Source organism: Schistosoma haematobium, chromosome 4, assembly GCF_000699445.3.
Source record: "Schistosoma haematobium chromosome 4, whole genome shotgun sequence".
NCBI classification, from domain to species: Eukaryota; Metazoa; Platyhelminthes; class Trematoda; order Strigeidida; family Schistosomatidae; genus Schistosoma; species Schistosoma haematobium.
In genome coordinates this window covers 34731544-34803632 of record NC_067199.1, presented here as the reverse complement: position 1 = coordinate 34803632, position 72089 = coordinate 34731544, and the positions used below count along the sequence as shown (strand labels likewise).

The following is a 72089-nucleotide window of genomic DNA, read 5'->3' as shown; positions in this document are numbered from 1 at the left end:
TGATTTTACATATAAAAACTAGACTCTATACTACTGAATTAATACCAACATGTGGAAATTCTGCTGCATAGAGACCTGGATATTTTCTTCTCGTAATCAAACCAAAATGACCTAACTAATAGATTGTTGTTTTATAAGTGAGTTAATTAATGGTAATTGTTCACTTTAAACAAATAAAAAAGGAAGTGAGTAACTGACATCAATATAAATCAATAAATTCGCTTTAAAGACAACTTATTTGTTAACTTTTTATGGCGAAGTCATTGAAGAGTTTTGGTATGACAGCTCGTAGTCTAAAATTTAGACGTAATTGTACATAACTTTAGTTGTCTTTTAGACAACTGTGAGATAACGATGGAGATTTGTAGTTCAGCAGGAGGATCTTAAAGATATTTTGTTCTCTGAGCTAAATAATTTAACTGCAGAAATTTCCTACTCTTTCTAGACAACATTATCGACACAAACTTAAAATGAGGAAGATTAGTATATAATTTTCGACATGCGGTTTTGGAGATTGCTGAATTTCACTGAAATCACTGACCTATGTTAAACTGCAGTAAATACGAAGACAAATGGGGACAATCGAATGTATTTAACAAAGCATTACAGGACTTGTTAATAAAATCTAACAATCATATAATAAATGCTTAATTTGCAAAATGTTCATCAATTGTCTCAAAATGACTCAGACTTCATTGTTCTTGCATTTTCATAGAAATTGCACTTTGTTTCCAATCTTTACTAGTCTACCCTCTTGTCTCTCTGCTGCCAGACATTTTGTTCACGACTAACGTCATATACTACTTATGTCAATACACGTAGCACACACCACAAAACCACCATTGAGAACCTGGAAGAAGTGGACGTCCGTTTCGTCTTAGTTTGGGGCTCCTAAGCAGTGCCTATCCCAAGTGAGCGGTCGCGGGCATCAGCCAGAAATAAAACGGAATCTTCTCTAGAAAAGTTACTCAGCTCAGTAAATATAACACCTATAATTCAGGAGAAATTTCTTCAATATACTAAAATGATGCCAACTATAAATTAGACAATTTTTTTCTGGAATTGACATTCGTTATTCACAGTTTTTTTATGCACATATATCAACTTTAAGTACAGACAAAGAGGAAAATGATAAGTTTAGTTTGAACAAAGGTTTCCTGATAAAAATAATAAATGAAAATGGTAACTAGCTTTGAGTTAACCAATTAAGCGCGGGTCAAATATTTTGCCGAAACATATTATATATTACTTATAAGTAGTATGAAATATTAGATATATATTATGTTAGCTTTATTTCATCCTGTTCAAGCAAGTATTTTTGTCGTTTCAGAATTATTTACAGTAATAATGCGAAAAAGAAATACTGAATTACAATCATTATTTCTCGATTGTTTTTGATAGCCGGTTGCATACATGGTGTCTAACGATCTCCATCATTGTAGTATATACAATATCTGTGTTTTTTATATCAATCTTAACTTACAAGAATATTAATCGCAAACACATTTTTTGTTGTGTCCCAATGAGTAGAAAAGTTGTATTGCTGACGTTTCGTGAGGTAATGTAAGCCAATTCTTCAAATGAAATAAATAATCGAACTAAATTAACACATGTTTAAATAGTACTATTTTCTATTGTGTGCTATTCGGATGTGTTAATTTAATTCGGTCATTTATTTACTCGGAAGAAGTGGTTTACATTAAGTCACGAAATGTCTACTCATTGGAATATAACAAAAAGTTATACTTACTATTAACTTTCTATCCAATACTCAATTTATTTGAAACTATCAAGTTCAACCTTGGCATTGATACCTATAAACTCATTTACAAAAAATATTGTTCACAGCCACTATTGAAATAAAGTTTTTATTTGATTACCTGTAATGTTGTTGGAAGTAGTCAATCACTGTTCCGAAATCCCCTTAGAAGCCAAAAGATTGACCAGAACCAGTTTTTTCCATCACCGTTTCTGAATATTTCTGAGAAAATTCACTGTATTTAACCTTTATCTCGTTGATCCGGTGCATCAGTTACTACTAAATTAATATTTTTTCCAAGGTGACTAGTGAAGTTGTCATTAAACTAACCTCAGGATTAAAGCTTTATTCACATATTCAATATCTGATTTCGTTTAAGCTTCTAGCGTTTAGGACTCAACCCCGTGTTACCCAGCCTCACAAACTGATACGTCGCCAATGAGCTGCATGAGTTGCGACTGACCTGAAGGACTGAGACGTATTTAAAACCTATTGATCACTAGTTAGTGATCAATGTGTCTCAGCTTGAAGCTGAGTGACATAGGATTGAATCCGTGAGAGAACATCAAATCCCTCATGATTACAGGTACACCTTTCGGAAACAACCGGTCATTTTCAAAATTTTACTATAACCTATCACACAATAAATAAACTAACTAACTAAATATAATAAAACCATTGAGTTTGTTTTAATCGAATCATTAATTTGTTCACTCCAATACATAAGAAATTTTCAAAAATAATGTTATGATTTCATAACTTAAAAAATATTGTTTTATTCACTGTCATAGTGATTACATGAACAATAATTTTTATTAGTTGAGATCATGAGTCAACTGAAGCTAGACCACCGGGGAAAACCTGGAAGCACTGAAAAACCGTCTAATGGTTAAACGCTCGCGCGCGAAACTGATAGATCCTAGGTCTGAATCTCGCGAGGCGCAATCGTAGATGCGCACCGCTGAGGAGTCCCACAATAGGATAAAACGGCCGTCCAGTGCTTCCAGATTTCCTATGGTGCTTTAGCTTCAATTGACTCATGATCTCATCTATTAAAAATTACTATATAATATCCACAAAAATCCTTATTGATAATAATAATTTTTATATTTACAGATTGTTAATGTACAAACTCTTCAGATAGAACTTACTATCCTTCATATTTACTTCATCTGATGAATTATTTTCATTTGATTTAAACGATAAAAAACATAAAAAAACATCACCTGTTACCATGGCAAATGGGAAGGGACTGAATGTAATCTTGATAAAATCTAATCTATTATTAAGTTCACTTTGTTTTATGTTATTTCTTTTCACGGTGTTATGTAATCAAATTTGACAAGAATAACTTTGATCTAATACATTTAATGTCATTTATCAAGTACAAATGTACATGGATAATGAATGTTATTGACATTAGTTCCTTGTCATTAGGTAACGATTAAATATTGAAATGTTTATGTAAACTTTTTATCATTGAAAGGTACATTTTGTTTTGGAAAATGCTTTATAGTCAAATGGTAGTTTCATATAATTCTTATAATCTTGATGAATTGAAAAGTACTTTATACAAACCTATTACAAACCAGGGGTTATCATTTCTGTTCATTAAATTAAGTATCAAATATTTTAAGATCTTATCATTATTATTTATTGCTAAATACAGTATAATCATTATAAGTGAATCATAATGTTGCAGGATTTGAAGTGTCAACTGTTAGTATTTGTTACGTCCTTGATCTGTCTACTCACTTTTGGTGCTGAGGCTAACTTGTCTAATCTAGATTAAAACCTTGACACGATAGGCTGACTGGTTTAACCTTGAGGCTTGTATGCCAGAGTTCGAAGTGAAACCAACTGTTTAGGTTAGAGAGACGAAAACTATTCTATCACCTGATTGACTGAAAAGGACACGAGTAAGAGAAGACAAGTCAACAGGAACACTACACGATTTATTCCCACTTCCGATCTGGTTCCCTATTTCAGATCAGTGTAAAAAGATACATGAATAAATAGATGACTAACCCGACTACAATGTACAATAATTAGGAAAATACAGTTATATCCAAAACTGGAGATTAGCGTAGAAAATAGAGTTCAAAATAATACGTTTAAATTACAATAGCTTTGGAATAAAAAAGGGCTATGGCAGTGAATCATACATCAAACGAGAGCTTATGATCTGTAGAATAGACTAGGGACAAAAATAAATGTTCATGTTTTACAAACTTTGAATTAACTGAAATAACGTCTCTAAAAATAGATTCTGTAGTTTGTCAAAGCTTCTCGTTTCTCTGTTCACATCAATATTTTACACTGGGATAAAACATGCTTCTTGAAAATAGATTTTAGCTACTAACTATAACGATATGGTAGCCTAGAAACTATTGTAATAAAAATGGAGATATGCCAGTGCATATTGTGATAACTTTTTTATATCTAAAGTTCATTATTAGATTTTAACATCCAACAAAGACTACCAATTAGTAACTTCTGTGCCCTTCGAATAGTTTCACATAGAATTCGATTTCTAAGAAATAATCTTTATTAATTTCATCACATCATTATGAAATATGTTTGAAAATTAGATAAAATTCTTCTATGTAACCCTCAGTATTTATGTACTGCATGAAAGATTTACCTTGAATCGCAATAAATTTAAGTGAATTTCACCCTCACGAAAAATTTCTAATCAGACAACAGGTTGTAAAAAAACTGAAAATCCCGTCTAGCAATCAATAATTGTGGTTAGTTTTATCGTGAACTTATGGTCCGTTGTCTGATATCACGTGACAAAAGCCCCAATCGGGATCTGTTCAGTATTAATAACCCTTAGTCAAAGACCGAGTCCTAACTGATTTACGATTCTCTAGCTTCTCTCCACCCTGATCGCTGTATTCAGAAATCAGTAATCAGCCTCCAATGTATTTGCACTTAAGACAAAAAGAGTTTATATACAAGCAAACCAAACCGCATTGCACCATAAAATAAAATAAAAATAAAATTCTCAGTTCGAGGTTAGATTTTATTGGAATCATAAACCAATATAAGTTAGACCAGCACTGAGGATCAGGAAACATTGGATAACAGTTTCACCCTAGTATGGCACTCCTCAGAGGGACGTATCCACGATCCCACATGTGGGATTCGAACCACAGACATTTTGCTTCGCGCGAACGCTGAACCTCTAAACCACTATTGAGGAATCCCACTATAGGACGAAACGAGCGTCCAGTTCTTTCAGGTTTTCAATGGTTTTCTGATAATAATCGGTTCATGATTTCAATGAAATTCAACATTCTCCACAACGTCTTACAAATAATAAATGGTACTTATTTATGATACTACTTATAAGTAAGCAAAGTTTGTACACGAAATTAATAAGTCCCAGTTAAAGTACAATAGAATTATCAATAGAAAATGTTTGTATTAACAGACACACATGATACCTTTGAAAAACAGGTGTATGTGGAGGGAGTGAATAAGTGTAAAATGAACTGAATTATAAAAGTGTAACCTATTTTTTTTAAATGCCATTATTTATAATGATTGAAATTATAATAAATTAGATGATTTAATCAGAACCATACGAACTAAATCTAATCCGAATAGAAAGTTAGAAAAAAACAAACAAATTTAGGGGGTATACTGTATATTCACACTATTACAAATAGTTTATATTCATTTATTTGAATGAATTCCAAATAATTTTAATCATATGACCATTGTAGAGATAAAAATTTCCACTATTCAATTAGGGAATAAATGTAAATAGTTAGTAAGCATCCAATACCTTAGTTGGACTTAATCATTTCTAATAAACTGAGCATTTGGATAGAAAGTTAATGATAAATAAAAAGAATTTTGTTATATTCCAATGGGTAGAAAAATTGTATTTTTGATATTTCGTGACATATCAGGTAAATCTTGTTTATGGTGTAAATAATAAATTGAAGATTATCTGGGAACATCTTACACAATCAATAAAAATGAATCTAATCGTTAAGCACATATAGAAGGATAAACTGTTGAGTTACTCATAAAGCTAAAATTACAACAATGATTATGTACAATATTCAGTGTTATCTCTTAACTACATTATTTTTTATGTTATCTAAAAATAAATGTCCTGGTACGGCTGAGAGTGAGGGCGAGTCAACTCTCCCTCTAGAAATGCTCTCACATGGCCACGTACATGCAACCATAGCCAGGGAAGTTCTACTCACCACCTTCTTGTGGAGGGGGTGTTGTTTACAAAATTGAGAGGACGAAAAGCGAATTTCCGGTGCTTTAACCGGGTTGATGGATATGGAGAATCTACCTAAGGGAGTTCGAAAACCTTCATTCAATCCAATGGTGTACATGGGCTCCAGGATCCTAAGGAAACAAATGGTGTATAAATCAATTATTGTTCACCGGCTACCATGTGATTGCATCTCCTTACGTTGATCGACTGTCTTGTGGATTAGACCTTTAGGTCGAAGGCTCGTGGTGTGGCCTCCTGAGAAAACCATCTGTTTCGGTTTGGGAACCCGAGCAGTATCACAGCCCTCACATTAATCGAATGATTTATGTAGCACATATCTGTTTAGTGCCTCTTTTTACCAATGACTATGTGTCTAAATAAATAAAATTAAAACAAGTGGTGGCGAAGATTTGAAGCTCAAGTGGACGATATAGGTGAAATTTTGTTCTCTGAGCTGGATGGCTTGGTTGTGGAGCTTTTTCTGTTCTTCTGGACAATGTTGGCACAAACTTCAGGCAGAAGTGGAGTGTTGGAGGTCAACAGGACAAGCTGTGTCTGATATATGGATAAATTTGAACGTTTGTGCTGATGATTTTATTCTGAAGAAAAATGTAATCTCCAAGATAAAATCATCCAGCTCACAGAACAAAACTCCACCTAAACCGAAAACAAATGCAAAAGATTTTTGTTTCTAACTAAATAAGAATTAGCAATGCATATTTATTATAAGCAGTTTTTGTCCAATAATCATTAGCTATCTAGAAACTGGGATATAGATGTCTGATGGTTTCAAATTATAGTTTTATATGTAAATTTCAAGGAGATCTACAAACATTACTAAGCTAAATATATCATTAAGGTCATATTAGTCAGTGTTCTAATTGGCTACTTTGTCACGTGATAATTGACAGGAGCAATAGTCAGTTATCTGCGACTTCGAATTCATCGGCTGGTTGCTAATTGAGAGACTGACCATATGTTATATCCGGTGAAGATTAAGTTACAGGTAATTTCCGAGGACTATTCATGGACTAATATTCTATAAATATTCTTATTGTATAACTACTCAACAATTACACTATGGATATTTATATTCCTTTTATGATAAGCTTTATTTTGATCTATAATTTATTATTGTACGATTTACGGTTCTTAAGTTATGTTCAGTTTATTAACTACTGCCTCCCACATTCACAGCCACTTTTTGGGCTTATTTGTGTACAAATATTATTTCCTATTTTATGGTACGTTGCGGTCTGTGTGATTGATATATAAACCAAGTATGTCTGAAATAAACGATCTGCTCTGATTCGGAAGCTGGTATTGTGTTCTGTACTCAAGTGGAAGGGCTCGTAAGACATAGGACCAATAAGGACGCTAAACTGCCCACACCGGTTGAACGTCATTGGTTGGCCTAGTGTGAAGATTCGTATAAGTCGTATTCGGATTGGTAGATAAGTCGTGTGATCGAAAAGTCAGACATCCAAGGTCATAACACCATATATTAGCCACTATCAATTTTATAAAAAATGCTCCTAGTAAAATTCTATGCAGAATGTCAGGTTGTTACAATTGGTAGCTAAAAGATGTAGAGGTTCAGTTTATCAGTTAGAACTGACTACAGTTTTACTCGATCAGCAATATATTATCGTCACACATTGACTGAAGTCGATACTATACAGTTGGACGCAAAACTAATGATTCTAACCGTTGGACATTTGCAACGAGTTCACCTAAGCATCTGAAAATTCCTATGAGCCTCATTGGTTACCAATATTGAGATCCCAAAATAGTATGTATGGAACAGCCATTCATTCCTATTTCACTTTCAGAGTTTTACTAACTGTAGTCAGTCTCCCGCAAAAACTGATTCAAAATTTCTAGAACAGATGTATTCTAACTAGCAGTGGAATCCAAGACGTGGGTCCCATCCTTTTTGGGACTGGTCAACTGAATGTATCTCAATTCCATTACTGTTTGTACAAAACATAGTATCTTTTGATCCAAAAATCGAAGAAATGGTCACTGAATGCACTTATACCGATTATAATTGACTAAATCTCAGTCCTGAATATTAAGAATTGAATAATTCATACCCTTATTAATAACGAATTAATCTTTACAATCAATTGACAAAAATAAATAGTAAATTCATACAATTTGACATGCATGCATATATCTATCTCTACGTACACACACACACACACACGTACACTTTATCATCCATCTTATCAACTCCCACAGAAACTCTATTCACTTTTGCTCATATTATGTCATTTTTTAAACACAAAATGTAAACGAAATTACTCCTTTATGCCTAATTTCATTAAGATTAGAAAATCAACATTTATCGATTAATTTATTGTTGTCATTGTTATTATATTGTCGTTCACGTGAAATGAAAGATGAGTGAATGAATGAGTATCCGATCAGTCTATCAATTAGAACATTACTGTGAGATTATGTTTTAAAAAATATTGTTATTAAATTGACAAATCGATATATTGATCAATAAATTCATGTAGCGACTGGGGAGAGGAAGAAAAATCAATAAATAACTATATATCAACAAGGATTTATTAGGTAACTTGACATGTATGTGTATAAAAGTACTAAGTTCAGCGAAGGGAACTGTTTTCAAGGAATTTATTATCAAGTTGTACAATAGTATACATATATCAGATGGGTTTTGTGGATATTATAGTAATTTTAATGGTTAAGATCATGAGTCACTTGAAGCTAGACCACAATAGGACGAAACGGCCGTCCAGTGCTTCCAGGTTTTCCATGGTGGTCTAGCTTCAACTGACTCATTATCTCAACTATTGAAATTACTATAACATCTAAAAAACCCATCTGATATTAATCAACATATGCTCACTAGTGACTGGCTTCAAGAGGTATATTCTGGAGTTCTAGTGAGAAGTAGTGACCAGTGGAGTACAACCAGGTCTGTTGTGAGATAGTAACTCACTAAAGACATTGGTGGATGTGTCGCTCAATTTCGTGGATTGGTTGAAGGTAGACATTAACATCGTTGGATGCCGGCTCAATGGTCTAGTGGTTAAGTGCTCGTGCGGGGAACTAGTAGGTCCTGGGTTCGAGTCTGGCGAGGCAAGGTTGTGGGTGCGTACTGCTGAGGTGTCCCACAATAGGACGAGACGGCCGCCCAGTGCATCCGGGTTTTCCATGATGGTCTAGCTTCAACTGACTTATGATCTTAACCACTGAAATATATAAACACAATCTCATTGTTGAAGTACTAGTTCCATGAGGAAATGTCAACAAAGAATAACCAAAATGACGTAATAGAAAGATTATAATACTAGATTACATAATAAAAATAATAACATCAAACTAGAACTACTACTTTAACAAAAAAATGTCATTAATATACGATTGTACAGCTTGATATTAAAGTCGTTGAAAACAGATCCCTTCGTTGAACTTCGTATTTTTAATGTTTAAATAGGGATTATCTGTCAAAATATGTACAAGTCAATATATAAGTTTACTACAAGATGAAGGTCACGTTTAGATGATGGTGTCGTGTGGTAATTACAACACGTAGAACTGACAAATCATGAGTAAGAAATAAACACACTCTTGAAGTCTTCGAAGAGTTTGATTTGAAAAACAAAACGTATCTCTATAAATAAGCCTAGGACACTAGTAACAATCATGTTCATTGAAAGGCAAAATTTCACAAAATACAACAAATCAAAATAAGAACATACTGACCCATATTTATTAACAGATTATGAGCATGAAAAGCATATGGTGAGGTATGAACAAAAAGGCCGGTGTGAAATTACAACCTAGGTAGCACAGAGATAGTACAGGTGAGTTAGTGAACCACTGGACTGGTAATCCAGATATTCGTCCCTCGAATTCCATTCAAATGCTGGTTTATATCTTATAGGTGGAGAGTTTCCTTCAGTCGTCTCTGTCTCCATTTACTACTCGGTCACAACTGAACTTCAGACATCTCAACAACGCAAACACTGTTGATGCACTGCTTTCAGACAGTGTGAAATAGAGAGTAAGAAAGCAGTGGTATGTTGGATAGAGTATTGGTACTAGTATGAACAGGCAATTCCAAGTTGTATGGAAGTCAATTTATTGTCAAGCACCAGACAAACAAATGGATGAGCATGCCCAATGTTAATGTTAAATATTCCAGTGTCTATAAATTGGGAGATGTAGATATCAAAGCCTTGCAGTTTGTGATGTATAAGGACTTGACACAAATGTACTGATTTCCTAATGTTGTTTCGATATGCTTTGCCAGCTGGGATGACAACAACATTTGAGTGATATATGTAAGAAAAGTCGGAGGGGTCTGTCTCGGTGGCCTAATGGATAAGGCGTCGGTTTCCGGAGCCGAAGACTGAGGGTTCGAGTCCCTCCCGAGACGCTCATTTTCGTGACATTAAATAAATATAACCACTATTCCGGACATCGTATGATCAATGCAGCCTATAATTGTCGAACCAGTCAACTTGATCAAACCAAGAGCAGATAAAGTAGTTTCCGAATGACATAGTGAGTTTAGTTATGATCTTCAATATCCATTCTTCATGTTGCAATTGATGTAGTGAAGTCAATTTTTTAATTGAGTATTCGGGTATTGATGATGTGAGTGTAGATCTCAACTACTAATGATCGATCTTTCACCCATAAATATGTACGAAGAATGGACATATTAGAATATGTCATTTATGTGAAGAAGATAGCTGAAGACAGATGGTAAAGTTCATACAAGAAGGTATATATTACATCTACTACTGAGATAAACGTTACGAAAAGTAAATGACTTTCTTGAATTCAACAGTATTATTTTAAGCGAGAGTTTGGTTATCAATTGGTTAATTCTTATCAGAAGGGTTTTGTGGATATTATAGTAGTTTCAATAGTTGAGATCATGAGTCAGTTGAAGCTATACCACCATGGAAAACCTGGAAGCACTGGGCGGCTGTTTCGTTCTATTGTGGGACACCTCAACAGTGCGCATCCACGACCTCGCCCCCTGCGAGACCCGAACCTAGGACCTATCGGTCTCGTGCGCGACCGCCTAATCACTAGACCACTGAGCCGGGATCCAACGGTGTTAATGTTTAACTTCAAACACTCCACGAAATTGAGCGATACATCCCCCAATGTCTTCAGTCAGTTACTATCTCACAACAGACCCGGTTGAACGAAACGGCCGTCCAGTGCTTCCGGGTTTTCCATGATAGTCGAGCTTCAATTGACTTATGATCTCAACCATTGAAATTGATTAATTGTTTAATGAAATAATGCAATGAAATCTTTATTCTATACAAATATGAAGTTACATGAATGAATGATGAAGTCAATCGGAGTCATATAGTATAATAAAGCCAAGAGATTTCTTTTAAAAATGAAATAAAGAAAATAAGAATTTAGTTAGATAATTAGCGTATGATATTAAATTGATATGTTAACAGGTGGAAGAATAATCTGATACAATTATTCTTATCGGACCAGAACTTTATATATCCTTCCAAACACTCCTATCTCTGATATTGAGAGTTGATAGTAATTCATCTAAAATGTATCCAGGAACAAGTGAGAATTTTCGAAAAGACTAGAACTAATCACTGCTACTTGAAAACTTTCAAGAAAATTCCAGAGAACAACTGACTATGTTTTATTTATTCTAACTGGATAGTTACCAAATTTGTTACCAATTTTATCATTTCCAAATGGATATTGAAAATCAAGGTAATTCATAATCCTATAAATATCATTATATCTTGTATATAACCTAACCTCTAAAATAAGGGTTTTGCCTTACTTCCTACCTTCTATTTTTTTATTCGGTGTTCAAGAATGGAAGGCTTTTGAGAGCTAAGAAGTTGATGTCTATGTATACAATACTGATTCCCTGACAAAACCTTTTTTCCGTCGAGCAGTTATAATTTCAATCTTGATTACTACTTGCTCGAATACATCATCTGTCCCTCCTGTCATGAGTATAAATATAGTAATATAGTAGTCTATATGAACCATAGCGTATTATCTTCCTAATCACTCTTCCGAAGTATGCTTTGGGTCTCTCATGTGTAAAATTCTTATTTTTCATACAGAGATTAGTCATTAGGTCTTTTATATAATTAAATGGTAAGAAAACTGTGTATTCGCCTACTTCTATAAACTCCCTTCACATAAACTTGTTCAAAGCGATTACATATATATATATATATATATATATATATATATATATATATATATATATATATATATATATATATATATATATGTCTCTAAACGATCAGCTTCCTAGACATACTGCTAAAAATAGTCGAATAAACTTTGAATTTAATTAGGAAGATTTTGTTCCGGCTTCATGCAGCCAAATATATATTGGCAACAAGATTTCAACAGTAATTTGGAGAGGGAAGCTGGCGTTTAATACAGCTACGACTGTTTATACAAAAGGTAATATTACTGCACAACTTGTTTGTATATACAGATTTAATTGACTTTGGAAACCATTAGGTGAAATAACAAATTACGAGATAAAATCTATGAAACGAAAAACCATGGTAATTCCGAAGCATATAAATATTTGATTTCAAGCTCCAAAACAGGATAACTATGGCAAATTTTATGAATCAGTATACATGATCGAAAGTTCAAATATTGTGGCTATAGCAAAATCAACATGGTCGTTGTTGAAATTGAAGGACAGTATGTATATATGTACCATTAGACTTTCATAGTTTAATCCTAAGTCACAAATCCGTATATCAGGTAGTTGGAGGAAGCTGGCAGTTAACCCTGAACTTAGGTCTTATGTTAGTTGACAAGTGACATAAAGGCATATCTGCATGAGAACTAGTAATCCTAGTGAACTCGGATCGCCCAGTATCACGGTCACTGACATCACTACTTAGTTATTCGGGCCTTAACTGAACTTCAGTTGAACTGGGGTATTGACAATTTATTAATTACTGAGTAGTGACCAATGTTACACTTGTCTGGTCCAGTAGATGTTCAGATTCTATAGGTGGTCAGTCGTAGCCTTAGTACCTCAGTGGTCGAAATCATATGATATAGGTTCAAATTTCGGATGGAGCATGAAAGTTAAGTTGTATGGAGTTTTCTGCCGAATATCTTCGACCACCTAATATCAAAACATGGGACAAGTGATACCAGGTCACTCAGATTAAGAGCTACATATTTCAACTTGATCTATGGAATTTGTTACATCCTAAGGAAGAAAAAATGAATGGGAACTGCTAGGAATTATTTATGGACTATCATTACATATATTCTTATTGTAGAATTACTAAGTAACTAGACTATATATACATTCGTATTCCTTTCATTTGACATATAGGCTATTGCAATACAATTTCCCATTCTTAACTTATCCCTGATATATATTAGTTACAGTTTCTCGCACTCACGGACACTTTTGGCCTAATCTTGTATAACTGTTATTTTTTATTTCATGGTATGATTCGGTCTGATTTGTTTGTATATAAACTGCGTATGCTTGAACCACATGATACATACAGTGGAAGCTGAAATTGCGTTCTGGACTCAACTGGCAGGGTAAGGCATGAAGAACCAATAAAAACTCAGTTGACTCTAGGCTGCTCGTGCTTGTTAACACGTTAGTGGTTTGGCACAGGGCCAGGGTCATATAAGTCGGTCATCTAATTGGCGATCTAATCACGTGACACATTGACAGGACAAAAAACATAGCAGAATTCGATCAGCACAAAGGGGACTAAATAAACGTTATGTTGATTGCAATTCATTGGTAGATCGGTTGTTGAAATTCGAGTCCAAAAATACATAGACTGTGATCGCGTAAAATTTAGCCCAAGTATAATCACAAATTCTTTATTCTGTAAAGTTTAACCAATTACTGAATGTTAATAAAAAAACATCAGTAATTTCATGTTATCATCGAATGGTAATTCCATGGACATCACTTTTATAGTTAACTTAAAATGTACTGGATACTTGTCCTGATTCAGTCAAATTTTACAACATAGGTACAACCAATACATGCACCCCTAAACAGATAAAAAGCCATTACAAATTCTACTACCAGCAACTCTTTTGAAAACGAAATAAAACTTTGGACAAAGTTTAGTATAAAGATGAAGCGATCAGAATTCAGAAAGTAAAATATGAATGTTTGTGCAAAATTCAAATATTACATGTTAAAGCGGGTTAAACTATCTGCTTCTAAGTTCTATTCCAAAACTGTCTTAATCTGAGGCTTCTGTTATTGATGACTGTTGTTTATTGCTTTCTTTAATAAAAGTATGTGCATTGAATGCGCATGATGGGTCATCGACTCATCTTTTCTCTTGTTCTTCTCTTTTCAACCCCATATCACTCACTCTGCACACTGTTGGTACCTTCCGGCTAGACAGGAACCGTTACACATATAACCAGTAGTAGTGCTCAGAATGTTCAAACTGATCAAGAAAAAGTTATTTAGTAATACAACAAAATAAAATTCATACTGTCAATCTTATCAAACGATCAGTTATCTCTCTTCAAATTGTGCATGATAGGTGAATCAACACAATCCATCATTTACAACAATAAACCCTTCATTCTGAAACCATGCTTATATATCTTGTACATGTGTGTGAAATTCACTCATTCATCATGCATTCTAGACGATGTTTATTCATGAAGAAAATACCAATCATTCACCCATCCTCCCAATCTTCATTCTAAATATATAATGCTGAGTGAGGAGAGCATGTGTACTTCTGGAAATCTACTTGATTTGTTATGATAATTCGCGAATATGGATAATCACTATGCATATTGTGGAATATATATATATTGTTGATTTCTCCTTTTACAGGTAGATTATTCTGCATAACAATTCAATAAATAAGCAGTTGTTTCAAGCTCATCTCTATTGTATACTCTAACCAAATTTGTAACTATTAGTAATAAAATTGATGATAATAATAATAATAATAATAATAATCAGATGACCCTTCAAGTAACCCATTAATCAACAACAGAAACTAATCGAAATCAATCCTCAATATTAAACTAATGGGAAAGGGATAACCCTTACAAATATTAATGACAATCAGATCAAATGATCAGTTTGTTTTATTTAACAGCATTATTCTCTTATCATAATCTAAAATGGAAAATAATATTTTAATGGTAACAATAATAATAATAATAGTAATAATAACAATTGTGAACAATCAAAATTCACATGACTAATTGAATCACAAATAGGAGGGATATTCATATTTGTTTATTTATTTATTTGAGTTGAGTTTATGTCATTGCCGCTGTGTCATCATTATGATTAACAATTTATCCAAGGGTTGTATTACTAGTCACTATGGTGATGTTGATGATGATGATGATGACTGCGTTTTGCTTCATTATTTTAATCGTATACAATATACTTTGAAATAATAATAAAAAACAGAGTATTATAGAAAATAATGGTAACAAGAAAATATTTCTCAAAATGAAAAGAATTTTAAGTATAAATAATAATATTGTAAGCAAATATGCAAATGAAATATATATGGGAGGAGATTACATCATTTGAGTTCATTGATTCATCCATTTATTCAATCTTGAATTGTATATATGAATCTGTGTGTGTGTGTGTGTATTAGTGTAAGTGTAGAACAAATTAGTTTATTTTTTCCTTCTTTCAAATTTCCTCCTAGATTGATTTATTACTGGTAACATAACAATGAGGTCCATTGGTAGGAAGACAAATAATTGACATAAGTAATATGAACTTAATTAAAATTCACAAAAATGCCACGTTAGTTTCCATATTTATACATATTAATAGAGAGCCAGGGTAAGTGGGGATAGAGAGAGAGACAGTTATACAAATAGGCACATGTATACAACACTAATAATATCTTGACATTTGACAATGCTCATTTCATAAATTACACGTTGATAAACAGACATATATATATATATAGAGAGAGAGAGAGAGCCATATTGTTTATTTTTGGGATATGATATAAACATCAACAGATAATGGTCGCATTAGCAGTCGTTAGATATCTCTGAGGTTACAATACAAACGAAAAAAGCTCCAAAAGAAATTGTAATATAAATAAAGGACAACAGAAAAACAAATCAGATTCTAAATAAACATTGTAAGAGATTGAATATTGTATTGTTCTTTTTTGTTCTTCTCTCGTTTGTTTCAAAACACATAATAATAGTAATTATAGTAATTCTGTTTTTCAATTCATTCTGAAACGAAATTCTACAGTTGGCAAGGAATATCGATTTCCATAGTGATTTATAACAAAAATATCTAACTAAAGCTTTTGAACATTTAACAGAATCTTCCGTTGTTGGGATTCTCTACATGATGGTAGCATTGGCGATAATAATAATAACAATGTGTACTGTAAAAGCATTTTATTTAGCAACAAAGATATGATAAATATATTTTTTTTTCTAGATTTAAAAGACAAGGCAAGTTTGTGAGGATAAAAAAACACAAACGGAAAATTGGGGTGGGATGAATACAAAATTATTGGTAAGGCAAGACAACAAATACAAAAGACTCAACGTGATCAGATGATGAGGAAGTGGTTCATCATTGTCATTTTCATCATCACCAATAAAAATTTCATATTCTCACCTATTGGCTTTTTTTACATAAAGAAAGCTTATAGTGAGATGTAATTTGTGTAGGTGTGTGTGTGTGTGCATACATCTGCTCAATAATAAGAAAGAATTTAACAAAAATCTCAATAGATTCTTTATTTTGTATTGAGCTCAGTGATAGATTCTACAGTGTTTATTATTATTATAATTAATCATTCAAGCAGACTTATTTGTTGAATAAGTTTTGAACAGTGGAAATCATCTCTTCTTTTTTGTTTGTTTCTTCGTAAATAGAAAAGAATATTTCAAGCAATACATTATTGCTTAACGAAACGTTCAAACCAAACCTGATCAATAACATTAATTTTGTGTTCTTTCTAATCAAATACAATGATTTTCTTGTTTCTATACATGTACATTGAAACATATACTTATGTATATGTATATATATATGGATACTATCTCTTCGAGATTGGTAGTAGTAATAATAATAATTAGTTAGTTGGTTAACTGACGAAAAAGAAATTTGTTTTGTTGCCATGGTTACTTTCAAAAAGATACTGATTGTTTTTTAGGTTTATTGGGAAGTTTTATTCAGATTTTTTTTAAAAAAAGTCACTATGTGCATATTATTTCTCAAAGCAATAAAATTAAGTTGACAATAATTAACAAATAATTAAGAACAACAATAAGTATGTAAAGAGAAATTCGAAAGTTAATATATATATGTATGTATATATATTCAGGATGGTTTGAAACATTAGTTACTTCCCTTGTCATTTTCAAACTTTTTCTCTCTCTCAATATAGACTCACATATTATACACACACACACACACAAATACATTTAACAGTGATTATTTACCAAAGATCAAGAATGGGGGTGGGATGAGGTGGGGGTTAGGTTTTGGATATAGGGATTAGATTAATATAGGACACTGTTCTAGATAATATATTTCATCGTCATCATCATCATTATGGCATTCATGTATAACAGATGAATTCAATTAATTTGATTAGTAATAACTGGGTTGATGAATAAAAGATAAGATAACTTCAATAACAGGAGTTGAAAGTGGAGTTGGGTAGAGCTATTAAATAATTAATAGTTGAATTTCAAGCCATTTAGGACTCCATGCAAACGAAATATACTTAGATAATAATTATCATTATTATTGTAGATGCTATAAGAACAAAAAAAATGAAAAATCAGTTAATGTTGTGATAGGAAAAAATATAAAAGAAAGTCGATAACATTACCACTTAATCGATTGGTACAAATCATGTATGTAATTCTTGACGGGTTTATTGATCCCCATACTAGGATGACGCAATACTCTTGAGTATCCGATAGTTCTTCGGTTGATATCATTCCTTGAGGAAAACCTGATAGGAATTCAAATTCTTATACGCATATAAATAGGATCGTTGAACTATAAAGTTCATTAATCAGGAATATACTTTATGTCAATAAAACCGATCAGTTTCTTTTTGGTCAATAGTAAATCATAATCGAGACAATATGAAAATACTACAAACCTAACATTTGATAAATACAAGATGGAGAATTATAATCACCTAAGGTCAACTTTAGGGTAGTAAGTATTTACTTGTACTGATATTGCAAATTCAGTCAACTATTCAGCATTGTTCTTTTGAAAAGTTTCGTACTTATTAACAAAGAGTACGACCACGACCAAACCATCCAGCTCAGAGAACAAAACTCCACCAAAATCATCCACCTGAGCTACAAATCTTCTCCACCATCTCATAACAAAGAGTACTGACAACCTTGAAGACACTGAGATCTTAATTATATCGTCCCTGTGAGTTATAAACCAAAGACACTATCACGTTACTTCTTAACCCATAGTGTTATATTTGGACAACAATTTGGAATCTACCCAAGCTAAGAGAAAACAAGATTTTACGTTACACTCGGCCTATTTACTTCCGATTATAATATGCCTCAGTTCTCATTACTAATTAATTTCACCACATTTCATTATATATATGCCCCCAAATGCCCTGGTACAGCCGAGAGTAGGGAGAGTCCGCTCTCCCTCTCGAACGGCTCTCACATGGTTACGCGTATATAGCCTCTGCCAAGGAAGTCCTACTCATTGCCTTCTCGTGGCGGGAGTATTGTTTACGAAATCGAGAGAATGAAAAGCGAATGTCCGGCGCTTTAACCGGGTTGTGGACACGGAGAGTCCACCTAGGGGAGTTGGAAAACCTTGACTCCAAACTAATGGTGCACATTAGTCCCGGTACCCAGAGGGAATAAATAACGTACGAATCAATCGTTGGACACCGGCAACCATGTGACTGCATCTCCTTACGATGCTCCACTGCCTTGTGGATCAGACCTTCGGGCCGAAGGCTTCGGGTGTGGCCCCTCAAGAAAACCACCTGCTTCGGTTTGGGCAACCGATCAGTATCACAGCCCTCACATAAATCAAATGAGATTTGTGTGGCGCAAATGTATCTGATGCCCCCTTGTACTAGTATTTTTGTGTTCAAATAATAATAATAATTTTATTATATTAAGCGAAAATGAACTTTTCTTTTAGATGTGTAACGAAGAGAAATAAATCATGATGAAATTTAAAATAAACCCAATATAATAGGGAATATCTATCAGTGCCAAAAGTACTTCACTATTTCATGACAGTCAAGGTCAGTCCGACTATTTTTAAAAATCATTTTCACTTAGAAGTCAAAAGCGTAACTTCTGCTAGTATTCATGATAAAAAATTGATTAATAGGGATAAGGAGATGTGACCCATGAAAGTGAAATTCACTCATTCATCATGCATTCTAGACGATGTTGATTCATGAAGAAAATACCAATCATTCACCCATCCTCCTAGTCTTCATTCTAAATATCAAATGCTAAGTGAGGAGAGAATATGTACTCCTGGAAATCTACTTGATTTGTTATGATAATTCGCGAATATGGATAATCGATATGTATATTGGTGAATATATAATGTTGATTTCTTGTTTTACAAGTAGATCAATTTGCAGGTGACTTCAATAGATCTTGGGAATAATATAACAAGTCGTTTATAAATTTAAGATATAAAGTTATCTACTCCTGAATGAATGCATTTTTGTATTTTCAATACTCTGGCTGTATGTCTTTAGAAAAGTCTTAATCTGTATAAGGCTAATATAGTATTCAAGTTTCTTTAGTTTTGTAACACGATAAATTCTCGGTTGCTCGTAATCAGTATGTTACTGACAGAATAATAAGTAGCTTGAAAATTTAAAGGTCATTTTTAGCTTTGTTCCCATTCGGCCGATTAATATACTGAGTTTGCCCTTCATATTTGATAATCTAGCGAAAAATAACATAATGAAGTTCGCTTAGATTCGAAAGAAGATGATGACAAAGAACAACATTATTACTATCAAATTCATTTGACTTCAACATACACGTAACTCATTGTCTTAATAACTGTTATAAAACTTTAAACATTTTAATAATATTCATATGATCTTAAGTTGAATTTCTGTCAGTATTCATATATACTGAACGATTATAAATACTTAAGAAAATATAACCAATTCATTTAGATAAATAGTGACGGTACAAGTGAATACGAACTATCAAAGAAAAAGATATTGTCATGTTAAGTAAATTAGTGAGGAGTTCAATACTAGGACGAAACGGCCGACCCACGCTTCCAGGTTTTCCATGGTGGTCCAGCTTTAACTGACTCGTGAACTCAATTATCAAATTACAAATTGTTATGAATAATGAATATTTAGAATAGCAGATGAAAAAAAAATACATTGTTCTCTGAAGTAGTTATTAGATAACCAAGTTTACAAGACAGTATAGATGTAAATATATAAGAACTTTCGTCTAAATTTGATTGAATAGTTTCACAGTAATTGGGCGCCTAGCTGATGTGGGACATTAAGGAGGAAGAATATATTTGTAAAATCTCAGCAAATGAATTTGAAGCAAATCCATCGTTTTGCCTAGTAATCTGGTCCAAACTTTTTCAAAGAAATATATATACAAAGACATTCTTCCTCTTTAGTATATATGTACGCTGATAGGAACCCTGATTTATGATAGGATATGAATCAGTGTTATTTAACAATGATTTCTTATGACAATCAGCTACTCACTTATTTATTTTTTATTATTATGGCATACATGTACATGTATTCAATTTATTGCCATTGTAAGCATCATGTGACTAATAGTTTTGACCTTGAACAATGTTTGCGAAAAAGAAAGAGTGAAGAAAAAAAAATACAGGCTGATTGTGTTAAAAGAAACATTGAAAATTTCACTTATCATTCATTTAGTAACACAAAAACAAACAAGTTAGAATAAACTTGTTAATGTATATGTATAGGGTACTAGGGGGATGAAATTTTAAGGGTAAAGGAGTCTAATGAACAGTTTTAGGATAATCAATGATTTCTTATATATATATATATATATATAGGCTGCCAGTCTAACTTTGTTACCTAATTTTCAAATACGCGTGGGTAAAAAGAAAAAAAAAAGGAATGAATGGAGGATAAGAGAAAATTCAGTAGAATCCATAAAACAGAATCTGCACCATTGGTTGACTGGATAGACTTGGCATCAGTTTGGTAATAGTAAACTAAACTAATGATGTAATAAACACTGAGAAAATTTGTTGATGCATAACATGTAAGGACAGAAATTGATGGACAGAGTGTTTTACATGTTCAGTATTATAGACAGTGATGAAATAACTAGCTTGTTTTATAATGGTAAAAAAAGGAGAGAGAATAGATTACAAGTCAATTATTGTTGACCATCTACCAAGTTATTCTTATTATTAAAACTGTATGTGCCTAACAATTCCCACTATATTAGAACATAGACACACTGACAAAGGCTATTCTTTTAGATAAATTTATATTATAAATTCACTTGTTGTTTTACTTGTATCTTCCCATCGTTATTCAGGACTGTAGTTGATCAGTCTCATGTTGGTATATGTGTATCCTGTATGGATTGCCTCGATATAGCCTTAAGTCACAAGCTTTGCACAACCAGGTGGCTATCAGAACTCAGTAGCTATGGGGATAACGCGGTGGCGTTTGAAGCAAACGGTACTGCTTTCGAGTCTCAGAGTGAACATCGACTTTGCGATGCAGGTACATCCAGCTGACGAGTTCTAAATAGGACGAAATGCCCGTCCTGGATTCCACCGCTAGCCACTAACCATCTTTGTTTAAAATTCAAATTACGTCTCACACCTGTTAGTCCAAGTTAACCATCCAAAAGAATATCCAAGTTCCAACTAAATATATCTTTAGGAAACAGAGGATAAATAGTACGTATCAGTAATCAGATGTAGAATGTCTACCACCGTAAAATGGAAATGAATAGAAATGAATAGAAAAGAAGTAGTAGTAGTATTAGTAGTAGTAGTAGTAGTAGTAGTAGTAGTAGTAGTTGTTGTTGTTGTTGTTGTTGTTGTTGTTGTAACAATTAAATGTGAATGACATGATTAAATATTTTGACATTTAGATATTCAAAACGCAGGAAAATAGGCGTTGAAATTTCCTTAATGCCAAAAGGCGAAGTATGTTTATGAATAAGCAAAGGTTAAGTACAAAAGTACCAAAGAAGGTATATCAAATGGTCAAGCGAGGAAAAGATTGAAAATGATCACAATTGTTTAATTTTTTTCTTATCCATAGGTTATTTGAAGATAATATAAATTTATTTTCAATACAGAAAGACAAAGATTGTTGACTGGATTCCCCATCGTTTCCAGTGTAAAAGATGAGTTTGATTCATGTTGGAGAAAATATGATGGAATAATATAAATGCTTTAATTCTACCTTTCACAACGCTATTATTTCAAACAAATGCGGTTAAACAGAGCTGCATATGGACTTTTTCGAATATAAAGAAGGGTCTTATGCAGAGATGGATGATGGATAGCAGTGGAATGCAAAACACACATTTCTTCCTATCTGGGACTCATCAGCTGGATGTTCACTCCGGAACACGGTCTCAATGCCATTTGCTTCAAATGCCATAGTATAATCTATTTAGCTACTAAGTTTAAACACCTAATAGCTTGTGCAGTGAGGTAAACTAATAAGGAGTTGTATACTAGTAATAATAATTATATACTCGTAGATTAGGTATCGTCATTCCTGGCCTAATTCAGCTAATCTAATCTTAATCTACGGTGAAAATTTGATTATGTTGTCTGTTATCTTATAATTACCATATTAAAAAGTTCAATACACAAAAAAGTAGAATGCGGACATTAAAGACACCCTTACAGATACAAATATATATTATAAATGGGTCACTAGAAGCATAAAAGGACATGCCAAATGAAACCTACTGATCCACTGACTGATAGACATTTACCATCTAATGATAAAATAGACATTTTATAATAATTAACTGACTGACTTTATAGAATGGAATTTGTTTTATCAAAAGGTGATTTCTTTCTCTGTTTACATTCTTTTTTGTTTTGTTTTTACATTTGAAATGTTATTTGATTGAAAGAATAGTTTGTAAATAATCTCTGTCACCTAGTTTTCTTACTTAATTTTGACCAATATCAAAAGAATGTGACCTAGTTTTGTAATTATTATGAACTAATGTCATTCATAGTCTATGACAATATTCAGATAATGTATGCAAAGCAATGACTGAGAAATATTTTGTTAGTTGGATTTCTGAGTCGATCTAAGCTAGAAAACCATTAAAAACCTGCAAGTACTGGATGGTCGTTTCGTCCTAGTATGTGAGTCCTCGGCAGCTCGTCTCCACGATCCCGCCTTGCGGGAGGCTAACCCAGGACCTTCGGTTTCGTGCGCAAACGCTTAACCTCTAGACCATTGAGCCGACATTCAACGGCGTTAATGTCTAACTTCAGCCGATTCACGATATTGTGCGACCTTCCACCATTGTTCTCAGTGAGAAACTGCCTCATAACAGATGCGGTCGAAATATTTGTTAACTGAATGACTTAGCTGGTTAATTTTCAGAATTCTTAACAGTTAACGTGTGACGACTTTGCTGATTATATAAATCAACGCTTATGTCTATATGAACATTAATCAAAATATGAACGAACAATCTGACAGAAATCCGAAATGAAGTATATCGAAGTGACTTTATCTAAAAACTATATTTAAGATAATCTTAACGGCTGAAATTCAAATGTTACTTCTATCTAACTTGTGTTATATACTAGTGAAGATTAAACAATGGATAACTTCTGAAAGCTATTAGCGGACTAATATTATAAATATATACTTATTGTATAACTATTGAATAACTAGATTACATATATTCATATTCCTCTTATTATAAGCTTTATTTTGACCTATAGACTTATTCTACGATTTACCATTCTCAAGTTAGACCCAGTTTATGAACTACAGTCACAATCACAGCCAATTTTGGGCTTGATCCTGCATAATTGTTATTTATTTTATTTTATGGTATGATGTGATCTGTTTGTCCAGTATATAAACTCTGAATGTCTGAAATATATGATTCATACAGTAGAAGCTGCTATTATTGGCGTTCTGGGCTCACTATCCTGGGCTTGGCAGAGAAAGAATTATGAATAAGGATGCTAGACTGTTCAGACCGGTCAACATGTCATTGTTAAGATGGTATAAGTCGTGTTCTGATTGGCGATTTTATCATATGATAATCGACCGAACAAAAGTCATAATAACTTGTTTGAATTTCTTCAAAGGAATATAATTAGATTTTTATTTATTTCCTTAAGAAATCTAGAACTAATTTGACAGAAGAAACGTTTGAAATCATCTAGATTTTAACAACATCTGGAGTTACGATGATTTCGAAATAGTAATACGTTAAATCTCTGTGAAATTTATACACAAATAACAATTTATCGATTTCAATAAAATTTGGTGAGATTCTTTATCATGCACCAACTAAACTATTCTACCAGTAGAAGGAATAGTTGTTTAAACTTAATTTATAAACTATTTGTTTACTGAACAGTAATCACATACTTGTATACTTCATTATTCTGTCTAAAGTTCAATGATCGAGTTGTAATGTGACCGTTAGATGATAAGAAATATTCTTAGGAGAGGAACCATTCACTTAAACTTTGTGCTAGTCTATATTTATCAGTAATATAATACATCTGTACTCTTAAGAGATTTGATACAATCTACAAGATCTAGATCTGGATCACTGAATATCATAATCAAAGTATTCTCTCACTGAGTTATTTGAACTGTTGGAGTCGAACAATTTAATAACAAATTAACAAAGATGAATAATGCCTAGTAGTGGAATACAGGACAAGTGTTTCGTCCTATTTAGGACTTATCATTTGAATGTACCTGTATCTCAGAGTTAATGTTCATTTTGAGACTGGAAATCAATACCGTTCACTTCAAACATCATCACGTTATTCACTTAGATACTAAGTGTTGCCAGTCATTTGTTTGTACAATGGGGTGAATTTAATAACAAATTGTCTATGACATTTCTAAAAAAGGAAAAAATTTGTATCCAAGTTAAACGTTATAATATTTTATGAATGAATGATTAACTAAATTAACTTTACACGTATAATTCATACATAAAATACTAGAGAAAAAAACAAAAAAAAAGAAAAAGAAACTAAAGTGATTAATCGATTTTCACATGATCTGTCTACTCAATAAAAGACATTGGTAATATTAATTATGCGTACTCGTGATATTTAACTTAACTCTAAAAATCCCTATCATACATATATATACGTCTGTACGGTAACACGCACACATACACACAAAGTGATGAATATACTTACACTATTTTAATTTGTACTTTATTAATTATGTAAAATAAAAAAAAATTTATAAAACTATTTCTCTAATACGCCGAAAAAAAATTTTTTTCTTTAAAAATTTATTTTGTATTCAAGAATTAATCAATAAAAAAATTTATAGATTACAAAATTAAGATTAATGAGAACAATGGGATGAAACGACCGTCCAGTGCATCCAGGTTGTCCATGGTGGTTTCAGCTTCAACTGACTCATAATCTTAACCATTGAAATTACTATAACATCCACGAAACCCATCTAATATTAATCAACATATGCTCACTAGTGACTGGCTTCAAGAGGTATATCCTAGAGTTCTAGTGAGAAGTAGTGACCAGTGGAATTCAACCAAGTCTGTTGTAAGATAGGAACTCACTGGAGACATTGGTGGATGTGTCGCTCAATTTTGTGGATTGGTTGAAGTTAGACATTAACATCGTTGGATGCCGGTTCAATGGTCTAGTGGTTAAGTGCTCGGGCGGGGAATCAGTATGTCCTGGATTCGAATCTCACAGGGGGCGAGGTCTTGGATGCGCACTGCTGAGTTGTCCCACAATAGAACGAAACGACCGTTCAGTGTTTCCAGGTTTTCCATGATGGTTTAGCTTCAATTGATTCATGATATTAACCATTGAAATTACTATAATGCCATAAAACCCATCTGATATTAACGATTCTGTTCATAATAGATCTTTGAATTAAAATTAAAGATAGATCATGATACTGTAGATTTATTGTTGAGTGTAAATGTTTCTCTTTATTAGTTTATTTCTTTATTTATTTATTAAATATAAAGTTATGTTAGAATAGAGATAGATGTTAATTAGTAATAGTGGAATTCAATTAACTTATTTCACATTCTATTTAGGAGTTCATGTTCATTAGTGAATATGAATGAAGTAATTTTCTTTTTAAATATTGAATACTTTATCCACTTAGTTATTAAGTTCATCAAATCATTAGTGTTGGGTATTTGAATAGAAAAATAATAGGTGAAAGATTTTGAGTGAACATATACACTAAGATGTAGATACATTCAACTAATGAGACTCAAATAGAACGGAATACGCTTCCTGGATTCGCCTATTAGCCAGTATCAAACTTAGTTAAAAATGGATAATTACCTAACGGCAATCTCAAGTCAATCCACTCAGCATATATATATCAGAAGGGTTTTTTTGGATATTATAGTACTTTTTATTAGTTTAATTCATGAGTCAACTGAAGCTAGACCACCATGGAAAACCTGGAAGCACTGGACAGCCGTTTTGTCCTATTGTGGGACTCCTCAGCATATATATATGCCAAAAGAGAATAACCAATATTTAATCCTTAACACCATCAACGGAAGATCTAAGCACTTATAAACGACTTATAGAAATTAGTTTTGCCTTGAAGATCAGTCCATTTCAAGAAGTACTGAGTAGTTAACTGATCTTAGATTGTAATTCATCATCAATGTCAACTCGGGAACTTCAAGTCTTAATTTAAGGATAACACTATTCAGTTAATACCAAATGATTTTATATTTCTAGCATCAATCAATCTATGATATGATACCATTGTTACCAATCGTCATCAATGATATTGTCTCTCAGCATTTGTGTTGAAATTTTTCTTGTAGCTAATTACTGACATGAACAATAAACTTACGAACCATTCAACAGATAAAATGATTAGAAATATATTACATTTTTATCTAATTAATACATTGACTAGTTTATTAAAAAAATCGGAACAAGTTAAATGTTTAATAATAAATCAATTATTTCTCAATCTACCAATCAAATGAAACCAAGAAGAAGAAGGAATTTTGGCAGAAAGATAATTGTCTATTTCTATCCATCCAAAATAACACAATATTTATTTTTCAAGTGATTAATATAGTCATTAACATTGTAAAGATAAGTAGACAAATTGATCAATGAAGTTTTCTTGAAGTGATGAATTACTTTCGACTACCTCCAACTACCATCTAATCTCAAAAGATAGTGCCCATAATGTCAAGTCACCTAGACTGGTGGCCACATTGCAACATGGTCGATAGCATTCGATCTGCACTAAATAAGGAATTGACACACATGACATTGATCACCACCCAGTGATCAATCAACTGTGATTACATCTCAGTCCTACAGGAGGTCAGTCGCGGCTCGGATAGCTCAGTGGTAACGTCTCTGACTGTGGATCTGAGTGATACGGGGTCGAATCCGCCAGGGAGCACCAGTTCCCTCAAGATTACAGGTAAACCTTGCTGACGAGTGCCAAGTAGCACGAAACCCGGGTCCAGCGTTTCCTGTCGACTACCTCCAACCACCATCTAATCTCAATACAAAGTAATTGTTATGCTTCATGAAGTCATAGTTATTACATGTAGAAGAGAATTATGAATGGTAATGCTTGAGAACTATTTATGGAACAATACGATACATATTTATTGTATGATTATTAAGTAGATAAACTATGCATATTCATGTTCCTCTTATTATAAGCTTTATTTTGACTCATAAACTATTATTATACGATTTACTGTTCTTGAATTATGCCCAGTCTATTAATTACAGTCTCCCACATTCACAGTCACTTTTCGCTAGATCTTGTACAAATGTTATTTTCTATTTTATGGTGTGATGTGGCCTGTTTGGTTTGCATATAAACCCAATATGTTTGAAATACATGATCGATATTGCGGAGTCTGAGATTTGTGTTCTGGACTTTACAGGTAGGGCTAGGCAGTAAGAAGAACCGATAAGGACTCTAGACTTGTCAAACGGGTTTTATGCGTCATTGGTCCGGTTGATAAATCACTGTTCTATAATTGGGGGTATCATTACGTTTTATATATTGATAGGGTTACAAGGCCACAAGTTATAACAACAGTTCGTAATTAACACAACACCGAAATTAAATAAACAATAGTTTATTCAACTATATGTAACACTAATTTACTTGCAAAGTTTAGTGATACTACCCAAGTTGTCTAAATCGAATAATTTGGGAGGAAAGCTCGAAAATGAAACACAGAAAATCGACCTCACAACTGAGTAAGTCAAATATAAGAGATAACACAAATGAAAATTAATAATTACTTACCTGAATCGATGGTTATTCTGATAGAATAATGCAGCAAATTAATAGTAGGTGATTAGTTGAGGAGACATAAAGTTGAAAAATTGGGAAAACATTTTTGTGTGTAAATTTCCATCAATACAATTTCTGGTTGTCTTTTTAGAACAAAAGTGAATTGGAAATAAATGGATTAATAACATTATTACTATTATAAAATGTCAAGTTTCATTTATGCGGTGAACCACGTTTAGACCACCATATTTTTAATCGAGTTAAACTTTTCGATCGAGATTTTGAAACATCATCATCTTGTTCCAATGAAGATTTGTTACCTTTCAATAGATGTGATGTAAATCGACTTATTCTTTTGGATATATTCTGATGATCGGAGAGTTTAGTATCTAAATAAATAAATATATAATATTATATAATAGAATGTGATAAAAATGAAAGAAAAAATAACCTTCATTTATATATCTATCAAAACTAAATTATGACATTATTTCAATGTTATTATCATATAGTTGACAAAAATTATGTAGTTTCAATATTCGAGATCATGAATCGATTGAAGCTAAACTGCCATGGAAAACCTGGAAACACTGGATGGCCGTTTCGTCCTATTGTGGGACTCTTCAGCAGTACGTTCCCATGATCCCGCCTCGCGAGACTCAAACACAAGGTCTATCGGTCTCGCGCGCGAACGTTAACCTTTAGACCACTGAGCCGGTATTCAATGGTGTTAATGTCTAACTTCAACTAATCCACGAAATTGGGCGACATATTCACCATAATTTTCAGTGAGTTACTATCTCACAACAGATCCGGTTGAATTAATTGTGAATAACCTTTTACTAATTATATCCAAATTTCTGAAGATTATTTTATATTATCAGTCATTGAAAACTTACTGATTTACATGAGAATCACTTTACTTATAATTTGTATTGGATTCATTATCGAACAGGAGAAAGAAAGGATCTTTTCTTATTGATTTCTTATAGGAACATATATTTCATCAAAGAAATTTTTCAAATCTCGTATGTATGCATTCACCTTATTCTACTCTTATTTCCTGTTCTAAATAATTGAGTCCTGTTTTTTTCTTCTCATTATTCTATAACCTAATTACTAAATTAATATCTTATTGGAAATAATCTATTATGTCATATATTACGTGGCGGCCTGCTTGAATATCTGGGCTACCTGTTCCTCCGATCTTGATATTTCATCAAGTTATCTGTTTTCTTGTTTGTTTTAGCACATCATTATGTCTATTGTGCTCACAATCTATCCAGGCGCGTTTATGAAAAGTTTACGACCTTTCGCTATACGGGATACAAAAAGGTACAATCAGCGACATCATGGTGGCTGGCAATATGCATTGAAACGAATGAGCATTAATCAAATGTGGATTACCGAATTCCTAACATCTAACTAGTCATCATTCAAAATTTATCGTCACAATCGATCAAGATATAAGAAAAGGAAACTTGTTGAAATACTTTGTGCTGAGAATCTTATATTGTACCAAAAATATAATGTTGAATAAAGCTTCTAATAATAAATAAATAAATAAATATATCGTTAATGGTTTATTCATCGAAGCCTTGAAATATCTATGTTTATTCTGATTTTTACATTTGACTCATGCGTTTCAAATTAAAAATTATCATTACTTATGTTCAAAATCATCACTAGTGAGTATACTATTGAAAGAACTAATCTCATCACTTAAATAGCGATAAGCACTGTATGAATATATCATGGAATTTTAACCAATGTCGAATAGTCGACTGTTTTGTTAGACATAGTCATTCAATAATATGTTGTAATACTAAACGATCGCTTTTATTCTTTTGAAGGATTGAACGTAACAGATAGGATGCATCAAATTTAGATTCTGTACTTACCAAGATATATAATGAAGATAAATGTATAGCCTTTATGGAAACTGGATACTATCATACAGGTTACAACCTATATCATTCATTGCAGAAATCAAAGACATTATCATTGAATTGTTAGATCTGAACAGTTGATAAATATTGTAAATCATAAGATCGATCTACACTTTATCTATCCTATTGATTCTATCCAACTATCTTAAATTAAACACTGATATTATCATCAAACACTTATATGAAATAATGAAATGAGTATGAGTATCACTTTTTTTAATGCAACATACTTATATTTTATAATTAAACTATTAACCGGTTCTATATGAATTGTTAAATACAAGAAGAAACTTGAATATTAACTAACTATTGTATAGTAGTATTTATGGTTTATGGTGTCCTGATATTATGCATTCTTTCTTAGCTTAATTATATAAGCTATGTTAAATTATGTATATGAACTAAAAAAGAAAACACCGTTACCTTTCAGTTGTACCAATCATACATTGATAGAATAAATGAGAAATTTAATATGAAAAGTCTCTGAAATTTAATCATACTTATGACAATGTGCCATAATACAAAAAAAGCATGGAATCAGTTTTTCTAGTTTCTTTATCCATTACAAGAGAATGATAAGTCACTGATTAGTCACACTAGATCCCCTGTCATTCAAGAAAGTTCCATATAGAACAAATGAGATATAGTTAACAGTGAAATAAAGGATGTGTGTTTTGTGTTATTTGGGTTTCACCAGTTGAATTTAATTGTATCCTAGTGTTAAAGTTCACTCTGGGATAATTACTGGTTTGTGAAACAGGTATGAAATTAAATTAAATTTGTAATAATTTGAATTATTCTGTAGTTGTATAGGTTAGCGACTATTTAAACTCAGTACCTAACTGGATAACGTGATTGGACATTCGAAGCAAAAGGTATTGGGTTTGAATCTTGGAATGAACATTAACACTGAGATACAAGTAAATTGAACTAGTGAAACCTAATTAGCACAAAATACACATCCTGGATTCTACTATTAGTAATATTCTATGCATTCTATAAGAACTTGTCAAATAATGGTTATATAGAGGTAAATCACATAACATGTACACACCCCAACTACAATCGATAAAAATCTCATCTAAAAATATCAAAAAACGAAATTATGCAAACCATTACAAACTAAATTAAAGCTTTATATACTCTAGCTCAAAATGTACTCACAGTTTCTTTTCTATTATTTTTTCAAAAGATTGAATTACCGAATAATTTTACTATGTGCTTATCAAGTATACTAAGAATATAAATTCAATAGTCTACGATTGAAATTAGTAGACTAGTTGAATTGACAGAGACTACTGTAACTATACTTTACGTAGTGGCTAGCACTAAAATCTATGATAAGATCTTTGTCCAACATAGCACTTGTTCAGTTTATCCGAGTTCATTTAAGCTTTAACGATCATACTGAAACTAAAAGTTAGTACAGATTATTAGATATTTCAGAGTATCGTCTATTATGTTCACAGATATTGATCAATTTTGTGCTTTCATTAAAATTCCCAATAAAATCCTTCTATTATTAAGCAACAATGGGCTTATGTTTCCAACTTGTAAACATTAATCAGTAAAGTATAGGTATATGTCGATTCTTGAAATTTAATAAAGTAATAAATGTTCTACCTAACAACATATAATGTTTTAGTAATTTCAATTGTTGAGATCATGAGCTGATTGAAGCTAGACCACCATGGAAAACCTGGATGCACTGGGCGGCCGTTTCGTTCTACTGTGGGACACCTCAGCAGCGCGCATCCACAACCTCGCCCGGCGAGATCCGAACCTAGGACCTATCGGTCTCGCACGCGACCGCCTAACCACTAGACCATTGAGCAGGAATCCAACGGTGTTGACTTATGATCTCAACAATTGATATCACTAAAATCTCCACAAAACCCCTTCTGATATAGTGTTTCAGTTAAAAATGTGGTTATTAATCCATTAGAAATGATGACTGGTTTCTTTCAATAATGCATTAGTCACATAGACTAGATACTTACTAGTAAAATATGTTGTTATTATTTTCAAATGAAAGATTTCAAGTGACCGCTAGACTAATTTAGAAGAATCATTTACTTAGTCATTTCTCAATAATAATAATAGCTAGTAACATTTCAATATCGTCATGATGACTAACAGTTATTAGGTATGAAGTATTCACCAAAATAATGAATTGCTTGCATTGTATACACATGTTGTAGTCAACTAGGAAAAACTAGTCTTCAAAAATTTTCCTACACCACAATATCAACTATCAATAATAGGATAATTCAAATAAATTCATTATTATCAGAATGGGTTTTGTGGAGATTTTAGAAATTTCACTGGTTGAAATCATGAGTCAGTTGAAGCTAGACCACCATGGAAAACCTGGAAGCACTGGACGGCCGTTTCGTTCTAGTGTGGGACTCCTCAGTAGTGCGCATCCACGACCCAGTGAGTCGTTACCAGTGGAGTTCAACCAGGTCTGTCGTGAGATAGGAACTCACTGGAGACAATGATGTACGATGGCGCAACTTCGTGGATTGGATGCTGGCTCAGTGGTCTAGATGGTTAAGCGCCTGGCGCGGGACTGGTAGGTCCTGGGTCGTGTATGCGCACTGCTGAGGAGCCCCAAACTAGGACGAAACGGTCGTCCAGTGTTCCCAGATTTTCCATGGTGGTCTAGCTTCAACTGACTCATGATTTCAACCAGTGAACTCATTATTGTTGGAGTAAAAAAATATTTAACCGTTAGTAAAATATTATCAAATTATATGATTATGAAACAACATTCAAACAGAACCAATAACCATCTAAGTATTATTAGTTGAATAAAACCACAGCGCTTTACCTATTGTAAAGGAATTATTATTTCAGTAAATAGTAAATCATCTTGGAACATACTGAATGATGTGATGGAGATAACTTATTTATCTATGTAAACTTATACGAATTTAAAAATCTAAATAGTGTGACATTTCTTTTAATTGAAGTAAAATCTTCCAGCACTATGACTAGCACAATTTATTTGAACTTTTAAATTAGGAACCAGTTAACAACATTGTCAACTTCAATTGATTTATGAATTGGTATAACTGAGATCTACTAGTATTAATGCGTAAATTAAGTGATTTTATGAAAAATCTGTATAATTTGACGATCATTTCATCATATCTGATTAAGATCAGTCTATATCATTAAATAATTGAAATAGTCAACAGAATTCATCGACTTCTAACTAAGTATCATGTATGCTATGGTAACTAGCGACGTTGGACTTGATCCCTCATAAGTTTGGAGATGTATACTACTAAGATAAATTAAAAGGAGACACCTGTCTTGTGCTTTCTAAATCCCATCAGTTCTCTAAACATCTTCGGCTCACTGTAAAATCTATCCGTAACTGACATTCACAATTGTGATACTATTAATAATAATAATAATAGCTAATCCTATTTTCTTCATTTCTTCATAATTTGGTATGAGACTTAAAGTTGAAAAGAGACTACAGCTGAGAAAAGATCTGTAATGGAGATTGACTACTGTTTCTGAGCAATAATCCGCTTGAACACCTTTTAATTTATCTATTTATTGAAATTACCTTTTCTTAAATCCTAAGAGTTTTAATCCTTATATAGTTCAAGAAGTAGAACGTAATCTTATGTAAGCCGGTTAAAATAATTTCATTATCATCAAATGAAAATCTTTATCAAAGCATTAAAATTAAAAAAAGAACAACATAATTTCAATTTTTAACTTACCAAGTGATATAAGACTGCTTTCTTCCTCAGCTGTCATTCGAACAATACTGCCACTATTCTGCGAGAGTTGAGATATCAAAGTTCTTCTTGATTCACCTATAGGCCATTCAGGTTCATAACGTGGAATGGCTTTATCGTCGATATATGGAACATCATAAACTATTTCCTTGCTTGCTCGAAAACTTGGAATTTTAGTCGGTGTTAAAGCATCTGGAAACATGTAATCATCGTCCACAAAATGACACCCAGGTGGTGGATATTCTAAAGTGCTCCAAGGGCGGCGTTTTGTTGAATTTCCTATACTACGTCGAAGAAAGTCAGAAGCGTTTAATGAATTGTTATTTGAAGATTTTGTGGTTGACCTTGGTTGTAGATAACTAACCGAAACATCTTCGGTTAAAGTGTATTCATCTTGGTCTGAATTGAGACTTCCTACAAAGTCAGAATAGGGTTCTCTTGCACCATGCCACGTTTTCCTAATAGAGGGATCTCTGAGTTTACTGGGAGAACGCCGAGGAGTTAAAGCAAGATCAGCATTATGACCAGAAACAGATACTCCTATTAGGTCGTGGTAGTCTCCATGATGATCCAGCTTCATGGGAGTATCTGAAATAATTTCATCAGTCGATATTTGACCACCGAATATGTGTGGTTTCTTATGATGAGATTTCACCTTTTTCGTAGACTTGCTGTCAACTGTAATACGTCCTGAACCATCAGGGATGCTATAAAGAGTATTATTAACATTAAGTTTTTCAGTATTTCTTGAGATTTGGTCGTTGGCATCGATGACTTTTACTCGATGAGCAGAATCTTTATCATGTTTTTTTGATTTCAAAATATGAAATAAACTGTGTAATTTACTTTCATCAGATTTTATCCCATGTGATGCATTCAAATTCTGAGTGGGAGAATACGATTCTTCTTCAGCTTCAGCACCTACAATGTCCTGTGATTCTGTAAAATATTGCTCTTTCGGTAGGACACGATCGGTTTGAATGGGAACAATAAAAATTTCATCAATTTCAGCCTCATCATTAGAAATGTCACCATTAAAACCAGAATCAACAGGAGATGAAAAGCTCTCATCTATATCTTGAAAAGCATTTCGAGGAGAAATTCGAGAAGGAAGAGTACTGGATTCACAAAATTCAGGTGAGGAAAACGGTGAAATAACAGGTTCCTCAACGATAGGAAGGAAATCAACAGATTCGAATGGATCAGAAGGTGAAGGAGGAGAAACGAGAGCAGGACTGAAACTAACCAAAGGGGAAATAATGCCAGAAACAGAGACAACCAAACCAGAATCAAGCACGTAAGATTGCAAGAATTCGGGAGATAAACAAGAATCAGAAAGAAGGTAACAACGAGAAACATCAACACCAGGAATAGAAGAAGGGACCGTAGAAGAAGAAAGAACATTAGGTACAGGGTCAATTAAATGATTATTAGGAACAGCTGAATCTCCATAAAGATTTCCAGAAAAATCTGGTCCATGCACTTTCAACTTTGGCAATGAGATATTCGGAGACCAGTGGAACTTCTTACCTTTGACTCGATCACCTGAGTCCACATCAACCTTCACACTGGGAACATCAACCTTTCCACCCACATCCAAACTAGCATCCACGTCTCCCGACACTGTGGGCAACTTCACCTTCTTCGCCTTCTTGTCTTTCGAGCCCCAACCGAAGGTGAACTTCTTCTTCTTCTTCGACGGAACACTGACATCCACACCGGGTGCAGAAACCTTCCCAGTCAGTCCCAACTCACCACCTGATACATCGATTTCGGGCACAGAGGCGGACACACCAACGTCGGGAACCTCCATGGAGACATCGAGTTCGGGTTTCGGAAGAGACACATCCACACCACCAGTCGTACCTGAGACAGACACCGAGGTGTCCGGCACTCCAACACCAGCACCTCCACCAATCTTCAGACCACCCTTCGGCAACCCGAACTTAGGAGACCAATGGAACTTCTTACCTCCCTTTCTTGCTTTACCATCTAAGTGAGCGTCCAAACCGGCATCCAAATCTATATCCTCACCTGCTCCACCCTCCACTTTCACATCAGCCTTTGGAGTCTTCACTTTCGTCTTCTTCTTGCCCAGACCGAACCCGAATTTCGGTGTCTTGATTGAAATATGTGGTTTCGGTACATCCACCTTAGCACCCACATCCACATCCGGCATCTCACCATGTACACGGAGATCTGGACCAGTCAGTTGCACACTGGGCAGTTTCACATCTGTGTCCAGATTGGCGGAAACATCTGGCATGGATAGGTCTCCCTCGACAGACGGTGCACTCACATTTCCTGAGATCTGTAGGTCTGGCAGATTCAAATCAGCGTCCACAACTCCCACACCGACACCCTCCAAATCGAGCTTACCGGATAGATCACCTCCCAACGATGCATCGGGAACGGACACATCGACAGTAGGCAAATGACCACTGGCTTTCAGAGATGGCATCTCCACAGATGGACCAGTCACATTCACATCCACATCAGATGCATCTGCATGAAGTTTTCCAGACAAATCTGGTCCATGCACTTTCAACTTTGGCAATGAGATATTCGGAGACCAGTGGAACTTCTTACCTTTGACTCGATCACCTGAGTCCACATCAACCTTCACACTGGGAACATCAACCTTTCCACCCACATCCAAACTAGCATCCACGTCTCCCGACACTGTGGGCAACTTCACCTTCTTCGCCTTCTTGTCTTTCGAGCCCCAACCGAAGGTGAACTTCTTCTTCTTCTTCGACGGAACACTGACATCCACACCGGGTGCAGAAACCTTCCCAGTCAGTCCCAACTCACCACCTGATACATCGATTTCGGGCACAGAGGCGGACACACCAACGTCGGGAACCTCCATGGAGACATCGAGTTCGGGTTTCGGAAGAGACACATCCACACCACCAGTCGTACCTGAGACAGACACCGAGGTGTCCGGCACTCCAACACCAGCACCTCCACCAATCTTCAGACCACCCTTCGGCAACCCGAACTTAGGAGACCAATGGAACTTCTTACCTCCCTTTCTTGCTTTACCATCTAAGTGAGCGTCCAAACCGGCATCCAAATCTATATCCTCACCTGCTCCACCCTCCACTTTCACATCAGCCTTTGGAGTCTTCACTTTCGTCTTCTTCTTGCCCAGACCGAACCCGAATTTCGGTGTCTTGATTGAAATATGTGGTTTCGGTACATCCACCTTAGCACCCACATCCACATCCGGCATCTCACCATGTACACGGAGATCTGGACCAGTCAGTTGCACACTGGGCAGTTTCACATATGTGTCCAGATTGGCGGAAACATCTGGCATGGATAGGTCTCCTCGACAGACGGTGCACTCACATTTCCTGAGATCTGTAGGTCTGGCAGATTCAAATCAGCGTCCACAACTCCCACACCGACACCCTCCAAATCGAGCTTACCGGATAGATCACCTCCCAACGATGCATCGGGAACGGACACATCGACAGTAGGCAAATGACCACTGGCTTTCAGAGATGGCATCTCCACAGATGGACCAGTCACATTCACATCCACATCAGGTGCATCTGCATGAAGTTTTCCAGACAAATCTGGTCCATGCACTTTCAACTTTGGCAATGAGATATTCGGAGACCAGTGGAACTTCTTACCTTTGACTCGATCACCTGAGTCCACATCAACCTTCACACTGGGAACATCAACCTTTCCACCCACATCCAAACTAGCATCCACGTCTCCCGACACTGTGGGCAACTTCACCTTCTTCGCCTTCTTGTCTTTCGAGCCCCAACCGAAGGTGAACTTCTTCTTCTTCTTCGACGGAACACTGACATCCACACCGGGTGCAGAAACCTTCCCAGTCAGTCCCAACTCACCACCTGATACATCGATTTCGGGCACAGAGGCGGACACACCAACGTCGGGAACCTCCATGGAGACATCGAGTTCGGGTTTCGGAAGAGACACATCCACACCACCAGTCGTACCTGAGACAGACACCGAGGTGTCCGGCACTCCAACACCAGCACCTCCACCAATCTTCAGACCACCCTTCGGCAACCCGAACTTAGGAGACCAATGGAACTTCTTACCTCCCTTTCTTGCTTTACCATCTAAGTGAGCGTCCAAACCGGCATCCAAATCTATATCCTCACCTGCTCCACCCTCCACTTTCACATCAGCCTTTGGAGTCTTCACTTTCGTCTTCTTCTTGCCCAGACCGAACCCGAATTTCGGTGTCTTGATTGAAATATGTGGTTTCGGTACATCCACCTTAGCACCCACATCCACATCCGGCATCTCACCATGTACACGGAGATCTGGACCAGTCAGTTGCACACTGGGCAGTTTCACATCTGTGTCCAGATTGGCGGAAACATCTGGCATGGATAGGTCTCCCTCGACAGACGGTGCACTCACATTTCCTGAGATCTGTAGGTCTGGCAGATTCAAATCAGCGTCCACAACTCCCACACCGACACCCTCCAAATCGAGCTTACCGGATAGATCACCTCCCAACGATGCATCGGGAACGGACACATCGACAGTAGGCAAATGACCACTGGCTTTCAGAGATGGCATCTCCACAGATGGACCAGTCACATTCACATCCACATCAGGTGCATCTGCATGAAGTTTTCCAGACAAATCTGGTCCATGCACTTTCAACTTTGGCAATGAGATATTCGGAGACCAGTGGAACTTCTTACCTTTGACTCGATCACCTGAGTCCACATCAACCTTCACACTGGGAACATCAACCTTTCCACCCACATCCAAACTAGCATCCACGTCTCCCGACACTGTGGGCAACTTCACCTTCTTCGCCTTCTTGTCTTTCGAGCCCCAACCGAAGGTGAACTTCTTCTTCTTCTTCGACGGAACACTGACATCCACACCGGGTGCAGAAACCTTCCCAGTCAGTCCCAACTCACCACCTGATACATCGATTTCGGGCACAGAGGCGGACACACCAACGTCGGGAACCTCCATGGAGACATCGAGTTCGGGTTTCGGAAGAGACACATCCACACCACCAGTCGTACCTGAGACAGACACCGAGGTGTCCGGCACTCCAACACCAGCACCTCCACCAATCTTCAGACCACCCTTCGGCAACCCGAACTTAGGAGACCAATGGAACTTCTTACCTCCCTTTCTTGCTTTACCATCTAAGTGAGCGTCCAAACCGGCATCCAAATCTATATCCTCACCTGCTCCACCCTCCACTTTCACATCAGCCTTTGGAGTCTTCACTTTCGTCTTCTTCTTGCCCAGACCGAACCCGAATTTCGGTGTCTTGATTGAAATATGTGGTTTCGGTACATCCACCTTAGCACCCACATCCACATCCGGCATCTCACCATGTACACGGAGATCTGGACCAGTCAGTTGCACACTGGGCAGTTTCACATCTGTGTCCAGATTGGCGGAAACATCTGGCATGGATAGGTCTCCCTCGACAGACGGTGCACTCACATTTCCTGAGATCTGTAGGTCTGGCAGATTCAAATCAGCGTCCACAACTCCCACACCGACACCCTCCAAATCGAGCTTACCGGATAGATCACCTCCCAACGATGCATCGGGAACGGACACATCGACAGTAGGCAAATGACCACTGGCTTTCAGAGATGGCATCTCCACAGATGGACCAGTCACATTCACATCCACATCAGGTGCATCTGCATGAAGTTTTCCAGACAAATCTGGTCCATGCACTTTCAACTTTGGCAATGAGATATTCGGAGACCAGTGGAACTTCTTACCTTTGACTCGATCACCTGAGTCCACATCAACCTTCACACTGGGAACATCAACCTTTCCACCCACATCCAAACTAGCATCCACGTCTCCCGACACTGTGGGCAACTTCACCTTCTTCGCCTTCTTGTCTTTCGAGCCCCAACCGAAGGTGAACTTCTTCTTCTTCTTCGACGGAACACTGACATCCACACCGGGTGCAGAAACCTTCCCAGTCAGTCCCAACTCACCACCTGATACATCGATTTCGGGCACAGAGGCGGACACACCAACGTCGGGAACCTCCATGGAGACATCGAGTTCGGGTTTCGGAAGAGACACATCCACACCACCAGTCGTACCTGAGACAGACACCGAGGTGTCCGGCACTCCAACACCAGCACCTCCACCAATCTTCAGACCACCCTTCGGCAACCCGAACTTAGGAGACCAATGGAACTTCTTACCTCCCTTTCTTGCTTTACCATCTAAGTGAGCGTCCAAACCGGCATCCAAATCTATATCCTCACCTGCTCCACCCTCCACTTTCACATCAGCCTTTGGAGTCTTCACTTTCGTCTTCTTCTTGCCCAGACCGAACCCGAATTTCGGTGTCTTGATTGAAATATGTGGTTTCGGTACATCCACCTTAGCACCCACATCCACATCCGGCATCTCACCATGTACACGGAGATCTGGACCAGTCAGTTGCACACTGGGCAGTTTCACATCTGTGTCCAGATTGGCGGAAACATCTGGCATGGATAGGTCTCCTCGACAGACGGTGCACTCACATTTCCTGAGATCTGTAGGTCTGGCAGATTCAAATCAGCGTCCACAACTCCCACACCGACACCCTCCAAATCGAGCTTACCGGATAGATCACCTCCCAACGATGCATCGGGAACGGACACATCGACAGTAGGCAAATGACCACTGGCTTTCAGAGATGGCATCTCCACAGATGGACCAGTCACATTCACATCCACATCAGGTGCATCTGCATGAAGTTTTCCAGACAAATCTGGTCCATGCACTTTCAACTTTGGCAATGAGATATTCGGAGACCAGTGGAACTTCTTACCTTTGACTCGATCACCTGAGTCCACATCAACCTTCACACTGGGAACATCAACCTTTCCACCCACATCCAAACTAGCATCCACGTCTCCCGACACTGTGGGCAACTTCACCTTCTTCGCCTTCTTGTCTTTCGAGCCCCAACCGAAGGTGAACTTCTTCTTCTTCTTCGACGGAACACTGACATCCACACCGGGTGCAGAAACCTTCCCAGTCAGTCCCAACTCACCACCTGATACATCGATTTCGGGCACAGAGGCGGACACACCAACGTCGGGAACCTCCATGGAGACATCGAGTTCGGGTTTCGGAAGAGACACATCCACACCACCAGTCGTACCTGAGACAGACACCGAGGTGTCCGGCACTCCAACACCAGCACCTCCACCAATCTTCAGACCACCCTTCGGCAACCCGAACTTAGGAGACCAATGGAACTTCTTACCTCCCTTTCTTGCTTTACCATCTAAGTGAGCGTCCAAACCGGCATCCAAATCTATATCCTCACCTGCTCCACCCTCCACTTTCACATCAGCCTTTGGAGTCTTCACTTTCGTCTTCTTCTTGCCCAGACCGAACCCGAATTTCGGTGTCTTGATTGAAATATGTGGTTTCGGTACATCCACCTTAGCACCCACATCCACATCCGGCATCTCACCATGTACACGGAGATCTGGACCAGTCAGTTGCACACTGGGCAGTTTCACATCTGTGTCCAGATTGGCGGAAACATCTGGCATGGATAGGTCTCCTCGACAGACGGTGCACTCACATTTCCTGAGATCTGTAGGTCTGGCAGATTCAAATCAGCGTCCACAACTCCCACACCGACACCCTCCAAATCGAGCTTACCGGATAGATCACCTCCCAACGATGCATCGGGAACGGACACATCGACAGTAGGCAAATGACCACTGGCTTTCAGAGATGGCATCTCCACAGATGGACCAGTCACATTCACATCCACATCAGGTGCATCTGCATGAAGTTTTCCAGACAAATCTGGTCCATGCACTTTCAACTTTGGCAATGAGATATTCGGAGACCAGTGGAACTTCTTACCTTTGACTCGATCACCTGAGTCCACATCAACCTTCACACTGGGAACATCAACCTTTCCACCCACATCCAAACTAGCATCCACGTCTCCCGACACTGTGGGCAACTTCACCTTCTTCGCCTTCTTGTCTTTCGAGCCCCAACCGAAGGTGAACTTCTTCTTCTTCTTCGACGGAACACTGACATCCACACCGGGTGCAGAAACCTTCCCAGTCAGTCCCAACTCACCACCTGATACATCGATTTCGGGCACAGAGGCGGACACACCAACGTCGGGAACCTCCATGGAGACATCGAGTTCGGGTTTCGGAAGAGACACATCCACACCACCAGTCGTACCTGAGACAGACACCGAGGTGTCCGGCACTCCAACACCAGCACCTCCACCAATCTTCAGACCACCCTTCGGCAACCCGAACTTAGGAGACCAATGGAACTTCTTACCTCCCTTTCTTGCTTTACCATCTAAGTGAGCGTCCAAACCGGCATCCAAATCTATATCCTCACCTGCTCCACCCTCCACTTTCACATCAGCCTTTGGAGTCTTCACTTTCGTCTTCTTCTTGCCCAGACCGAACCCGAATTTCGGTGTCTTGATTGAAATATGTGGTTTCGGTACATCCACCTTAGCACCCACATCCACATCCGGCATCTCACCATGTACACGGAGATCTGGACCAGTCAGTTGCACACTGGGCAGTTTCACATCTGTGTCCAGATTGGCGGAAACATCTGGCATGGATAGGTCTCCCTCGACAGACGGTGCACTCACATTTCCTGAGATCTGTAGGTCTGGCAGATTCAAATCAGCGTCCACAACTCCCACACCGACACCCTCCAAATCGAGCTTACCGGATAGATCACCTCCCAACGATGCATCGGGAACGGACACATCGACAGTAGGCAAATGACCACTGGCTTTCAGAGATGGCATCTCCACAGATGGACCAGTCACATTCACATCCACATCAGGTGCATCTGCATGAAGTTTTCCAGACAAATCTGGTCCATGCACTTTCAACTTTGGCAATGAGATATTCGGAGACCAGTGGAACTTCTTACCTTTGACTCGATCACCTGAGTCCACATCAACCTTCACACTGGGAACATCAACCTTTCCACCCACATCCAAACTAGCATCCACGTCTCCCGACACTGTGGGCAACTTCACCTTCTTCGCCTTCTTGTCTTTCGAGCCCCAACCGAAGGTGAACTTCTTCTTCTTCTTCGACGGAACACTGACATCCACACCGGGTGCAGAAACCTTCCCAGTCAGTCCCAACTCACCACCTGATACATCGATTTCGGGCACAGAGGCGGACACACCAACGTCGGGAACCTCCATGGAGACATCGAGTTCGGGTTTCGGAAGAGACACATCCACACCACCAGTCGTACCTGAGACAGACACCGAGGTGTCCGGCACTCCAACACCAGCACCTCCACCAATCTTCAGACCACCCTTCGGCAACCCGAACTTAGGAGACCAATGGAACTTCTTACCTCCCTTTCTTGCTTTACCATCTAAGTGAGCGTCCAAACCGGCATCCAAATCTATATCCTCACCTGCTCCACCCTCCACTTTCACATCAGCCTTTGGAGTCTTCACTTTCGTCTTCTTCTTGCCCAGACCGAACCCGAATTTCGGTGTCTTGATTGAAATATGTGGTTTCGGTACATCCACCTTAGCACCCACATCCACATCCGGCATCTCACCATGTACACGGAGATCTGGACCAGTCAGTTGCACACTGGGCAGTTTCACATCTGTGTCCAGATTGGCGGAAACATCTGGCATGGATAGGTCTCCTCGACAGACGGTGCACTCACATTTCCTGAGATCTGTAGGTCTGGCAGATTCAAATCAGCGTCCACAACTCCCACACCGACACCCTCCAAATCGAGCTTACCGGATAGATCACCTCCCAACGATGCATCGGGAACGGACACATCGACAGTAGGCAAATGACCACTGGCTTTCAGAGATGGCATCTCCACAGATGGACCAGTCACATTCACATCCACATCAGGTGCATCTGCATGAAGTTTTCCAGACAAATCTGGTCCATGCACTTTCAACTTTGGCAATGAGATATTCGGAGACCAGTGGAACTTCTTACCTTTGACTCGATCACCTGAGTCCACATCAACCTTCACACTGGGAACATCAACCTTTCCACCCACATCCAAACTAGCATCCACGTCTCCCGACACTGTGGGCAACTTCACCTTCTTCGCCTTCTTGTCTTTCGAGCCCCAACCGAAGGTGAACTTCTTCTTCTTCTTCGACGGAACACTGACATCCACACCGGGTGCAGAAACCTTCCCAGTCAGTCCCAACTCACCACCTGATACATCGATTTCGGGCACAGAGGCGGACACACCAACGTCGGGAACCTCCATGGAGACATCGAGTTCGGGTTTCGGAAGAGACACATCCACACCACCAGTCGTACCTGAGACAGACACCGAGGTGTCCGGCACTCCAACACCAGCACCTCCACCAATCTTCAGACCACCCTTCGGCAACCCGAACTTAGGAGACCAATGGAACTTCTTACCTCCCTTTCTTGCTTTACCATCTAAGTGAGCGTCCAAACCGGCATCCAAATCTATATCCTCACCTGCTCCACCCTCCACTTTCACATCAGCCTTTGGAGTCTTCACTTTCGTCTTCTTCTTGCCCAGACCGAACCCGAATTTCGGTGTCTTGATTGAAATATGTGGTTTCGGTACATCCACCTTAGCACCCACATCCACATCCGGCATCTCACCATGTACACGGAGATCTGGACCAGTCAGTTGCACACTGGGCAGTTTCACATCTGTGTCCAGATTGGCGGAAACATCTGGCATGGATAGGTCTCCCTCGACAGACGGTGCACTCACATTTCCTGAGATCTGTAGGTCTGGCAGATTCAAATCAGCGTCCACAACTCCCACACCGACACCCTCCAAATCGAGCTTACCGGATAGATCACCTCCCAACGATGCATCGGGAACGGACACATCGACAGTAGGCAAATGACCACTGGCTTTCAGAGATGGCATCTCCACAGATGGACCAGTCACATTCACATCCACATCAGGTGCATCTGCATGAAGTTTTCCAGACAAATCTGGTCCATGCACTTTCAACTTTGGCAATGAGATATTCGGAGACCAGTGGAACTTCTTACCTTTGACTCGATCACCTGAGTCCACATCAACCTTCACACTGGGAACATCAACCTTTCCACCCACATCCAAACTAGCATCCACGTCTCCCGACACTGTGGGCAACTTCACCTTCTTCGCCTTCTTGTCTTTCGAGCCCCAACCGAAGGTGAACTTCTTCTTCTTCTTCGACGGAACACTGACATCCACACCGGGTGCAGAAACCTTCCCAGTCAGTCCCAACTCACCACCTGATACATCGATTTCGGGCACAGAGGCGGACACACCAACGTCGGGAACCTCCATGGAGACATCGAGTTCGGGTTTCGGAAGAGACACATCCACACCACCAGTCGTACCTGAGACAGACACCGAGGTGTCCGGCACTCCAACACCAGCACCTCCACCAATCTTCAGACCACCCTTCGGCAACCCGAACTTAGGAGACCAATGGAACTTCTTACCTCCCTTTCTTGCTTTACCATCTAAGTGAGCGTCCAAACCGGCATCCAAATCTATATCCTCACCTGCTCCACCCTCCACTTTCACATCAGCCTTTGGAGTCTTCACTTTCGTCTTCTTCTTGCCCAGACCGAACCCGAATTTCGGTGTCTTGATTGAAATATGTGGTTTCGGTACATCCACCTTAGCACCCACATCCACATCCGGCATCTCACCATGTACACGGAGATCTGGACCAGTCAGTTGCACACTGGGCAGTTTCACATCTGTGTCCAGATTGGCGGAAACATCTGGCATGGATAGGTCTCCTCGACAGACGGTGCACTCACATTTCCTGAGATCTGTAGGTCTGGCAGATTCAAATCAGCGTCCACAACTCCCACACCGACACCCTCCAAATCGAGCTTACCGGATAGATCACCTCCCAACGATGCATCGGGAACGGACACATCGACAGTAGGCAAATGACCACTGGCTTTCAGAGATGGCATCTCCACAGATGGACCAGTCACATTCACATCCACATCAGGTGCATCTGCATGAAGTTTTCCAGACAAATCTGGTCCATGCACTTTCAACTTTGGCAATGAGATATTCGGAGACCAGTGGAACTTCTTACCTTTGACTCGATCACCTGAGTCCACATCAACCTTCACACTGGGAACATCAACCTTTCCACCCACATCCAAACTAGCATCCACGTCTCCCGACACTGTGGGCAACTTCACCTTCTTCGCCTTCTTGTCTTTCGAGCCCCAACCGAAGGTGAACTTCTTCTTCTTCTTCGACGGAACACTGACATCCACACCGGGTGCAGAAACCTTCCCAGTCAGTCCCAACTCACCACCTGATACATCGATTTCGGGCACAGAGGCGGACACACCAACGTCGGGAACCTCCATGGAGACATCGAGTTCGGGTTTCGGAAGAGACACATCCACACCACCAGTCGTACCTGAGACAGACACCGAGGTGTCCGGCACTCCAACACCAGCACCTCCACCAATCTTCAGACCACCCTTCGGCAACCCGAACTTAGGAGACCAATGGAACTTCTTACCTCCCTTTCTTGCTTTACCATCTAAGTGAGCGTCCAAACCGGCATCCAAATCTATATCCTCACCTGCTCCACCCTCCACTTTCACATCAGCCTTTGGAGTCTTCACTTTCGTCTTCTTCTTGCCCAGACCGAACCCGAATTTCGGTGTCTTGATTGAAATATGTGGTTTCGGTACATCCACCTTAGCACCCACATCCACATCCGGCATCTCACCATGTACACGGAGATCTGGACCAGTCAGTTGCACACTGGGCAGTTTCACATCTGTGTCCAGATTGGCGGAAACATCTGGCATGGATAGGTCTCCTCGACAGACGGTGCACTCACATTTCCTGAGATCTGTAGGTCTGGCAGATTCAAATCAGCGTCCACAACTCCCACACCGACACCCTCCAAATCGAGCTTACCGGATAGATCACCTCCCAACGATGCATCGGGAACGGACACATCGACAGTAGGCAAATGACCACTGGCTTTCAGAGATGGCATCTCCACAGATGGACCAGTCACATTCACATCCACATCAGGTGCATCTGCATGAAGTTTTCCAGACAAATCTGGTCCATGCACTTTCAACTTTGGCAATGAGATATTCGGAGACCAGTGGAACTTCTTACCTTTGACTCGATCACCTGAGTCCACATCAACCTTCACACTGGGAACATCAACCTTTCCACCCACATCCAAACTAGCATCCACGTCTCCCGACACTGTGGGCAACTTCACCTTCTTCGCCTTCTTGTCTTTCGAGCCCCAACCGAAGGTGAACTTCTTCTTCTTCTTCGACGGAACACTGACATCCACACCGGGTGCAGAAACCTTCCCAGTCAGTCCCAACTCACCACCTGATACATCGATTTCGGGCACAGAGGCGGACACACCAACGTCGGGAACCTCCATGGAGACATCGAGTTCGGGTTTCGGAAGAGACACATCCACACCACCAGTCGTACCTGAGACAGACACCGAGGTGTCCGGCACTCCAACACCAGCACCTCCACCAATCTTCAGACCACCCTTCGGCAACCCGAACTTAGGAGACCAATGGAACTTCTTACCTCCCTTTCTTGCTTTACCATCTAAGTGAGCGTCCAAACCGGCATCCAAATCTATATCCTCACCTGCTCCACCCTCCACTTTCACATCAGCCTTTGGAGTCTTCACTTTCGTCTTCTTCTTGCCCAGACCGAACCCGAATTTCGGTGTCTTGATTGAAATATGTGGTTTCGGTACATCCACCTTAGCACCCACATCCACATCCGGCATCTCACCATGTACACGGAGATCTGGACCAGTCAGTTGCACACTGGGCAGTTTCACATCTGTGTCCAGATTGGCGGAAACATCTGGCATGGATAGGTCTCCTCGACAGACGGTGCACTCACATTTCCTGAGATCTGTAGGTCTGGCAGATTCAAATCAGCGTCCACAACTCCCACACCGACACCCTCCAAATCGAGCTTACCGGATAGATCACCTCCCAACGATGCATCGGGAACGGACACATCGACAGTAGGCAAATGACCACTGGCTTTCAGAGATGGCATCTCCACAGATGGACCAGTCACATTCACATCCACATCAGGTGCATCTGCATGAAGTTTTCCAGACAAATCTGGTCCATGCACTTTCAACTTTGGCAATGAGATATTCGGAGACCAGTGGAACTTCTTACCTTTGACTCGATCACCTGAGTCCACATCAACCTTCACACTGGGAACATCAACCTTTCCACCCACATCCAAACTAGCATCCACGTCTCCCGACACTGTGGGCAACTTCACCTTCTTCGCCTTCTTGTCTTTCGAGCCCCAACCGAAGGTGAACTTCTTCTTCTTCTTCGACGGAACACTGACATCCACACCGGGTGCAGAAACCTTCCCAGTCAGTCCCAACTCACCACCTGATACATCGATTTCGGGCACAGAGGCGGACACACCAACGTCGGGAACCTCCATGGAGACATCGAGTTCGGGTTTCGGAAGAGACACATCCACACCACCAGTCGTACCTGAGACAGACACCGAGGTGTCCGGCACTCCAACACCAGCACCTCCACCAATCTTCAGACCACCCTTCGGCAACCCGAACTTAGGAGACCAATGGAACTTCTTACCTCCCTTTCTTGCTTTACCATCTAAGTGAGCGTCCAAACCGGCATCCAAATCTATATCCTCACCTGCTCCACCCTCCACTTTCACATCAGCCTTTGGAGTCTTCACTTTCGTCTTCTTCTTGCCCAGACCGAACCCGAATTTCGGTGTCTTGATTGAAATATGTGGTTTCGGTACATCCACCTTAGCACCCACATCCACATCCGGCATCTCACCATGTACACGGAGATCTGGACCAGTCAGTTGCACACTGGGCAGTTTCACATCTGTGTCCAGATTGGCGGAAACATCTGGCATGGATAGGTCTCCTCGACAGACGGTGCACTCACATTTCCTGAGATCTGTAGGTCTGGCAGATTCAAATCAGCGTCCACAACTCCCACACCGACACCCTCCAAATCGAGCTTACCGGATAGATCACCTCCCAACGATGCATCGGGAACGGACACATCGACAGTAGGCAAATGACCACTGGCTTTCAGAGATGGCATCTCCACAGATGGACCAGTCACATTCACATCCACATCAGGTGCATCTGCATGAAGTTTTCCAGACAAATCTGGTCCATGCACTTTCAACTTTGGCAATGAGATATTCGGAGACCAGTGGAACTTCTTACCTTTGACTCGATCACCTGAGTCCACATCAACCTTCACACTGGGAACATCAACCTTTCCACCCACATCCAAACTAGCATCCACGTCTCCCGACACTGTGGGCAACTTCACCTTCTTCGCCTTCTTGTCTTTCGAGCCCCAACCGAAGGTGAACTTCTTCTTCTTCTTCGACGGAACACTGACATCCACACCGGGTGCAGAAACCTTCCCAGTCAGTCCCAACTCACCACCTGATACATCGATTTCGGGCACAGAGGCGGACACACCAACGTCGGGAACCTCCATGGAGACATCGAGTTCGGGTTTCGGAAGAGACACATCCACACCACCAGTCGTACCTGAGACAGACACCGAGGTGTCCGGCACTCCAACACCAGCACCTCCACCAATCTTCAGACCACCCTTCGGCAACCCGAACTTAGGAGACCAATGGAACTTCTTACCTCCCTTTCTTGCTTTACCATCTAAGTGAGCGTCCAAACCGGCATCCAAATCTATATCCTCACCTGCTCCACCCTCCACTTTCACATCAGCCTTTGGAGTCTTCACTTTCGTCTTCTTCTTGCCCAGACCGAACCCGAATTTCGGTGTCTTGATTGAAATATGTGGTTTCGGTACATCCACCTTAGCACCCACATCCACATCCGGCATCTCACCATGTACACGGAGATCTGGACCAGTCAGTTGCACACTGGGCAGTTTCACATCTGTGTCCAGATTGGCGGAAACATCTGGCATGGATAGGTCTCCCTCGACAGACGGTGCACTCACATTTCCTGAGATCTGTAGGTCTGGCAGATTCAAATCAGCGTCCACAACTCCCACACCGACACCCTCCAAATCGAGCTTACCGGATAGATCACCTCCCAACGATGCATCGGGAACGGACACATCGACAGTAGGCAAATGACCACTGGCTTTCAGAGATGGCATCTCCACAGATGGACCAGTCACATTCACATCCACATCAGGTGCATCTGCATGAAGTTTTCCAGACAAATCTGGTCCATGCACTTTCAACTTTGGCAATGAGATATTCGGAGACCAGTGGAACTTCTTACCTTTGACTCGATCACCTGAGTCCACATCAACCTTCACACTGGGAACATCAACCTTTCCACCCACATCCAAACTAGCATCCACGTCTCCCGACACTGTGGGCAACTTCACCTTCTTCGCCTTCTTGTCTTTCGAGCCCCAACCGAAGGTGAACTTCTTCTTCTTCTTCGACGGAACACTGACATCCACACCGGGTGCAGAAACCTTCCCAGTCAGTCCCAACTCACCACCTGATACATCGATTTCGGGCACAGAGGCGGACACACCAACGTCGGGAACCTCCATGGAGACATCGAGTTCGGGTTTCGGAAGAGACACATCCACACCACCAGTCGTACCTGAGACAGACACCGAGGTGTCCGGCACTCCAACACCAGCACCTCCACCAATCTTCAGACCACCCTTCGGCAACCCGAACTTAGGAGACCAATGGAACTTCTTACCTCCCTTTCTTGCTTTACCATCTAAGTGAGCGTCCAAACCGGCATCCAAATCTATATCCTCACCTGCTCCACCCTCCACTTTCACATCAGCCTTTGGAGTCTTCACTTTCGTCTTCTTCTTGCCCAGACCGAACCCGAATTTCGGTGTCTTGATTGAAATATGTGGTTTCGGTACATCCACCTTAGCACCCACATCCACATCCGGCATCTCACCATGTACACGGAGATCTGGACCAGTCAGTTGCACACTGGGCAGTTTCACATCTGTGTCCAGATTGGCGGAAACATCTGGCATGGATAGGTCTCCCTCGACAGACGGTGCACTCACATTTCCTGAGATCTGTAGGTCTGGCAGATTCAAATCAGCGTCCACAACTCCCACACCGACACCCTCCAAATCGAGCTTACCGGATAGATCACCTCCCAACGATGCATCGGGAACGGACACATCGACAGTAGGCAAATGACCACTGGCTTTCAGAGATGGCATCTCCACAGATGGACCAGTCACATTCACATCCACATCAGGTGCATCTGCATGAAGTTTTCCAGACAAATCTGGTCCATGCACTTTCAACTTTGGCAATGAGATATTCGGAGACCAGTGGAACTTCTTACCTTTGACTCGATCACCTGAGTCCACATCAACCTTCACACTGGGAACATCAACCTTTCCACCCACATCCAAACTAGCATCCACGTCTCCCGACACTGTGGGCAACTTCACCTTCTTCGCCTTCTTGTCTTTCGAGCCCCAACCGAAGGTGAACTTCTTCTTCTTCTTCGACGGAACACTGACATCCACACCGGGTGCAGAAACCTTCCCAGTCAGTCCCAACTCACCACCTGATACATCGATTTCGGGCACAGAGGCGGACACACCAACGTCGGGAACCTCCATGGAGACATCGAGTTCGGGTTTCGGAAGAGACACATCCACACCACCAGTCGTACCTGAGACAGACACCGAGGTGTCCGGCACTCCAACACCAGCACCTCCACCAATCTTCAGACCACCCTTCGGCAACCCGAACTTAGGAGACCAATGGAACTTCTTACCTCCCTTTCTTGCTTTACCATCTAAGTGAGCGTCCAAACCGGCATCCAAATCTATATCCTCACCTGCTCCACCCTCCACTTTCACATCAGCCTTTGGAGTCTTCACTTTCGTCTTCTTCTTGCCCAGACCGAACCCGAATTTCGGTGTCTTGATTGAAATATGTGGTTTCGGTACATCCACCTTAGCACCCACATCCACATCCGGCATCTCACCATGTACACGGAGATCTGGACCAGTCAGTTGCACACTGGGCAGTTTCACATCTGTGTCCAGATTGGCGGAAACATCTGGCATGGATAGGTCTCCTCGACAGACGGTGCACTCACATTTCCTGAGATCTGTAGGTCTGGCAGATTCAAATCAGCGTCCACAACTCCCACACCGACACCCTCCAAATCGAGCTTACCGGATAGATCACCTCCCAACGATGCATCGGGAACGGACACATCGACAGTAGGCAAATGACCACTGGCTTTCAGAGATGGCATCTCCACAGATGGACCAGTCACATTCACATCCACATCAGGTGCATCTGCATGAAGTTTTCCAGACAAATCTGGTCCATGAACTTTCAACTTTGGCAATGAGATATTCGGAGACCAATGGAACTTTTTTCTCCCGATGTCTGTTTTCTCTTGTTGTGTTCGTTTTCGTGGTTTTTCTTGTTTTACTTTTACATCTGTTGACAGTTTTCGTTCTTCTGTGCTTTTCTTTATTTTTTTTTGCTGGTTTTCTTTTGTCATATTAAATTTGACACATGGGTTTTTCATTCGTTTTCGCTTCTTCGTTTCTATCTTCGGATTTTGTTTCTTCTGTTTTTCATCTTCTGTTCTTTTTTCTGTGGTTGCTCTATTTTCGGTTATTCGTCTTTCTTTCGTTTGTACTCCTTTTGAAATGTTTTTTTCATTTTCTTTTAGTTCATTTTTCTTGCGATGTAGCATTTTCATTTTTCTTGTCACATTTTTGTTTTCTATTGCTGATGTTTCAATTGATACATGTTCATTAAGTTGATTATTTAAATCTTGATCAGGAATTTTGTATTGTTTTCCACTGATAACACCTTCAACAGGTTTATCATTTTGTTGCATAATTTCTTTTTCCTTTCTATTTCGATATTCATGTTTTTTAAATTTAAGTTTTGGTGAACAACCAATTTTTTGTCTTTTTTCAATTCTATGACTTTCATCAGTCATTTTTCCCTGACTATCCGGTATAACAATTTCATTTTCTGTATTATTCATATTCATTTTTAATTTTGGCTTCATAAAATGTAATTTTTGTTTTAATAACACTTTACTAGTTTTTGATTTCTCTGAATATTTTGTTTTCATTAATGGTTCATTTAATTCTGTCTGTACATTACATATTTCTAAATCATAAGGATTAGGCTCTGGCTTAGTTGTATCATATTTTGATAAACAATTTTCATATCCCTGATTATTAATATTTATATGATAATCACTAGTTAGTCGTTGAGATTCATCTTGTTTACTTAGGTTATCATGAGAATTTAATCTATATTTATGACTTACCTTTGATTTGATAATTATTATTATTATTATTAATAGAATCCTTATGGATATTATTTAAGTCATTAAAATCCAAATTATGTTTATTTAATTTAGGTGAAGTTTCTTCACTCGACTGTACATAATATACTGGAACATATAAATTACTACTCAATGGTAATTTAATTGGTATGTACATAGGATTATCCAATTCTGTACAAATATCTTTTTCAATACTAGAATGATATATTTCATAATCATCTGTATGTCTATAACATGATACAGTTTTTTCTGTATCACGGAATTTTTTCAAATTATCACCATCATCATCATCAACAACAACAACATCTACATTGGTAGTAATATCTTTGTATAGATCTTTTTTAACTTTTAACGAATCATATTCTTGACATTCTAATGGAGGTGTATGACTTGTTTCCCAAACATCGGATAATTTAGATTTTTTACATTCTGGATCTATTAATGTATCATATAATTCACATGTTATATTTGATTTTAAATTATCATCCATTTTTATTAGATCTACTTTCATTGATTCATCAGTTGTTGGTGATGATTGTTTCATATCAATTGGATTCAATTCAGTAGACATAGTAAAAATAGATATTTATTAAAATAGAGATATTTTCCAATCTAAATAATAATGTTATACTTTCATAAACTGATTACGTCATAAGTTCAAAAGAATTTTCATAACATTGATGATAAATTTCCGTTGAAATTAAGTGAAGGAATATGTCTCCATAGAAGATCAATTTAAACTTTGTATATTACAACAAATAACATATAGTGGATATCAACTTTCATATTATATAAATGAATTCTTTCATAGAAAATTTAATTGATATAGCAACTTGAATATATATATAAGTAGAAAATGATCTATGTATATTTGTCCAATATTCTCATTGATCTTGTACTGATCATTTGTATAAATCTGTTATATGATTATCAATGGAAGAAGAAGAAAGATAATAAATAAATGATTCCACTATTATGTTGAATACAAATATAGAAAATACAAAAACAAAAAATAAGGCGTTTTTTTTGAAAAAATTCGAAAGTATACTTGCTGCCTTAAATAATTATTATTGATGATGATTATTGTATTTCACAAATTGCCTTATATTGTTTCTGATTGAAATTTTGCATTATTGTATGGAGACATGCATCGTTTGAAACCTTCACTGTAGAATTGAATATTATAGAAATTAGATAGTCGTTGATTCTATATATTTTTTTTCTTTTTTTTGTTGTTGTTGGATAATATTGCGTAGGTGTTGATAAATATTATTGATCTCTCAAGTTTGTAAAGAAAACAAAAACCCCCCTTTGAATATAATAATAATAATAATAATAATGTATATGATAGTTGTTTGTTTGTTATGAATGGTGAAAAGAAAAACAAAAACTTTTTTTAAAATTTTTTCTTAAGACAGAGTAACCTATCAGCTTAAAAGTGAATTGAACTTAATTTGCCTGTATACTTTTGATTACATGTGTAGTATTATTATCACCTATCTGTGCTCATGATTACTGGTATTGGACAAAATTTTTTTTTACTTAAATTGCGTGGCCATAATTAGAAGTAACCAACTAGCTAGCCTATATCATTTCAGTTTAGAAAAGAATCAATCAAATTGGTAAAAATTCAGGTAAAATGAGAGACTAACAGATATAGATTGATAGACAGAACAGTAATGAATTAATCCAATCCCATTCAACTTAACTAAATGATTATCCTATTGTAATCATATTTTCACGTTTATCATATTCACTTATTAGTATTATTGCATAGTGAATAATGCCAATGAAAGAATACTTGAAGTAACCATTTGAAAAAAGGATTTTAAGACATTCTTCTTTGTTTATTAATCCTTATCTACATAGTTCTTTACGTAGAAAGTAAATCTAGATTTCTATAGTTTACATTATGTGAACTGATTTTAGTTAGACAATCATTGAAAATCAGAAAGCACTGAATAATTAGTTTTTTCTAGTATATGACTCCTTAGTAAGGTATCCTCATTGTTCAGTCAGGACTATAACCCAAGCTAGTCAGATCTCACAACATGTGCCTGACATTTAAATCACTTAATTGACTTTCAAATAGTCATATTCCTAACCTTAGAAAAATTTTAATATTGTGAAATCATCAATCTCTCACATAGAGATAAATAGAAGTTTAACTCCACTTGCCAACCAAGTTCTATTTAAGATCTGTATAATTGTGTTCTGCGATAATTGATTACAAGAAACTATATAAATAAGTCAGTTTATCTTCAGTGAATACTTTAAAAAAGTGGTTGCCTACTATTGATTACGAAGAATATTTCATTTGAGTGAAATAGACAAATTAAACTGTATAATATTTAATAATTGAATTCATAAGTCAATTGAAGCTAAACCACCATGGAGAACCTGAAAGCACTGCAAGGCCGTTTCATACTAGTATGGGACTCCTCAACAGGGCGCATCCACGATTCTGCCTCGTGAGATTTGAACCCAGGACCTATCGGTCTCGCACGCGAACGCTTAACCTGATCCGGAATCCAACAGTGTTACCATCTATCTTCAGCCAATATTTATTTGTTTCAGGTCTTTGGAGATTTGTTCAATAATGGATGTACTGAATGAGTAACTTTTGGGAAACTTTTAATGAATATAAATACATATTTTTCTAGATATATTTTAATTTTGTTATTGTTTGATAATGATATTGATCTTTCTAGATTCAGTTAAGTTTTCGTTTTGATTTGGTTCATGAATTGGTTGAAGATATAAATAATGTAATCAATATATGTTGCTTTCTATATATATATATATATATATATATATATATATATATATATATATATATATATATATATGCTAATTCATTCAAAATCTCATTCTACCAACTTTATTCTTAACTATTCGATCTCATATTTGCTTTATCCCGAATTGTTTTAGGTTATTTTCACCAATTAAATGTACATACATCTTAATTTGCTCATGGAGTAAGTAGTTCAATTTTTCTCATGTTCTTTACTTTTCTAGATTTCCCTATACATTCTGCTAAGCACCTCCTCCTAAATACACAAAGTACCTGCAGGTTAGATGTAAATCAATACTAGGACTATTTCAGACACTTGCTCAAAATGCCCACCATAATATTTAATATAAAGTGATGAGATTTAAAAATTGTTATTACTCCCTAATCGTGATTCTTATAAGTGTTTATTATTCCATGTGTTTTTGTATTGGTAAAACTCACTAATTTACAATTTATACCTCATTAATTTTTTTTTGAAGAAGCATTCACCAAGTTAGATGAACAGTGATTTAATGATATTTTTGTAATAACTGTGTAAATTTTATAGATAATTTCATTACATTTTCTAGAAATAGAAAGAGTATGTAAGTAATAGCTCTACCAATTTCGGAAATCTTTAGACAGCGTGTAATATTCCACTAATTTCAGTCATTAATTACACTTTTCTGAAGTATGACAACATTTTAAGCTTTACTGGAGACCAGTTATATAATACAGTTTTTAATAATTTCCATTCTCATTAGTAGGGGGTTTATGGAGACTGTACAGCGTTTAATAGTTGAATTCATGAATCAGTGTAAACAAGACCACAATAGAAAACATGAAAGCACCGGACAACCGTTTCGTCCCATTGTGGGACTCCTCAATAGTGCGGACCCACGATCCCGCATGCGGGATTTGAACCCATGACCTTCGGTCTCATGCGCGAGAAAGTTTTAACTTGTAAAATATGAATTACCACGATTGTCTATTTGATAATAATAATAATAATAATAGTAATAATAATTATAATAATTATAATGGTGAAAACAGCATTAGCAATAATAGTGGAGATAATAATAATCGTTATTATCATCATTATTTTTGGTTTAGCACGTTTAAAACTAGTGAGAAAACGCTAATAATCTGACCAGTTTACTTTTACAATAACGTTGACTGAAGAATAGTTGAAAATAAGAGGTTACTGATCAGTTACTGGATTCCACTTTGAGGATCATCAGAACTTCACATTACAAAAGATTAAATCTTAAAAATCTTAATAAGATGCCTTCAACCTACTGATTCAAAATTCAGTGATTAATATGACCAAATTTAAATCAACTTATAACACATATCAGTCATTATCAGATGCAATAATGAAATACTGACTATATTACTCTGAATCAGACAAATTCATATCATTGAGCTTAAAGAGTTCTTTCTTGTTTTCGTCTTTTTTTAGAATCTATAAACAGGATATATCAATAGGATGTCGTTCAGAACAAGGATAGGGTTAAATATATTCTTTCCATATGGTATAACTTTACTTCATTCCTTGAAATACATCGATTAACTCGTATGAATCAATGTTGTATATTTTGCACTATAATTATTACGTTTCAGTTGACAACATGAGTAAAATAAACACATTTGAAGATTTTAATTAGAAGTTTATGACTAAAAATATTGACAATGTAGCTACTGTACTATTTGATTGAAAGTGAGAAATGTTGTCAAAGATAATTTTTTTGTTACCATGTGACAGTTTTTGAAGAAGATTTTAGAAAATGTGTACGAATGAAATTTCCTAATTTTGTAATATAATTTGTTTCTATTCACTTGGTGTTGTTTTACTTGTATCTTCCCATTGTTATTTAGGATCGGTTGAAGTTAGATATTAACACTGTTAGATGCCGGCTTAGTGGTTCAGGACCGATAGGTCCTTGATTCGAATCTTGCGAGGTGGGGTCGTGGATGCCCATTGCTGGGGAGTCTCATAATAAGACGAAATGGCCTAGGAGTGCTTCCAGGTCTTCGATGGTGGTCTAACTTCAATAAACTCATGAATTTAACTATTAAATTTAGTTATTTGTTTACATTAATTTAAAACGGATGTAATGAGGTACAATAAATTTATCTGATTTAAACTTTGTAAAAACTTACTTAATATTATGGTTTACTTTAGGAAATAAATACCGAATAGCCAACACGTTTTATTGTGGGTCTAATTAAAAGTAAACACTTGCCAACTCATACTGGTTCAATCGCAAGATGATTATGACTCTCAGGGACCACAATTTAGCCGAACGTCTGTGTCGGAATCCAGTGGTCCGTATTTCCAACATCAGTTACTTTGAAATATAGAATAATTTTTATCTAATATCAACTTTGGAAATGACCATCGTTAAAAGTTAAAGTTTCTGAAAAGAAGATAGAGAACTTTTTATTGAGTTTGTTATTTATTTATTAGTCATTTTAGTGTTTTGTAAACAATTTTTACTAAACCACACGTACTAGTAGTTAGCTCTATCATTGAAAAGGATTATCAAGTGATAAATAGTGAATTTCGATAATCTACTTTTGTTATTTCAAACTTTAAATCTGAAATGAAAAGTAGTAGGCCCGAAGAGCCCTGTAAAATTTTCTTTATGAATCGGAAGAAATTAGTCTTTACGTAGCTCATTGCAAAATTCTACCATACCAATTTAAAGACTTGTTGTCCAATGAGAGTCTTAAGGTTTCAGATACACAACCACAGAAAACAAGCTCTTATCAGTTATCCATCGAAACTATGTAGATGTTCTCTGCTCCCTGAACTTCGATTTCTCTACCAGTAATATTATCGTGATATAGAATTTTCGAAATTACTGAGCGGAAACTTTAACAAGTACTTTTATAATACATTTCATTTGTAGTCTAAAATTTACTTAAAATAGGGATATAATTCCAGTTTATCCTTATTTCGGTTACCTCAACGAAGATTCATAACTTTAAAAAATCATAGTGAACTAATAATATTCGTTAGTTCAGTAAGAAATAAAGTCATCTTTGAAGTGATCAGATTGTTATCAATAGCTAAATGTACTAGTGTCTTAACGCTCTTACAGCTTGAAAGAATAGAATCGGTCAACAGATACTCTTGGATCTAAATTTTGTGCTAGCTAATTAAATTCATCAATGTATAACTTTAACCTCAAGTTATATGATGCTCTCTGCGAGATTCGAATCAGAATCATCTAATATCACAATAAAGAACATGACTATTGAGCTGATCGGTCGGTAACTAACGTCTTTTCGGCCTGAGGTATTTACACTGATTAATCATTGAGTGATGAATATACAACCAGCTTTTTCTATGATTTTACAAGTTGTATTATTTAACAGTAGATTACAAATCATGGACTATTCAATATCATACGTAGTCATATGGTTTACACTTTTGTATTTTATTGTTTTAATAAATAATGAGTGAATATTCTGGAAAAAAATATTGCACAAAACATTCATAAAGTAAAGTGAATTGATGCTACACGTATTTGTCCACATTATAATATCCACATGCCATTTTTTTGATACACATTACTTCCTCGGCATGAATTTCAATGTATAGTAGATGAAAAAAACATGATTATTTCTCACTGATTTATCAGTTATGTTGTAGTAGTTGCCCTATTAATATATGACGCAATGATACCGCCATTTGGAGAACAGTGATTTATAGACCGGACCAATGACGCATAAAACCCGTTTGACAAGTCTAGAGTCCTTATCGGTTCTTCATCCTGCCTAGCCCTGCCTGTAAAGTCCAGAACACAAATCTCAGACTCCGCGATGTCATTCATTCATTTCAAAAATATTGGGTTTATATGCAAACCAAACAGACCACATCGCATCACAAAATAGAAAATAACATTTGTACAAAATCTAGCCAAAAGTGACTGTGAATGTGGGAGACTGTAATTAATAGACTGGGCATAATTCAAGAACAGTAAATCGTATAATAATAGTTTATGAGTCAAAATAAAGCTTATAACAAGAAGAACATGAATATACATAGTTTAGCAACTTAATAATCATACAATAATTATATATGTCGTATTGCTCCATAAATAGTTCTCAAGCATTACCATTCATAGTCCTCGTCGGGATATAACAGTACTCGTACATAAGATTGTATATTATTCATTACTTCATGGAATTATTTCCAATTTTTAACGATGTACTAAAATGATACTAAATTTTATAGTCAGTACAATAAGGGTTCATCAATCTTGTTGAATACAATATGATGTTTGGTGACAGAATTATTTAAAATATACCAAAATGACAAGTATTTGTATATTATTTGACTTATATTTAACTTCGCCTGGAGTCCCCCCGGGGGTTATTGCAGGTCCCAAGCCCGGATAAAGGAGAAGGGTTGGGCATAGGGTTAGCCACCCCATCCCATAGAAAACTAACTCTCTAGAAAAACGCTAACCAGAAAAAAATATTCAAACCATTTAAACTCTGCCCTGGGAGTCAAAGGTATTCATTTAGAAGAGTTATGACGCCTCATGATGAAAGCCGAGTTCCTTCGGAAGTCACGAGGCCTATGTCCGTTCTGACAACCAGAGCAACCATTTATTTAGATACATGGAATACTCGTACAATGTAGGAGACCGGGAGAGTCTTACAAATTGCTCTTACATTTTGTCACTTTTTATAAACATCTAATAATTATGTAACTGAAATATTTTCTAGTTCGTGAAATCGAATACATAAACATATTTAATAGTTTACCTATCACGTTTTAGTTGTTCACGTGAAATATTATTTTTTACACAAACATGTTATACTGCACGTACACACACACACACAAATACAAATGGACATAAAATACATTCACATACAAATACACATTAGCAAAGTGATTTATGATATTTTTTCAGATTATCATATACAGCTTAGTGAAGTACAGTATTTACATCTCATATTTATTAATATCATCTTAACTGACAACATCATTTTACATTTAACTATTTAGATTTAAGATATAATTTAGAACATGTGATTACATAACGAGGTGAAAAATAAAAAAAACAACTGGGATTGAAGGCCTAGAAGAAAAGAGTTGTGTTTATATAGTCTATAGCGATTTATCACTGTGATGAATTGGGGAACCAATCGACATTAAAAAGTGTTAGATTCCAGTTAGAAATTTCACAGTTGTCATTCACTATGATATCATAGGATAATACTATCAAACTTTAATAAACAGTTGAACATCGTAATCCCTGGTTTGAGATAATCATACAAGTAAATGAATTAGCGATTATGCATTTCTCTTGTTAGGTGGTTGGATTTAATTTAGAGAAAACCATGGACCTAAGTTTCAAGTTTATAGGCGCTCATCATTATGACGTAGTTGCAATCTTGAGGGAAATGATGGTTTTGATGAGCGATGCAAGATCAAATCCCTAGGAGAATATTAGTCGTAAATTAATCAATAAAATTCGATCAGGACTTAAGAACTAGCTAAACTTGACATTGATCACTACTCAGTAGTCCACCAATTGTAAATGTATCCATTTTGTTTACATGGATGAAGGAAATGCTTATCCGAAGTAAAATATTTCATGAAAAACTTCAAATTAGAGACTCATAATAGCTACCAAGGAAAACATTTATACAGTTATTTCCTATCTAAATAACTAGTCAATAAGTGATCCGTATATATTATGTAATATAAAAATCCCTAAGTCAGAGATTATCGATGAGGAGCGTTTCAGTGTTTGTTACTAATAACAAAATGTTTAAAACAATCATTAAGATATCTAACACCTAGTTGTTTGACATATTACCAGTTATCAGTAAGCCCTGTAACAGATCACCATGGAGATAATAACTATATTTAGATATTTAATTGAGAGAGTATTTTATTAAATTGAGCATATTTCTCCTAATGGTGTGTACGATGATTTGGCTTCAAAAGAGTTATCAACAGATTGAGTTCTATCTATCAACAACAAGTACCATCTATCATAATATTGTGTAAATGTCACAACGTCCAAGTGAATCAACATTAATTAATGTGTACCAAATGACGGTGGTGTGCAGAACATCAACTCAATGGCTTATGTATAACAGTTCTACTGTTTAGTTCCTTAATTCAACTTTTGGTAGGATGAAGGTTGTCTTTTTGTTATTGCTTTTCACATTTGGACGAAATACCGTTTATTGTCCACTTAAATTTCAACTGCTCGCTCTAGCTGATGCCAAATTGTGAATATGTATCATGAAAGAATTTCCCTGACATTGTCATTTTGTCTCATTCTCTATCTAATATTAACTAATGGCTTCACTACAAATGTTAAGACAGTTCTACTGTATGGGGTGGAAACTTGGAGAACGACGAAAGTAATCATTCACAAGATACAAATGTTTATTAACAGTCGTCTACACAAAATACTTCGGATCCGTTGGTCAGACACTATCAGCAACAACCTACTGTGCGAGAGAACAAATCAAATCTCAGCGGAGCAAGAAATCAGTAAGACAGGCTAGAAGTGGATAGGGCACACATTGAGGAAAGCACCCAACTACGTCACGAGGAAAGCCCTGACTTGGAATCCTCAAGGCCAAAGGAGGAAAGGAAAACCAAAGAACACATTACGCCGAGAAATGGAAACAGATATGAGAAAAATGAACAATAATTGGATAGAACTAGAAAGGAAGGTCCAGGACATAGTGGGTTGGAGAATGTTGGTTGGTGGCCTATGCTCCATTGGGAGTAACAGGCGTAGGTAAGTAAGTAACTAATAAGTGACAATGACATAAATCTTAACTAGTTAAATACTTTGTAAGCTACTAACTTAAATAATATATTCATGTGTTAGGTTACCTTTTTTGTTTATTTTTTCGTTATTTTCTTTTATTCAATCTACCAAATCAATAATTAACTATGATGAATAAAATAGTCACTTATGAAATTATTTAAAACTAGATTTCTAATCTTTAAACAGATCAGGTCATTGAATATGAAACCTTAATGTTAATGAAAATTACAATAAAAACATTATTTAATCCAACGAATGAACATATATATTTTTCAAGGTTTCACAATCACTATATATACATATACGTACAATTAGGTGCTAGTTCTCATGAATATTCATATTAGATTTTGGCGACAAAAAATGGTGTACACTTGAATAGATGATATTTTAATCAATTTTTTTTTAATAGTTAAGATCATGCGTCAACTGAAGCTAGACCACTATTGGAAACCTGGAAGCACGCCAAGGCCGACTCGTCCCATTACAGGACTTCTCAGAAGTGCGTATCCATGATCCTGCCTAACGAGATTTGAACCCTGCGCCTATCGGTCTCGTATGCGAACGCTTAATTACTAGACCACTGAGCTGGCATCCAATGATGTTAATGTCTAACTTCAACTAATCCATGAAATTGAGCAACACATTCACTATTGTATTCAGTGAGTTACTATCTCACAGCAGATCCGGTTTTTTGTAATTTTAAATTTGGAAATCACTTTTTTTTACTGTCAATTATTAATTGACCAATGAAACAATTAGTTTATGAATCGATGTCTGAAAAATGTTACACTTGACAAAGGAAACAAAAGATTGATTTTAATTTTCTATATTAAAATTAAATAATTGAATTAGATAGGCATAATGAATATTGTATGTTACATGATAATGGGTCGAAATATATTTTGATGTATTATTGGTTTGTACCAAGGTCATTTACAACTATTTGTCAATTGACTCTAACTTACAATCAAAACGAAGTAGTATTGAGTCGATAAGCTTGGATGAATATAATAACATATTTATCAGTTGAATTCATTCAGATAAATATGACATTAGTTTCTACCAATTGATCATAGTTTTATTGTAGTTCATTTGCAGCCTGCATATTTGAATGATAGTGGTCGAATCGTACGACAAAGATTAATACATATAGAATTCCAAATAAACTTTAATAATTAATCCCCCCAAAATGTGAAATCCAGGTCCTCGGGTTCTTCTAATTATTTATTTATTTATTTATTTATTTATTTTAACACATAGATATTGGTACAAGGAGGCACCAAATACATATGTGCCACACAAATCTCATTTGATATGTGTGAGGGCTGTGATACTACCCGGGTGCCCAGACCGAAGCACGTGGTTTTCTCAGGGGGCCACACTCAGGGCCTTTGACCTAAAAGTCTGACCCACAAGGCAATGAAGCATCGTGAGGAGAGGCAGTCCCATGGTAGCCAGTGACCAGCGATTGGTTCATATTCCATTTGTTCTCACAGGATACTGGAGCCCATGTGCACCATTGGTTTGGAATCCGCTTAAAGCGCCGGACATTTACTTTTCATCCTCTCATTTTCGTAAACAACACTCGTGATGAGAGAAGGAAATGAGTAGGACTTCCTTGGCAGAGGCTATGTGTGCGTGGCCATGTGAAAGTATTTCGAGAGGGAGAGCGGACTCTCTCCACTCTCGGCCGTACCAGGGCATTTGAGAGGCTATTTAAATATTCTAGTTAAATATTTATCGTGTTCTTATTGCTAGGATTTGATCAGCACTTGGGCAAAAGTGATATTAGTCATTACTCTGTAATCGACCAATTCAAATATATCAGTCCTACATGAGTTCAGCTGTTATCCGGATAGATCAATCGTAACAACTTAGATGATAAAACTGGATGATTCACATTCAAATCTCATAGAAAACATTAGTTACTTTGAAATCGCTTATAGGCCTTTCTGACGAGTACTTACTTACCAGGGTTTTGTTTTAACTACTTTCAATTATGTAATATCAATAAAATGTAATATTTTAGCTAATACTATTATGTTTCGGATCAACTCTTCATAAATAAATGTCAATAAATTTACAATTTAGGTAACAAATTCACATTGTCCGCTGGTTGGTAAAAAGAAAAAAAAACAACAAAAGAATAGACTTTTAATGTCAATTTCAATGCTTATTTGTTGTCATGCCTTCACTATAAAAGAATGTTAATAATATGATGTAATTGACAGACAAGATATAAATTTATTTGTAATTTATTAAAATTACTTCATTGATTGTACAATAAATTTGTTGTTGTTGTTGTAATTTACATGAACTTTACACGAATACTTTGATGCAATTAAAACTATTTGAATACACAATGTAGTATATACATATTTGGAAACTAAATAGCATTACATCATTTATAATAATGGTATCCACGAGAGAGATAGAGTGTGTGTGTGATTACAGATAGATACAATCTGAAAATTGTTTTTTTATTTATTTGGATGATGTTGTACCTTTGTAAAGTTCAATTATTCCATGATATCATTCATAAGAGTTGACAGTAAATTTGGTTTCATGACTTAATATATAGATAATAATAATAATAATAATAATAACAATAATAATAATATGGATATGAACACTAATATAAGATGTAACTAGAATGGTATCAAATAAGAGTTCTATTAATTTTAATCAATTTTCTTATACAAGTTACTACATGTTTTATTTTCATAAATATACATAGAGATTCACTAGTCTGTACATAATACAAAGTTTTATTGATTCTTTAGAAAAAAAAAACAACAGAATACAACAAACTTCAGAGTAGAAAGGTTAATATACTGCTTTATAATAAGAAAAGTATTCAAGAAAAAAAAAAACATTATCTTTGCATTAATGTTTTCCTGAAAGTAGTTGTTAATGTTGTGAAATTTTATAAGAAAGTAATTAACTTAATAGTGGTTAAGAATGAAATTGAGGAAGTTCATTTCGTCTTGTTTAGGACTTGTGAGATGGATGTATCTGAGCATTTGTTGATGTTCACATTAAAACTGGAACCCAGTACTATTGGTTTTAAAACAACTATCATTAGTATCTATATGGACTCAGTAACCAAGCTGGACAATCCGTTGGACACTATGCTTGAGTTCTCGAATGAACATAATCATTGGAATGAATGTGGCTAAGTAGTCACAAATAAGATGATACATGTCTCCCAGATGCCACTGATAACAACTATCATACTTTGTTTAAGAAAATCATTTGGATTAAATGATCATATCTAGGTAATCCCCTTGGAATTCACATATACCAAAAGAGACTGATGAATCGCACTTCTTAGCACTAACAATGGAAAGATCAAAAAGGTTTCAAATTAATAACCAACTTTATAAGACAACAATACGAAACATTCTTTATAAATACTGTTCAGTTTTACTGTTAACTTTAGGATATGTTATTTTTTCTGGGAAAAAAAGATATTACTCTGTATGTAAAGTTTCTGTACTTACTTATTTACGCCTGTTACTCCTAATGGAGCATAGGCCACCAACCAGCATTCCCAACCCACTCTGTCCTGGACCTTCCTTTCTAGTTCTATCCAATTGTCGCTCATTCTTCTCATGTCTGTCTCCATTTCTCGGCGTAATGTGTTCTTTGGTCTTCCTCTTCTCCCTTGACCTTGAGGATTCCAAGTCAGGGCTTCTCTTGTGACGCAGTTGTGTGCTTTCCTCAATGTGTGTCCTATCCACTTTCAGTTGTTCTTCCTGATTTCTTCCTCCTCTGGGATCTGGTTTGTGTACACATGGGATCAAATATTAAGACAACTGATTCGTTGTCATTTACTTTGGTAAATAAATTTATGTTTAAATTCTAAACAATTTTAGGTGAATCATTGAAAAAAGATGGTGAGATAGATCGGATTGATTGTCAGTTGTTTAAACAAAAATGCAAATGTATTGTGTCGCATTGATTAAACCCACAGTTTTATGAAATGAATGAAGTAGCTATTCAGTAGTCAGGCCATCAAAAGCTAATTAATAGGAAACTTTGTTTGATTTTGTTTCACTACGTGAGAAGAAGTGTAAACTTGTAGTGAATTAATAATTTACAATAAAGCCTTTTTTAAGTAATAATTCCGTTTATCAAAGGCAGTTGATCATGATTAATCCCTATAGAAAAGAGTTTTTAAGTAACGATGAATAGTGGCTAGCAGTGGAATCTAGGACGCGAGTTTCGTCCCATTTGGGACTCGTCAGCTGGATGTACATGCAGCCTAGAGTTGATGTTCGCTACGGGACTCGAACCCGTTAACGTTAGCTTCAAACGCCACTGCTAGCCACTATCCATCTTTGTTTGAAAAGCTTATGGCTTAAGTCTATATCGAGGAAATCCGCACAAGATGCACATATGCCAACAAGAAAATGATCAATTACGGTCCTAAATAACAATGTGAAGATACAAGTAAAACAACACCAAGTGAATTTACAGACAAAATATTATGAACAGAATAGATCGGTGTTTAAGAGCCCGGTTGTCCTACTGGATGTTGTAATTTCAAATCTTACATGTGAAAATGAATTTCTCCGATATAATGTTAATATGTTTCAATGGACACTAAATTTAAGCCCAAAACTTTCTTTAAGCTTTCTATATTCACCTATCAAGAAATCAATTTACATTAGATAAAATAAACTAGAAAATAATCATCAGTGAAAGTTATTTCCAGTTCTTTATAGTCATATATATTGAACAGATTAATGATTATTAATAATGTGTAACATGATGTTTAACACGTTGATATTTTAGACAGTAAGTAATGTATTAATACCAACACTAGAATGTACCAACAACAGCCAACATAAGTATTTCAATATGGACGAAATACACTTGGTCGATATTTTCACTGTTATCCATTTACATATTACATTAAAATTCTTATTTAGATTTCATTAGTCCAGAGAAGTAAATTACTTCTTATACATTATACTATCGTATTTACTATCCCCTATTGTAAATATCAATTCATTTCGAGTTAATTCTTCAGAATTAAACTCCGCATGTAGCTCTTCCAGAGTTACTGCCTGTCCCAAGCCCGGGTAAACGAGGAGGGTTGAGCATAGGATTACCTACCTTATCCCGTAGAAAATCAACTCGCTAAAAAAACGCTAACCATAAAAAATAATTCTGCTGGGCGGCTTATGCTCCTTCACGAGGAGTAACAGGTGTAAGTAATTTTCAAGATTAATTTTGTTTAAGGATATTTTTTTAAAATAAAAAATGGTTTCACTGGTTGAAATCATGAGTCATTTGAAGTTAGACCACCATGGAAAACCTGGAAGCATTGGACAGCCGTTTCGTTCTAGTATGGGACTCCTCAACAGTGCGCATCCACGATCCCGCCCCCCGCGAGATTCGAACCCAGGACCTATCAGTCTCATGATTTCAACCAGTGAAATTTCTTAAAATCTCCACAAAACCCATTTTGATAAAAAATGGTTTATTATTTTATATTCTACTTTCTTTGTTCAAGAAAAAAAAGACAACTGAAATGATTTCAATTTTTATACCAGGTCAATATGAGTTTTCGTTCCGCTTTTTTTTCTTCTTTTGTTTATTTATTATTTGTTCAAAAGAAATTATTTTTAGTGTTTTTTTTCTAATATTAAAGATTCCCATTGTGAAAATTAAAACACCACATATAAGCGAACAATATTGTTTTCAATTAGATCGTCATCAGGCTTTACTCTAATATACATAAATATTTATACGAAAATGTTAAACCAATCAAGGCGATATGGGTCAATACTCCCAATGAAATAGAATGGGTCACTACACATAATAAGTAAAATTACAAGTGGATAGTAGGAAGACAGGTGTATTGATAGTAGTATGAATAATAAAATACGATAACAAAAGTCTTATCAATAGTTAAACATTGGAAATAGAAGGTCAAATGTGGGTAAATAGACTTGGAATAGTCAACACAAAACATTAAAATCATTACGTAATAAGAAGTGTGTAAATAATTAGATAGTGAAGAATACAAACGGAAAGAGGCGGAAAATTACAAACAAATAATGGATGCATGGGACTCCTCAGCAGTGCGCACCCACGATTCCGCACCCCGCGTGATTCCAACCCAGTACCTGTCAGTCTCGCACCAGGTGCTTAACCAACTAGACCACTGAGCTGGCATCCGACGGTGTTAATGTCTAATTTCAACCAAGCCGTCCAGTGCTTCCAGGTTTTCCATGGTGGTCTAGTTTCAATTGATTCATGATTTCGATCTGTGAAATTTCTAAAATCTCCACAAACCCCTTCTGAAAATAATGGATGTGAAGGTAAGGTTAATGATAACAAAAATAGAATGAAATAAATAAATAATAATAATAAAATAATAATAACAATTAAAAAAATCGTTAGTTAAGTTATAACTGGCCATGGAAGGGATAGGGCTCTTACGAATTTCTTTTGTACACATAAATTAGGGTTATATGTACGAATTCCTATGGCTTCAGCTATATGTAGAAGATGGGAATGAACTGCGTTCGTAAATGATGGAGGTATACGATAGATCACTCGAAATGATTTCGATTTATCTAAAGCATGACTACTATCAATAAGATGTGCCAAGATAGAAAACTGAGAATTGTTTTTATCTGGCCCTTTCTAAACCAAGCTGGTAGATGTTCACTCATTCGTTAGTTAAGTTGCCTGGTAGTACGCCCGATATAGCTATCTCCATAGGAGCAGCTAAATTTGTAAATGCACACTGTGGATTGATTTTTATCGATTTAAAAAAATCTAATCCATAATTCATTTCATCATATTGATTGAGTAAATAATGTTTTAAAATAATTGATCCAATATCTAAAATTAGTTGATACCTTCTTTCGATACTCTAATTTCAAGATTTATGAATTAAATGTATGTTGTTGTTGTTATGATTGTACTCAATTATAATGTAAATAACCACTAATTTATGGTATAATTCTCTTATTAATATTGATTAAACACTAGATAGTTAGTCAATTAAGTATTTAAGTATATAGATATACATTGAATCAATAAATGTAAATTTATGCATTACTGATCAACTTTTCTATCTTATTTAAGTATTCATTGGTAAATGTAACTATCCATATATTGATTTTGTTACACTTTATCTAAAATGTGTACATGAATTTGTTAGCACATATTGATAAGGAATACCAAAAAAAAGAGAAAAAGTTGATATCGCTGTTGGATACATCCTGAAGATTTTTATAAATAATTTAAAATTCACTATCATTTTATGATATAAAGCATTTTTAAATATGATCTAACAGATTATTTGTAACTGTAATTAAATATAGACCATTAAAGTGTTAAAATATTTGCATGCGTATTGTTGAGAAGCATCGTAATGAGATGAAACGGTCGTTTAATTCTTTTAGGTTTTCAATGGTGGTCTAACATTTATTGGTGGATGATTTCAATGAAATTTAGCATTCTTTACGACCCCAAATGGAAGATTATGATGTGATTACCAGTCACTAGCTCTAATAGGGAATTCTTGGGGATCTAGCGAGAAACTATGACCAGTGGAGTCCATCTATGTTGGATGTGAGGCAGTTGCACATCGAAAATAATGGAAAATGATTCTATAACATTGTGGATTGGTTAACGTTAGACAATGAAACCACTGGATGCCGACTCAGTGGTTCAGAGGTTAGGCATTCGCGTGCGAGACCAAAGGTACTGGGTTTGAGCCCAGCGTGAGGAGTCATGGATGCGCGTCGTTGAGGAGGACACTGATAACTGTCTAGTGTATGTGAAATTCAAATCAAAATGTTCCCTCCACATTTGGTTTATAGTATAATCTTAGTGCATTTGTTGAAGTAGAACGTTATTAATATTACCTTTAATCAGTATACGATAATTACAGATTACTTAGCTCATACGATAAGATTATTCACAAGAAAATCCTTTTTAGTAATTGTATAACTAACAAACAAAAATAATGTATTCTAAATTATCTGAATAGTAGAATTTTCGCACGCAAATAATTAAAATATTACTAGATAAAGAATCATCTTAAAAAAATCAAATAATTTCCAAGCATATATTATAATCAGATTTCAGATCACTGAACAATGTTTAATTGAAGTCTACATTCTATTTTAAGTTGAAAAGTGCAATGTAGATGAAGGTAGGTGGTTGAAGGTAGTTGACAACATAACTTAGATATTAAATTCGTGCTAGCGAACACTATTCAACAAAATACACCAGCAATCATGAGGAAACTGAGGCTTCTTGTATAATCTGAACCCGAGTCACTTGATTTTTCAGTCTGATATGTTTTTATTCAACTATTCTGGTGTACGATTGAGATATTTACAACCGGGCGATTATTTCATAGTATACATTGCGATATTTGTGTAGTTATTTAATATTACTTTTTGAAATCCTATAAAGAGTGTCTATTCCCTCAAGATTTGAAGCACAAGTGAATAATGGGTGCCAACACATATGTTCAAGTTTCTCCACCAAATATCTTCAACCACTTAGCATCTCAAATGAAAAGATTTTCTGCTTCTTAATGATATATAAAATCAATAGTGAATGAATTTTAACAATAATCCTTCATTGAATTACATTACTGATCTTCTACTTGACTCATTTATTATGTAACTGGTTTAGACAGTGCGAAAGAAATGATCACATTTGATTATTCCATAATTATTACTAATGAATTGAGTGAAATAGTATTACATCACATTCAGTAACGAATTACTTAACTAACGTATTGGAATCACGTATAGATAAAGTCTATATCAGTATTCAACTCGAAATAACCT

The 72089-nt window shown here is 36.7% G+C and overlaps 6 protein-coding genes across 6 annotated transcripts; all 6 read right to left on the bottom strand.

Annotated features, from left to right (window-relative positions):
* Window positions 1-16427: 16427 nt before the first annotated feature.
* MS3_00010955 (uncharacterized protein) lies at window positions 16428-37503 on the bottom strand (the record flags this gene model as incomplete). The annotated part of the gene is made up of 3 exons (XM_051219370.1): window positions 16428-17817; window positions 28568-28944; window positions 34248-37503. 2 exons carry the CDS (start codon window positions 37501-37503, stop codon window positions 28769-28771), a joined length of 3432 nt encoding a protein of 1143 aa, XP_051066843.1. The 3' UTR covers window positions 16428-17817; window positions 28568-28768.
* An 8518-nt stretch (window positions 37504-46021) lies between these two features.
* On the bottom strand, window positions 46022-47029 carry MS3_00010951 (uncharacterized protein; the record flags this gene model as incomplete). The annotated part of the gene is made up of 1 exon (XM_051219366.1): window positions 46022-47029. One exon carries the CDS (start codon window positions 47027-47029, stop codon window positions 46022-46024), a length of 1008 nt encoding a protein of 335 aa, XP_051066842.1.
* A 50-nt stretch (window positions 47030-47079) lies between these two features.
* MS3_00010954 (uncharacterized protein) lies at window positions 47080-48087 on the bottom strand (the record flags this gene model as incomplete). Its single annotated transcript, XM_051219369.1, has 1 exon — window positions 47080-48087. The coding sequence occupies one exon, from the start codon at window positions 48085-48087 to the stop codon at window positions 47080-47082; it is 1008 nt and encodes a 335-aa protein (XP_051066841.1).
* A 50-nt stretch (window positions 48088-48137) lies between these two features.
* On the bottom strand, window positions 48138-49145 carry MS3_00010952 (uncharacterized protein; the record flags this gene model as incomplete). The annotated part of the gene is made up of 1 exon (XM_051219367.1): window positions 48138-49145. The coding sequence occupies one exon, from the start codon at window positions 49143-49145 to the stop codon at window positions 48138-48140; it is 1008 nt and encodes a 335-aa protein (XP_051066840.1).
* A 50-nt stretch (window positions 49146-49195) lies between these two features.
* Window positions 49196-52321, bottom strand: MS3_00010953 (uncharacterized protein; the record flags this gene model as incomplete). Its single annotated transcript, XM_051219368.1, has 1 exon — window positions 49196-52321. One exon carries the CDS (start codon window positions 52319-52321, stop codon window positions 49196-49198), a length of 3126 nt encoding a protein of 1041 aa, XP_051066839.1.
* Window positions 52322-53011: 690 nt separating this feature from the next.
* MS3_00007925 (uncharacterized protein) lies at window positions 53012-55104 on the bottom strand. Its single transcript, XM_051216267.1, has one exon. The coding sequence runs from the start codon at window positions 54233-54235 to the stop codon at window positions 53636-53638; it is 600 nt and encodes a 199-aa protein (XP_051066838.1). The 5' UTR covers window positions 54236-55104; the 3' UTR covers window positions 53012-53635.
* Window positions 55105-72089: the final 16985 nt, after the last annotated feature.

What these genes read in the sequence shown, in the direction of transcription:
- MS3_00007925 (XM_051216267.1), bottom strand. Translation starts at nt 54,235, where the DNA reads ATGTCTACTGAATTGAATCCAATTGATATGAAACAATCATCACCAACA.